The sequence below is a fragment of the Carettochelys insculpta genome, chromosome 1, assembly GCF_033958435.1.
Source record: "Carettochelys insculpta isolate YL-2023 chromosome 1, ASM3395843v1, whole genome shotgun sequence".
In the NCBI taxonomy this organism is placed as follows: Eukaryota; Metazoa; Chordata; order Testudines; family Carettochelyidae; genus Carettochelys; species Carettochelys insculpta.
The window spans coordinates 233,596,055-233,668,143 of NC_134137.1; the positions used below are offsets into that span (position 1 = coordinate 233,596,055).

Consider the following 72,089-nt stretch of genomic DNA (forward strand, 5'->3'; position numbering starts at 1 on the left):
GCAGGAAGCTCAACATTCTTGCCACTGAATTTGATTCTCCCCCGCTTGTTTTACTCTTGGTTTTTAAGTAGGTAACAGGAAGTGACAAGGTGGTCAAGCTCCTCCTCCTCGTCTGAATTGTCCTGTCAAAATCTGGAGAGGAGAGAAACTGGAGTGACGTTCCTCCAGACAATATGCAAAACTGGCCTTCTGAACACTCAGGGAACAAGCACTCTTTCACTGCGATACACAAGAGATCAGAGATGTTGAAAGTTGCTCCTGGGCAAACCCTAACTCTTGTTGTATTTGGCTTACAGCAGTGTAACTGAACTTATTCTTTCCTTTCATTTCTGAAGGACTGAGCCATGTGCTGAGTGTACTGAGGTTTTACTTTTCCAGAATCATGGATAATAATTTTTTGTTGTTTTCCAGAATCTTTTCCTTAGAATCTGTGGACTATGTTGGAAAATCAGAGATACTTTTAAAACAAACTCTATGAAAACTCGAATGGTAAAACCCAATTGTTTAGTAAAATAGTTTTAAATCTTTTAGTCATTTTTTACATTTATTCATTTTCACTCATGTTGCTCTTTCAGTGCATCTGAACAAATAGTCCCTTCCCACTGAGAGATCTTCTTTATGTTTCAACAGAACTTCTTGCTGAGACCATTCACTTCCTTTTATCTCCCCATCTCCTCATTGTACAGATTATCTTACTTTACTTCCCCACCTGCAATGCTGAGGAGATCCAAATCCTGTGTGTAAGTGCATTTGGTGATTGCCATATGAACAACCAACAGTCAGGTGTGGTATTCTTAAGGCTGGGAAGCTCGGTGGGAATTTCAGTGTTTGCTGGCATCTGTCCTTGCCTGATAAGGATCCTCTAGCTGAGTGGATCTCTCTGGGAGGGAACATTCTTGAGAGCTCTTCAGAAATAAACCAGAGCAAGGCAATGATGGAAGTAGGTGGATGTACTAGGAGAACTCTTACACATTGCAGAGGTCACTGTAGTACTGGTGGCTAAATAGGGGTGTTTGTCAAAATTCTGTTGTAAATGTGAATATCAGCAGGTACTATTGACAACCAGAGTGTGTCCAAATGTCATACACTAGGATTTAGAGACTTGGATGTGTTGAGATTTTAAAGCCAGTTTCGTGCTCACAGAGTGAGAGAGAGAGTGGGAGAAGAGCTCAGAAAAGCAAACACTTGACCTGTAGTGCTTCTTCTCAGTATTGCATCTTTAGTTATTGTTACAGTATTTTAAGCAATGTCTGAATGAGTTCTCCCTCCCCCAACAGCCAGTGGGAAAGGCAAACCTGAAGACTCTGACTCACAGCAAACTATATGTACGTGAGCCACCTGCTCTGCCTACGTCTATAGCAGATATTTGTGTTGTTGAAAATGATCAACTTAGGCCAGTGTGGGGCTACAACCACATACAGGAATAGTGAAATGTTGTTATCTTTCTTTATGAGTATAGGGAACAGATCTCTACTCAGACTGACTTGCAAATGCTGAAGCCCCATGAAAATAAAAAGGTGGGGACAGGCATTCCAGCTAGGGCATCTGGACTTTCCATAAGGATCTCTGGTCACTGCCAGGTGCACTCTGGGGTGAGCATCCTGCTCACAGTTTTAGGATTATGAATCCTGCTTGAGACCTGTTCCCTAATCATTGTCCGGTGAATTCCCTTCGTCCCTTAAATAAAGCTTTCTTATCCTCACGCTTCCTCCTTGCAAGAATGAGAAGTTGCCTTTCAGAGGTGCCTGGGGAGGGTGTGTGATTTTCCTATTACTGGATGAGCACTTAAGCCAGTTCTGTGTTCAACTGTTGAAAAATACAATCCCTCAATATCGCCCTGATTGCTGCTGGCTCCAAAGGGCAGATCAGTTTCAAGGGAGCATTTATAACACAGCTCCCCTGAGATCTTTCTGCAAGACATGAGCGTGGGTCAAACCTAATGGAGAATGGGACGTGGAAGCTTCCAGCTGTAGAACAACAATTAGGATAGTCACAGGGTTCTCTCCAGGCTTTATGATAATTGGCTTATGAATATGAATATGCAAAACTCAGACATTTTAGACAAAATGCTTCATGTAACATATTGATTTGAAAGTTACAATCTGATGAAAAAATATCTATCTATCTTTTAGCATCTGTGTGTCGTATGTCTGTCTGCCTGTTGGTGCTGTATTGATTCAAGATCTCTTCTTCAAGGCCAGGGTTTGGTGGTGGCTGGACGGTGGGAAATGCCTGAAACCAAAGGATTTCCCAGAACATGGAAAGGGAGTGAGCAGAAGGAGGAGGGAGGTGAAAGGGAGGAGCACAGACAGGAAGGATGCGACCGTGGCCACTGGGTGCAGCTGCAGCACAAAGAATGAGGCCAGCAGGACTTGGGCTCTGCCACCTTACCTGCCACAAAGACGAGTTAAGTAGATCCCCTACCCCAGACACAGACTCTGCTCTTCCCTTGGAAATCCTACAGGCTGCAAAAGAGGCTGCTGGACTGGGGTTGCGCCCCTCACCTGGAGACAAGCTTTAGTCCATGAGTGGAGGTGCTGGAGGTGGGGACAGCTGGAGATAGGGGCAGCTCACCCAGAGCCTGCCACCCAGACACTCTGCAGACTGTTGGGGAACAGCTGGAGGTAGGCAGCCCCCCAGAGCCTGATACCCGTCAGACAGCCTGCACACTGTACAAGCTGCTAGTGTCCCTGGAATCTAATCCCTCCCCAGGCAGCCTTCAGGCTTCAGAGGGGCTGTTAAAGGGCAGGACTTCCCTGGAGCCTGGTTCCCCACCCAGACAGCCTGCAAGCTATAGGGCGGCAGTTGGAGGGGGGACCCCTCGGACCTCCAACACCCTGCAGGGGAGGAGGAGCCTGCTGGAGGCTGGGGGAAACCCCCAGAGTCCTCACCCCCTTTTCAGCAGCCTATAGGCCATGCGGGGTCTGTAGGAAGCAGGGCAGCCCCCAGAGCCTGGACAGTTCCTGGAGTGGCCACCAAACATACTGCAGGATGGAGGGGCACTGGAGGTTGGGGATAGCCCCCAAGTGGTACACTCCGGGCCAGTGCAGGGCTGAGGGGCAACTGGAGGCCAGGGGCAGCTCACAGAGTGCTGTCCCGCCCCCTACAGGCTGCAGGATGGGACAGCAACTACCCCCAAGCAAAGACTTCCTGGAGAAGCTGTAAGCCTAGTTTGGGGTTGCCCCTATATTGCTGCTCCCCTACAGACTGCAGCCAGGCTGTAATGTCTTCCTCCCACTGTCTGCTGATCACAAAACCCGGGAGAGTATATTTTGTCAGTACCGATAATTTTCCTGTCCATCTCCAAGGCTGGTATAACCTCTAACAACTCAGTGTACACATCAACAGCTCTTTACGTAGGGCAATAATGACTAAAACATTTAGGCATGAGGGGCTGGCACCAGAGCAGGGTTTAGTCGGCAGGGTCACATCCACATGGCCTCTTTACTCCCAGCACACCCCCTCACCTGAGCGCAAGCTCTCGTGCGTCTGTGCTAGTGAGTCACGAGACCATGCTAATGAGCAGCCATTTGTAAATGCGAGGCTGCTCGTTAGCATGGAGTTGCTGGGAGAGCAGCTCTTTGTAGACGCAGCCCCAAAGTGGTCTAGGTGCCACTAAATGGGACAGTGAACTGCACCTGGGTATGTGGGTTACAATAGTTGTTCTTGTGTGTCTCAGCTTCCTCTGCCAGCGCAATGTTAAAGGCTGCTGTCAACTCATTCTGCTCCCAATAAGCAGTTACTGGCAGTTGTGGGTGTTTTTTCTGTTCTCTCACATTTGATGCCTTTTCCATTTCTCATTCTGTGCTGCAGGTGTAGCTAACTGTGTCACAGAATCACCCCTGTCACAAGTTGTTACCATTTGCAATCTCAAATTTGAATGCACAGTTTGTAAATTATATTACTGTAATGAGGTATGTGGGCAAAAATAGCTTTTCAAACACAAGCATCTGAACATATTTTAGGCACCAATTATACATGCTTTGACTGAAATGTGACTACAAATAAATTTCTCTCTCAACCATTCATATTCCAGCTTTATAATCTCAAGAAAGCTAAAATATTTCTCTTAATACTTGGCTACCCAAACCCCAGAAATGGTCTTCGAACCTGTTGTCTGACCATGCAGCCAATGGCAGAATGAGCCAACGAGGGAAGAACAGGTGACCTGATTATGTGATTCTCCAATGGCAACATGTCCAGAAGCAGGGAGCTTACCTCCACATGGCAAGAGTCTTTAAAAGGAACCCTGGCAGTCACCATCTTGTTTTCAGCCCTTAGCGTCCAGCCTCAATCTTGTCAGCCCTTTGACAAAACCTCTCTGCTATGAACTGAGCCTGAGTGGACTGAGGACCCATCCTAACAAAGGATGGATTTCCAGAGAGTTCTAAGGTAGCAGTTTTTACCACCTGCTGCAGCCTGCATCAAATATTTAGAACTAATGTATGTAGTTTGACCACTCTAACAAGTTTTCTCTCTCTCCCGGCTCTTTCTTAATTTATTACTAAATTGTTACGGTTTAGATTCTGAAGGACTGGCACTGCTGTTCAGGGTAAAAGAAGAATGGCAAAATTCTCCAAACTGCTCAGATGTCAAGTGTTTTCCTCCAGTCACAACAGACTACTCCCAGCCCTCCTATGGGTGGCAGCTCCCCTCATCTCAGAGTCTCCCCCACAGGCGTCTTTCTTCAGTTTCGTTGTGGGCCCTGAGAGCAACCCCAGGTCCCTTCAGTGTCCTGCTGCTCTTGACAGGGAAATCACCTCATCTTGTGTGGATCATTCAATAGCCACAGTTGCTTAGCTCCCAGCTCTGCAGCCCTGGGGCAACATTTGTTCAGCTGGTGTTTCCATGTGGAGGAGCTATCCATGGCTGCTATGCAATACTGGTACCTAGTGGGGCAAAGATCCCTGCAGGCATAGAGGTTGGAAATGCTTTCTTTTGCATCCTTTTCAGCTGTCACCAACCATTATACTCCGTCACACTACGTGAACCCTTTGACCAGGTGGCTAAGCCTGAATGTCCCAGAGACTGAATATACTCCCATTGTTACAATTAATTTCCAAGCACTTTCCAAATGTAGGTGAGCATTATTCTTTCAGTTTTCAAGGGATATCTGAGGCACAGGAGGCTAAGTGACCTGCCAAAGGTCATAGGGCAGGTGAGTGACACATGTGGGCACAAAGCCCAAGCAGTCCACTGGACTGCACTGAGTTACTGACAATTGACTCACTCCCTTGTAGCTGTGGTGCCCTGCGGGCAGTGCCTGAGCAGCACGTCCACAGGGAGGTTTGTGCATGGGGAAAGGGGCTGCCACTGCTCTGCCTCTGCCTCAGGCTAAGAAAAGGGCCTGGCTGACAGGGCAGGAATCAGGGACCCTTCACCACTGTGAGCTGCTAAGTGACCTCATTTCCCCTCTTACACTATTTCTATATGTGTGTGGCAAAGGACATGGGGTGAGCAGTGCTGGTGGGTTATTGCACAGCTGTGAGACACAAAGCTCTCACTGTGCTTCGCTGGCTGCACAGAAATACACAGCCGAGTCTTCAGCCTTCCCCGGGTCGATGGTCAGGGAGCTGGTCGGTATTGTTGGACGTGACATTTTGTATCTGGGTTGAAACTCTTTTTCCTCTTTTGTTGAGTTCTCACTGCCAGAAAAGGCGACTAACTTCAGCTGCCCCCCTGCACCCTTCTGCTGCTGATACCACAGCATTGTATAGAAAGTATTATCATCATGTTCACATGGGATTGTTGCTTTGCTCCCATTCTGGATGGTCATAAACTTCTCCTTCTGTGTCACCGTCACTGCACTGCAAAGACCTACAAAGGAGAGAGAAGGTGAGAGAGGGAGTGAGAGCCGTGGAGGATGGAACACAACTCACCTGGCCTGTGTACATTGCCCTATAGGATCAAATTCAAAAAAGTCCTTCCTTGATTTGAAACCCATCTACAGACTGGTCAGATCACCTCACTGAATCTCCCTCCTCACTTCTGTCAATGGCTATGTTCTCCCACACAACCTTACCTCTGTCACTCCCTTGCTGACTCCTGTAAACTTTCTGCCCTCTGGAAGTAGTTCTTCTCTGTCACTCCCTGCTTCCTTCACGCATCAAGCAAAACTTTCCTCCCTTTGCCCCTTCACACATTTTTGTCAATTTGCTGCTGGAGCCTTCGCCTGTGAGGCTTCCATCATCCGCAGCAAACACCCTCTTTTCCACGGTCCACTTCTCATCTCAGAGGCTAAAGTAAAGTTCTACCATCCTGGAGTCCAAATGTTTTTCAGAGACATTTTCATACCTGCCAGCAGCTGGAAACCAAGGGACACACCCAATGCCGTCCTCATGGTGTCTGCAGCAAAGACAAGCCAGAGCGATCAATTCATTCAACAAAGTTCTGCGTGCCTTTAGCAGGTGGAGCCCTTCAAAACCATAGAAGGGAGCAGAACAGGTGATCACGAGACAGAGCAAATGGTGCAGTTAGAGGAGCTAAGTCCAGATGTGCACCTGAAATGTGCTGCTGCTCTTTGTTTCTTAATGGAGAAAAGTGAAAAGAAAGAGCCACACACCCAGCACTGTGGTGGTTACACCTTCTGATGCAAAGTGTCTGGCCTGGGCCCCTTTCCCTCCACACAAACCTGACAGAGCTTCATGGTGATCAAGATTAATACTTTGATGTTAGGGTTGTGGGGTCCTGATACTGAGCATTTTAGGTTCTGTCTGTTTTCTCCTCAGTGTACGAGCCAACTTTCTGCTTCTCACTTGACCATCCTCCTAGCTAACCCACTCCAGTGCTTCACCATTCTCTTAGCTGAAATATTTTTTTCTGTATTATCCAACCCTTCATCTCCCCACTACAACCTGAGATCATTGTTCTCTCATCTAAGAAATCTAGAACAGCCTGGCTCCGTCCTCTTTCAGGCTCTCTTCAGGGAGTTACAGGCTGCCATCTAATCCCTTCTAACTCTTTTCTTCTGCAGACTAACTGGGAACTCTGTTCCCATCGCCTCACTTCATAAGTCATATGTCTTCCCCTGCCTCAACACCATTATTTCTCTTGCACTCCGCTGGACTCTCTTCAATTTGACCTTATTCTTTCTGTTGTGGAGGCAGGCGGGGGAACATGCATGTAATACTCTGCTGCGTCTACACGTGCACGCTACTTCGAAGTAGCGGCAGTAACTTCGAAATAGCGCCCGTCACGTCTACACGTGTTGGGCACTATTTCGAAGTTGAAATCGACGTTAGGCGGCGAGACGTCGAAGTCGCTAACCCCATGAGCGGATGGGAATAGCGCCCTACTTCGACGTTCAACATCGAAGTAGGGACGTGTAGACGATCCGCGTCCCGCAACATCGAAATAGCGGGGTCCTCCATGGCGGCCATCAGCTGGGGGGTTGAGAGAGACTCTCTCTCCAGCCCTTGCGGGGCTCTGTGGTCACCGTGGGCAGCAGCCCTTAGCCCAGGGCTTCTGGCTGCTGCTGCTGCAGCTGGGGGTCCGTGCTGCATATACAGGGTCTGCAACTAGTTGTTGGCTCTGTGTATCTTGCACTGTTTAATGAAAGTGTGTCTGGGAGGGGCCCTTTAAGGGAGCGGCTTGCTGTTGAGTCCGCCCCGTGACCCTGTCTGCAGCTGTGCCTGGCTCCCTTATTTCGATGTGTGCTACTTTGCCGTGTAGACGTTCCCTCGCTGTGCCTATTTCGATGTTGGCTGAGCAACGTCGAAGTTGAACATCGACGTTGCCAGCCCTGGAGGACGTGTAGACGTTATTCATCGAAATAGCCTATTTCGATGTCGCAACATCGAAATAAGCTATTTCGAAGTTGGGTGCACGCGTAGACGTAGCCTAGATGTAGCAGCACCAGTGGCAAATATAGAGGCATAATCACTCTCCTCTGTCTGCTACCAATGCTCCTACTAATGCAGCACAACATGCCATCAGCCTTCTTGGGTACCAGACCACACTGTTGATTCATATGCAGCTTCTTATTTACTGTAAAACCCAAGTCCTTTTTTGCAGAAATGCCACTTAGCCACTTGCTCCTCAGCATGTAACAAGGCTTGAGATTCTTCATCATAGGTGCAGGATTCTGCACTTGTCCTTGTTGAACATCTTCAGATTTCTTTCCCCCCAGGCCTGCAATTTATCTACGTCACTCTGAACTCTGTCCCACTCCACTAATATAGCTATCTCTCCCCTCAGTTCACAGACACCCATGAAATTCCGGAGGCTGCAGTCCATCTCTTCTTCCGCATCATGGATGAGAATGGTGAAAGAAACTGGCCCCAGAACTGATCCCTGAAGCGCTTTTCATAATCTCCATCTGCAAACTCCCTGGGCTTCCAATAAGGCAAGGACACCCCAATCTCTGACTCTTCCCATCTTGCCTGGATCCATATATTCTCTTCCACACCTGGGAACAGTACATTACAGGGGTGAAGCTACAGACATGGGCCAGGAAGACTGCTGACTCTTTTTCTGGTGTAGATCTTCCAGACTTCATTTTTTTTAGCACCACAGTGCCCTCTGGTGGCCCTAACAGGACAGGCTCCTCTTAAGACAGTTCCAATAATTTAGCTCAGCGGTTGCACACCTTTTTCAGATGGCGACCCAGTTTACCAGTTCAATTCCGCAAGAATCTGTGACCCAAGGCAATTCAAAACTGAGGTTGTGTGAAGTTCTCCTGTGGGAATTTTTTTTTAATAAATCTTGCTTCTCCACTCTGCCTTCAGACTTAAACCCCTTGCAGCCCCATCACACCTGTCTACCTACTTCACAGGAGTGCCACTGCTGCTCCCCACTGCTCCTTCACCAGGCTCCTTCTGCCTCCTCCACACAGCTCTCTGCAGCCCTCCTTCTCCTGTTCCACACCTACAGCACAGGCACTTCCCTATTCTGCAATGCCGAAATGGGACTCAGCTGAATTGGTTTAAGAGCTGGATTCCCCCTGCTGGTCGTTAAAACAATTGAGTTCAATTTCAGAGCAGTAGGGAAGGGACTGGTCGTAAGAGGAGTCAGCAGCTGCAGCGGTGGCAGTTGCAAATGGCTCCTCAAAGAGCCACATGCGGCTTGGAGCTGCCCAGCAGGTGACCATTAGAAAATTTAATGGTGACCAAAGTTTGGGTCCGAACTCATAGGTTGGGATTCCATGATCTAGCTACTTCTTTCTCCTTCTCTGGGATCTAAAGGACTGTAGCAATGTTAAATTGCAGCAGCACGAGCACAGACAAGCTGGACTGTCTGTGAGAGTGGCCAGTGGTTAAAGGAAGGAAAGTCCCACACAACTAACCTCTTTGCACCAGACAGTACATGAAGGTGACATGCATGTGTGTGGAGGGCCAACCATTTGTTAAATAACAACACTTTTTAGTGTCCAGCTCCTAAACAGTTTGTGCCAAGAAGCAGACAGACTGGTATCCTAGTACTTCTTACTCTCTGTCTAGCCATTCTGACTGTGATCTAAGTGCCCTGATTCAGACACATAGCTAGTGTCACTGTTTTGTTGCTTGTAGTTTTGGAGGCCAAGAACCTATGCTAGCAGGTGCGGGTCCCTCTCTTCACCCCACCTCTGTGGTCCCTCTCACTAAGGGGAAGGCCTGTTTTTGCTTGAGTTACTGACCCCTCACACCAGTGTGTGCTCCATGGTAGCACAGAAATAGGTGGCTGCATCCTGGACTGTCACAATCTTCACAGTCATGGCAGGCAGCCTCTGGTGATGAGGACGTTGCTGTCATTGAAGCCCTTCTCAGAGGAGGGACATGACCCAGTGTAAATGGTGGCTGTTACCATCAGGCCTTATCCCCATGGGGTTGCTGGTAGCAGAGCATGTTTGTGGCTGCAGTTTCATTCTGGTGAAAGCTCATGGTCACAGCAGGTTTCTGCATTGCTGCTCTTGGCTCTGTAAGATAGTGTCGCCAACACCAGCCCCTGTGTAAGCAAGAGGGAAAGAAAGATTGGCCAGGCAGCAAAGGGGCCTCTGCACAGCACCATCCCTGTCTGTGCCTGGCCATGCTGCTGTACCTTCACCATCGGCAGCTAGTTCTGGGCTCTAACCCGTCATCAGATGGGGAAGAACTTTCAACATCTTGAGCAACAGCACTTTCAACTAATCCATAGTCATCGTAAAAAGAGATACAGTCACCTGAACATGACAAAAGTAAAAACCAATTGCACACGCACACACAAACACACACATATACAAAGGAAGAGGATCCAACTGTACGCCAGTCTAAGCCCCTGTAGGTTTACCCCTAGCACCACCCTCCACAGTATTTTATTGATATGTAGAAATTATTTGCAGAACTGATGGCCTGAAAATCTAGTGGGGGCCTAACTTCTGAATCTCTCTCACGTCTTTCCCTCAGGACAGAGTTTTGTAATTCAATAAGAAAACTCTCAAAACAGAGCCATTCCCCTGAACAATGCAGGCGACAGGAGACCTTTCATTTGGCAGGCCTTTCACAGCTGCAGCATGTGAATTTCCCTGGGATGCAAACGGTGCCCTTGTGTTTGATACCACGTGTGCGTTAGCCTGTCAGCAACTCTCTCCTTCTCGCCTCTCTCATGCCCCCCTTTCTGTCAGCTCTGTCTTATGTACAGAGCAAGTTTTTGAATGAGTTGCTGATATGCTCACAGCACTGTGTAATCACTGGCAGCACAGAAGTAGATGGCTGAATCCTGGGTTCCGACACCCACAATACTCATAGAAGAGGTCGTGGTATTGGGTCTAGTGACTGGAAATTTGGACACATCATACCCTTTCTCATAAGAAGCCATTGACCCATCCAAACTCAAAGCTATTAACCTTAGACCTTCTGCCTTGAGCTGCTGGTACCAGTACATGTAAGTGTAAGTGCTGTTCGTCTGGACGCAGGTTATATTCACAGTTTCTCCAGGTCTCTGGATTGCCGTTCTTGGGAACTGAGAGATGTGGACTCCCATCCCAGAGCCTGTGTGAGGGAAGCAGTTGAAGAAACACTAAAATTAGGTAGTAACAGAGAGAAAGACGCGCTAGTCTATATTCTATCAAAACAAAAAAAGCAGTCCAGTAGCACTTAAAAGAGTAACAAAATAATTTATTAGGTGGTGAGCTTTCGTGGGAGAGACCCACTTCTTCAGACCATAGCCATACCAGAACAGACTCAATATTTAAGGTACACAGAACCAAAAATAGTCAACCCTTTCAAGGCATAACTTAAATATCTCCCCATCCCTCAGCCAGTGTAGGATTGCTCCCTCTAGCATCATCTCCATGGAAACATCAGTTCAGCTTCTAAGTTCCATATCCATGTTTTTCTCTTCTTCCCTAGGGAAGAGTCAAGAACCACCTTATTATTAGAAATATTCCTTGATTTTACATTGACATTTTCCAATTCTCAGCCCATTTACCCCTAATTTCATCATCTTTTCCCACCCAAAACAACTCTTTTTTCTCCTTAGCATTTAATTAGTTGTTCCACAGTACTTAGTTCTCATCTCAATTCCAATTTGGCTGAGCTGTACAGACTGAATTGCATTAACCCCTTCCTCAGTATTTAGTCCCTGTGTCCTCCCAACACTTCCACTGATATTCTTCGAACTCTCCAGTTTGTTGACATCTCTCCTCCTTCAGGTTCCTGGAGCTCTGTAAACATCCCCATTAGTCTCCTGGCCTGGGGGTATCTGTATGAAAGTTTTTCTCTGTCTGCGTACCCAGCTTGGGCAGGATTTCTAGGTTCTTACCAGGCATCAGAAGTAGCAGGAAGCTCAACATTTTGGCCAGTGCATTTTATTCTTCTTTCTAGTTTACCTCTTGGGTTTTAAGAAGGTGACAGGAAGTGATGACATGGCCAAGCTCCTCCTCCTCATCTGATTTCTGTGAAAATCTTGGGAGGAAAGAAATTGTAATGAGGTTCCTTCAGATGGTATATAAAACTGGTCTACTGAGCACTCAGGGAGGAAACATCCTTTCAGCACTACATACAAGGGATTACAGATGTTCACAATTGAGCCTGGGCAAACTCTAACTGACTTTGTTGTATGGTGCTCCCAGCAGTGTAACTGAAGTTCTTTCCTTTCCTTCCTGAATGACTGAGCCATGTGCTGGGTGTACTGATGTTTTACTTTTGCAGAATCACAGATAACAATTTTTTGTAATTGTCCAAGAGATTTTCCTCAGAACCTGTAGACTCTCTTGGAAAAGCAGAGATACTTCTAAAATAAACTCAGTCACAGCTCAAATTGTAAAACCCAGTTACTTATCAAATTCATTTTGAATTTAGTCATTTTTTATATATTGCCTCATTTACACTCATGCTGCTCTTTCAGTCCATTTGAAAAAATACTCTCTTCCTGCTGAGAGATCTTGCTTTATGTTACTTCAGCTCTTCTTGCCTAGACTATTCACTTTGTTCTGTCTCCCCAGTTCTTCCCTATGGAAATGATATTCCTTCACTTCCCAATGTGCAATGCTGAGGACATTCAAATCCTGTGTGTAACTGCATTTGTAGACAGCCAAATGAATAAACAACGGTCAGGTGTGGCGTTCGGAAGGTTGGGATGGTGTGTGAGAATTTCAGTGTTTATTGGCCTCTGTCATTGCCTGATAAGGATCCTGTAGCTGAGGGGAGCTCTGGGGGAGAGAACATTCTTGACAGCTCTTGAGAAATTAACCAGCGCAAGGGCAATGATTGTACAAGGTGGGTGTACTAGGAGAACTCTTACCCACTGCGAAGGTCATTGTAGTATTGGTGGGTAAATTGGTGTGTTTGTCATTCTGCTGCAAATGTGAATATCAGCAGGTACTATTGACACTATAGGTAGAGAGAGCACTTCAGCAACCTTCTCAACAGACCCTCCATTGTCGTCCCTGTGGCCCTAGACCAGATCCCTCAGAAACCCACAATAGACAGTCTTGACCTGCCCCCTACAATGGATGAAGTCAAAAAGGCAATCAGCCAGACCAGCTCTGGCAAAGCCCCTGGGATGGACGGTATCCCTGCTGAAATTTTCAAAGTGGCAGGAGCAGTGTCACTTAGAGCCTTTCACAACATCTTGATCAGGAAAGAAGAAGACGTGCCCAAAGACTTTAAGGATGCCACAATCATCTCACTTTTCAAGAACCAGGGCAACAAAGCTGACTGTGGAAATTACCAGGGCATCTCCCTTCTATGTACTGCTGGGAAGATTTGGCTCAAGTCATCCTCAACTGTCTGATCACCAGCATCTCACAGGAGAACCTATCAGAGTCACAGTGTGTTTTTCGCCCAGGCCGCAGCACCATTGACATGATCTTTGCTGTTTGTCAGGTTCAGGAAAAGTGCATAGAGCAGAACTTGGATCTGTACACTGTCTTTATAGACCTGACCAAGGCGTTTGACACCATCAACAAAGAAGCCCTGTGGATTATCCTGTCAAAACTTGGCTGCCAGAGAAGATTCGTTAACCTCATACGCCTGTTCCACGATGACATTACTGGCTTTGTTCTTTCAAATGGCGAGTCCTCAGATCCATTTGCGATATCCAGTGGTGTGAAGCAAGGGTGTGTGCTGGCCCCAGTGTTATTCAACCTCTTTTTCACGTGTGTCCTCAGCCGCGCAGTTAGGGACCTGGACCCTGGAGTCTACATAAAATACAGACTTGATGTGTCACTTTTCGACCTTCGTTGTCTGAATGCTAAAACCAAGACGCTTGAGAGGCTCATCCTTGAAGCCCTTTTTGCTGATGACTGTGCGCTAATGGCACACAAGGAATCTGATCTCCAGCTCATCGTCAACAAGTTTGCTGATGCCACTCGCCTCTTTGGTTTGACCATCAGCCTCGGAAAGACCGAGGTACTGTTTCATCCTGCTCCAGGATCTGCTGCTCTCCCTGCTACAATCTTTATTGAAGGAACAGAGTTAAAAACAGAAGAGGAATTCAACTACCTTGGCAGTGTGATAGTCAGTGACGGCTCCCTTGACAAAGAAATCAACGCCAGAATCTGCCAGGCCAGCTGGGCATTAGGACATCTGAGAGTGCGAGTGTTGAATTGGCACAATATCCGACAGTCCACTAAACTGAAAGTGTACAAGGCTGTAGTCCTGACCAGTCTCCTGCATGGCTGTGAAACCTGGACCTGGTACAGAAAACATATAAAACTGCTGGAGCGCTTCCACACATGCAGCCTGAGGTCAATACTGCACGTTCAATGGCAGGACAGAGTTACGAACCTGGAAGTCCTGGACAGAGCAGGAACAACGAGCATCGAAACCATGACTCTGAAAGCCCAGCTTTGCTGGACAGGGAACATCATACGAACGGAGGAGTCAAGAATCCCTAAGCAACTCCTCTACGGTGAACTCTCCCAGGGCAAAAGGAATCAAGGCAGGCCTCACAAGAGATGTAAAGACTGTGTGAAGGCCAACATTGCTCATGCTGGTTTAAAACCAGATCAGCTAGAGCAGCATGCAAAAGACCAGACAGGCTGGCGTGCTCTCGTAGGCCATGCATATGACAACTTTGAAGAGCAGTGACATGTACGTCTCCTCGTTGATGCATGTGAGAGGAAGAAAGCAATAGTGTCAACCACACCAACAGAGCCAGGACATTTCCCTTGCCCCCGCTGTGAATGCCCATGCCGCTCAAAGCTTGGACTCCTCAGCCACATACAAGTCCACAACCGATAAGCTGTGCAAGCTCAAGAAGTCACTGTTGGGCACGACGGACTATCTACGTATTGACACCAAAGGCGTGTCCACAACATTCACTAGGATTGAGAGACTCGGCTGTGTTAGGAAATAAAAGCCAGTTTCATGCTCAGAGACTGAGAGAGAGAGAGGGAGAAGAGCTCAGTGAAGTGAACACTTGACATCGAGTGCTTCTTCTCAGTATTGCATCTTCAGTTATTACAGTATTTTAAGCAATGTCTGAATGAGTTCTCCCTCCCCCAACAGCCAGTGGGAAGGGCAGACTGAAGACTCTGACTCAGAGCAAACTATATGTACGTGAGCCATGTGCTCTGCCTACGTCTATGTCAGATATTTGTGTTGTTGAAAATGATCAACTTAGGCCAGTGTGAGGCTACAACCACACACAGGAATAGTGAAATGCTGTTATCTTTCTTTATGAGTAAAGGGAACAGACCTCTGCTCTCTCACCATTGATACCTCTTACATTTCTCATCCTGTGCTCAGGGTGTAGCTAATTGTGACACTGAATCACTCCTGTCACGAGTTGTTTCCATTTGCAATCTCTATTTTAAATGCACAGTTTGAAACTTTTATTACAGTAATGCAGGAAATAAACAAAAACAGCTTTTCAGAAACAAGCTTCTGAACATATTTTAGGTACAAATTACACATGCTTTGACTGAAATGTAATTGCAAACAAATTTGTCTCTTAACCATTCTACAAAAAGAACCCTGGCAGTCACCATCTTGTTCTCAGCCCTCAGCCTGCAGCCTCAATCTTGTCAGCACTTTGCCAAAACATCTCTGCTATGATCTGAGCCTGAATGGATTGAGGACCCATCCTAACAAAGATTGGACTTCCAGAGACTTGTAAGGTAGCAGCTTTTACCACCTGCTGCAGCCTGCATCAAATATTTAGAATTCATGTATGAAGTTTGACCACTCTAACAAGTTTTCTGTCTCACCCTGCGCTTTCTTATTTTATTACTAAATTTTTAGATTTTAGATTCTGAAGGACTGGCACTGCTGTTCTGCTGTTCTGGTAAGGTCCAAGTATGTACTGACCTGGGAATGTGGCTGGTCCCTTTGGGTACTGGGAAAGCCTGTGTGAATTTGCTGAGAGTGATTTTCATAATATCTCATCTGAGTAAGGAAGGCTACTGGTTGGGGCACCAGGGATGCTAGAGAGCCTGAGGGATTTGCTCATGTACCCCAGTGATGGCCAGGAAGGCACTAGAGTTGCTTTTTGTGGCTGACTTGGTTTTCCCCAGAGAAGAGGGAAACCCAGTTTGCCCCGTAAGTGACCTGGATTTAAGCAATTTTCCTAAGATTTTGGTTCTCTTTCAGCTGCCCAGGAAACCTCCTGTATATGACCCCTTCCTTCTGGCCTAACTCACTGCACCCAGTGGCAGGAGAGCAGACACTGACACAGCTCCTCCAACACCTCTGAGAAGAGGACAGCGGAAGTGACACCGACTGTGTGTGTGAGAGAACTGATGTGGGGACAAAATAATTAATGCTCAGGAAAGAGGCAGATGGGAACAAAATCACTGTACTGAATTTGGGAACATTACAGGGGCACAGAGTCAGTGGGGAAGGGCAAAAGAAGGGGCAGAGAAAGATCAATATTGAAAGTGCTAAAAATAAAATATATATTGCAAATTCATTATCTTTTGGGTTCTGACTGATGTTTGAATTCTGGATTAGCCACAGCTGGGACTTCGTGTTTCCTCTGCGGCTCTCACACAGGATCACTCCCATTTCATTTCCTCCTACGCAGAGGTGTGGGCCTTATTTTTCTCAATTCCCAGAGGTGTAATTTAGAACTGACACCATCTGTGATTTCCTCCTGCTCTCCTCTCTCTTCCTGCACTAGTTGTGAGGAGAGATGCAGGGGGAAGCTCATGTCTGGGAAGGGACGTGCAGTAGCAGATGAAGGCAGTTTTTGCAGGGGAAGGAGGTGACTGTGCAGCACTGTGTCTAAACTGCTTGCACAGAAATACACAGCTGAGTCCTCTAGCTCCACAGACGAGATGGTCAAGTGAAGGAGCCCAATATCTGGGTTTTTGGCTTGGAATCGATCACTGACCTTTCCTTTTTCTATTAGTTCTTTGTTATTGAATGAAAAGAGCAGCTGCAGGGCCTGTCCCGGATCCTGCTGGTACCAGTACATGCTGTTGTGCTTATAAGTTTGGTGACATGTGAGCTGGGCTTGGTGCCCCTTCTCCAGCACCAGACTCTGTGTTTGGTTGATCCGACCACCTGAGCATCCTGTGGAAGCAAGAGATAAAACACATGTTACAGACAGAGTGACATACGTGGGCCTGTGAGAACTGTCCAGAGCTATAGCCTGCAAACACGGGAATGGGCTTTCACATCACAGCTAATGGCTCACCTGCTGCCATGAGAGAAATGGCCAGGTAGCAGATCATCCATGTTCCCATCTCTGCCTCACTGAGCTGAGACATCCCCGTGCACTGGGTTTTGCGCAGCTCTGTTCTGTAAGTTTTGTTCTTCCTACAATAGACTATGTGGTTTGTCTCCAGGCTCCTACACTCACAGATGCATCAGCTGTCTTAAAGGGGCCTACACATGTTCCAACGTGCCCTTGGGAGCAGTGATCTGAATTCCCTGCAGAGAGAAAGGTCCCTTGCAAGTCAGTGGGTCTATATAACATAAATGCAGGGGTGATTTGCCAGTAAAAGGCCTAACTGGTCATATAAGCAGAGAGCACAAGGACAGAACTGGGCACCCTGACTCCGGTTCCCGTACTTTATAAATTTAAGGTAAGTTAAAACATTCCTCTTCTGGAGGTCCAATTTATTCAGCCCTTATAAGGCCACAATCCCTGTTCAATGGCAGGGAATCTCCAGCCCTTCCCACCCAGACCTGAGAGGTCACCAAATCGATTGAGATGCAGCCACAGTGGGAATGGCAAAATTCTCCAAACAGCTAAGATGTCAGACTTTTCCTCCAGTCACAACAGACTACTCCCAGCCCTCCTACGTGTGGCAGCTCCCCACATCTCAGGTTCTTCCCTGCAGGAGTATTTCCTCAGTTTTGTCATGGGGCCTGAGGGCGACCCCCAGTCCCTTCAGTGGCCAGCTTTTCTTTACAGGGAAATCATCTCAATTCAAGTATGGATCATTCAATAGCCACACTCCAGAAGGCCCTAGGTGACAGGCCTGTTCTCTCCTACAGACAACCTCCCAACCTTATGAGGATTCTCACCTACAGCCACAGTGTATACCGCAGGAACACCAGTCCTGGGAGTTTTCCTTGCAACAAGGCCCACTGCCAGCTTTGTCCACATATCTTTTCTGAAGGTACCATCACTGGACCTAACCAGCTTATTCACAGAATCACGGGCGCATTCTCATGTTCCTCGACTAACATCATATATGCCATCATGTGTCAACAATGCCCAGATGCTTTGAAAATTGGACGGACTTCAAACTCTTTTAGACAAAGAGTTAATGGGCATAAAACAGACTTAAAAACACTCCAGATCCACAAAACTGTTGGCTGGCATTTTAATGGAGTGGGCAATGGCTATTGGCTAATGACTAATGGCTAATGGAGTTGGCTATTAATGACTTAAGAGTTTGTGTGTTACTGTAGAGGAATTTTCACAACACTCTTCAAAAAGAGGCTGCTGAACTCTCTTTTATATTCAAATTCAACACATTAACACATGGTAGCTACGTCTACATGTGAAGCCAACATCGAAATAGCTTATTTCGATGTAGCAACATCAAAATAGGCTATTTCGATGAATAACGTCTACACGTCCTCCAGGGCTGGCAACGTCGATGTTCAACTTCGACGTTGCACGGCACCACATCGAAATAGGCACTGCGAGGGTACGTCTACACGCCAAGTAGCACACATCGAAATAAGGGTGCCAGGCACAGCTGCAGACAGGGTCACAGGGTGGACTCAACAGCAAGCCGCTCCCTTAAAGGGCCCCTCCCAGACACAGTTGCACTAAACAACACAAGATCCACAGAGCCGACAACTGATTGCAGACCCTGTGCCTGCAGCATGGATCCCCAGCTGCCGCAGCAGCAGCCAGAAGCCCTGGACTAAGGGCTGCTGCCCACGGTGACCATAGAGCCCCGCAGGGGCTGGAGAGAGAGCATCTCTCAACCCCCCAGCTGAGGGCTGCCATGGAGGACCCGGCAATTTCGACGTTGCGGGACGCGGATCGTCTACACGGTCCCTACTTCGACGTTGAACGTCGAAGTAGGGCGCTATTCCGATCCCCTCATGAGGATAGCGACTTCGACGTCTCACCGCCTAACGTCGAAGTTAACTTCGAAATAGTGCCCGACGCGTGTAGCCGCGACGGGCGCTATTTCGAAGTTAGTGCCGCTACTTCGAAGTAGCGTGCACGTGTAGACACAGCTGGTTTGAACCAAGATTGGAATTTTCTGGGTCACTAAAGGGGCTCGTTTGCATACCTGGCTTAATCTAATTCGTGGCTTCCAAATCCCCTTCTGTCCCTCTAGTCTCTGATTTGCTCACCTTGATATTTTTTTTTCTGATTTGTCCACCTTGATTACTGTTTTTGGTTCTCTGTGCCTTAAATATTGAGTCTGTTCTGGTCTGACTATGGTCTGAAGAAGTGGGTCTGTCCCACAAAAGCTCGTCACTTCATAAATTATGTTGTTAGTCTTAAAAGTGCTACTTGACTGTTTTTTTGTTTTGATAGTATATAGACTAGCACGGCTCCCTCTCTGTGCCTTGTAGCTGTAGAGCCCTGTGGGCAGTGCCTAAACAGCATGTCCGTAGGGAGGTATGTGCATGGGGAAAGGGACTGCCACTGCTCTGCCTCTGCCTCAGGCTAAGAAAAGGGGCTGGCTGACAGGGCAGGAATCAGGAATCCTTCACCACTGTGAGCTGCTAAGTGACCTCATTTCCCCTCTTACACTATTTCTATATGTGTGTGGCAAAGGACATGGGGGCTGTGTCTACACGTGCACGCTACTTCGAAGTAGTGGCACTAACTTCGAAATAGCACCCGTCACGTCTACACACGTCGGGCGCTATTTTGAAGTTAACTTCGACGTTAGGCGGCGAGACGTCGAAGTCGCTAACCTCATGAGGGGATCGGAATAGCGCCCTACTTCGACGTTCAACGTCGAAGTAGGGACCGTGTAGACGATCCGCGTCCCGCAACGTCGAAATTGTGGGGTCCTCCATGGCAGCCATCAGCTGGGGGGTTGAGAGACGCTGTCTCTCCAGGCTGTGCGGGGCTCTATGGTCACCGTGTGCAGCAGCCTTTAGTCCAGGGCTTCTGGCTGCTGCTGCTGCAGCGGGGGATTCATGCTGCATGCACAGGGTCTGCAACTCGTTGTCGGCTCTGTGGATCTTGTGCTGTTTAGTGCAAGTGTGTCTGGGAGGGGCCCTTTAAGGGAGCGGCTGGCTGTTGAGTCCGCCCTGTGACACTGTCTGCAGCTGTGCCTGGCACCCTTATTTCGATGTGTGCTACTGTGGCGTGTAGACGTTCCCTCGCAGCGCCTATTTCAATGTGGTGCTGCGCAACGTCGATGTTGAACATCGACGTTGCCAGCCCTGGAGGACGTGTAGACGTTATTCATCGAAATAGCCTATTTCGATGTCGCCACATCGAAATAGGCTGCTTCGATGTAGGCTTCACGTGTAGACGTAGCCGGGGTGAGCAGTGCTGGTGGGTTATTGCACAGCTGTGAGACACAAAGCTCTCACTGCGCTTTGCTGGCTGCTCAGAAATACACAGCCGAGTCTTCAGCCTTCCCCGGGTCGATGGTCAGGGAGCTGGTCAGCATTGTTGGACGTGACATTTTATATCTGGCTTTAAACTGTTCTTCCTCTTCTGCTGAGTTCACACCTCGAGAAAAGGCGACTAACTTCAGCTGCCCCTCTGCACCCTTCTGCTGCTGATACCACAGCATTGTATAGAAAGTATTATCATCATGTTCACATTGAATTGTTGCCTTGCTCCCATTCCAGATGGTCATAACCTTCTCCTTCTGTGTCACTGTCACCCCACTGCAAAGACCTACAAAGGAGAGAGAAGGTGACAAAGGGAGTGAGAGCCATGGAGGATGGAACACAACTCACCTGGCCTGTGTGCATTGCCCTACAGGATCAAATTCCAAACACTCCTTCCTTGATTTTGAAACCCCTCTACAGACTGGTCAGATCACCTCACTGACTCTCCCTGCTCACTTCTGTCAAAGAACTATGTTTTCCCACACAGCCTTACCTCTGTCGGTCCCTTGCTGACTTCTGTGCACTTCCTGCCCTCTGGAAGTAGCTCCTCTCTGTCCCTCTCTGCTTCCTTCATCCCTTGAGCAAAACTTTCTTCCCTTCGCCCCTGCACACATTTTTGTCAGTTTGCTGCTGGAGCCTTTACCTGTGAGGTTTCCATCATCTGCAGCAAACACCCTCTTTCCCATGTTCCACTTCTCATCTCAGAGGCTAAAGTAAAGCTCTACCATCCTGGAGTCCAAACGTTTCTCAGAGACACTTTCATACCTGCCAGCAGCTGGAAGCCAAGGGACACACCCGATGCCGTCCTCATGCTGTCTGTAGCAAAGACAAGCCAGAGCGATCAATTCATTCAACAAAGTTCTGCGTGCCTTTAGCAGGTGGAGCCCTTCAAAACCACAAAAGGGAGTACAACAGGTGATCATGACACAGAACAAATGGTGCCGCTAGAGAAGCTAAGTCCAGATGTGCATCTGAAATGTGCAACCGCTTATTGTTTTTTAGGGCTAAAAGCGCAAATGAAGAGCCACACACCCCGTACGGTGGGGGTTACACCTTCTGATGCAAAGTGTGTGGCTTAGGCCACTGTCCTTCCAAACAAACCTCCCACTACTTCATGGTGATCAGGGTTAATATTTTGATACGTGGGTTGTGGGATTTTGATAGTGAGCATTTTTGGATATGTCATTTTTCTGCTCACTCAGTGTCCTGGCTTCTCTCATGACCACCCCCGCTAAGTGACTCATTCCACTGCTTCCCCACTGTGTCAGTTGAAATACTTTTTTTCTTACTTCCAAACGTACATCTCCTGTCTACAACTTGAGATCATTGTTCTGTCAACTAACAAAACTAGAGCAGCCTGGATCCATCCTCTTTCAGTCTCCCTTCAAATAGCCCCTCTCATCACAGGTTCAAATCCCTGTGGCTGGCAACCTGGGTCTCTTGCAAGGCCATGTCTACACTAGCACCTCATTAGCATGCGGGTGGCCGCGGCGCTTCAAAACTGACGCAGCTCACCACTGCGTGGCTCATCCAGATGGGGCTCCTTTTTGAAAGGACCCTGCCTACTTCAAAGTCCCCTTATTCCCATCTGCTCATGGGAAATAAGTTTGGGGCTAGTGTAGACACGTCCTTGGTGTTATGCATATGTTTTCTTCCACCCTTGGGAACCATACATTAAAGGGGTGAAGCTACAGACACAGGCTACCAAGACTTTTGACTCTTTTCCTAGTTTAGCTCTTCTGGGCTTTGTTTAATTAGCACTACAATGCCCTCAGGTGGCCATAGCAGGGCAGGCTCATGCTAGACTGATTCAATAATCTCACTACTTTTTTCTTCTCCTTTGAGATCCAAAGGACTATAGGCTATGTTAAATTCCAGTTGCAAGTCCCACACAACTCTGTGCATGAAGGTGACAGATGTGTGTGGAGGAGCAACTATTGTTAAATAACACTTTCTCTGTTTCCAGCTCCTGAACAGTTTGTGCCAGGAAGCAGAAAGACAGATCGCCCAGTACTTCTTACTTTCTGTCTAGACATTCTGACTGTGATCTGAGTGCCCCAGTTCAGATACATAGCTAGTGTCGCTGTCAGGTTGCTTGTAGTTTTGAGGCCAAGAATCTCTGATGGCAAGTGCGGGTTCCTCTCTTCACCCCACCTCCGTGGTCTCTCTCACTAACGGGCAGGCCAGGACTTGCGTCGCTGAGCCGCTCACAGCAGTGTTTGCTCCCTGTTGGCACAGAAATAGGCGGCCGCATCCTTGGCTGTCACATTCTTCACAGCCATGGCAGGCAGCATCTGGTGATCAATCACTTGCTGTCACTGCAGCCCTTCTCAGAGGAGGGACGTGACCCAGTGTAAGCAGTGGCTATTACCATCAGGCTTTCTCCGTGGGGTTGCTGGTAGCAGAGCATGTTTGTGTGGGCAGTTTCATTCTGGTGAGAGCTCATGGTCATAGCAGGTTTCTGGATTGCTGCTCTTGGCTCTGTAAGATAGCATCATCAACCCCAGCATCTGTGTGAGCAAGAGGGAAAGAAAGATTGCTTGGGAAGCAAAGTGGCTTCTGCACAGCACCATCCCTGTCTGTGCCCAGCCATGCAGCTGTACTCTCACCAGAGACAACTAGTTCTGGGCTCTAACCCACCATCAGATGGAGAAGAATTTTCAACATCTTCAGCAGCAACACTTTCAAATCTGATACTTACCGCATTTGGCTTGTCCTGATTCTCCAGCCTCATTTTTCCCCTCTATCCAATTTAACCTCCTTCCCACCAACTTATGGCCCCTTTGCACTCATCCAAAGTAACTCCTCTTCCCCATCACCGTTCTGACCTTTTCTTTTCAAATTCATCCTTAAGATCTTAAATTTTTGGACCTTGATTCACACAAGACAAAACGGAATGGGCAGTTAGAGAACAACTCAGCTTTTCTGCTGGGGGATGAATCTTGCTCAGCTCTTCACATAGCCACCCCTCTGCACCTCTTTAGTGCCATCACCTGTTGAGCTCGAAGTGCACCTTCCTCCCTCAGGCCTGCTGTCTTCTAGCAGCGGCCTGGAGCTGAACCCAGGACTTATTTCCCATAAATTACTGCCTGGTGAAATCACACATCTGAATAGGCTGTAGAAATGAAATAAACAAAGACAGCCATGCAGGGCAGTCCCTTTTCTAGCTGCATTTGCATTATGAGAAAAAATTAAATTTAAAGGAGTTAGCTCAATATTAAACCAGCACTGTCTGCCCAGTATCTACTTTTAGCTTGAGTTACTGAGCCATAAGATCAACAGCAAAACGTCAATGTTACAGCACGGATATGGAGTCAATTTTTATTTAAGAGGCCAGTGTGGAAGTGCCATGTCCTTAAATCAAATGTATTAGCCTCCAGAAGTGTCCCATGTGTATCCCACAAAGCTATGTGGTCACCCTGTCCATTGAACTACACTGACTCCCTTGTAGCTGTGGAGACCTCTGGGCGCTGCCTGACTATCATGTGCATGTAGAGGCACATGCCTGGGGAAAGGGACTGTCACTGCTTTGCCTCTGCCTCAGACCAAGGAAAGGGCTTGGCTGCCAGGGCTGGGGGGTCAGGAACTCTTCACCATTGTTAGGGGCAGAGGTGGCACTCAGCACTCGTCACACAAATTCTGAGTACGGCTTGGCAAGTGCCATCTCGGGGGTGGCATGTGGCACAGGACAACTCCCACTCTGCTCCAGGCTCCACCCCACCTCCTCTTGCAACTTATCCTGCCCCTGCTCTGCTCCCACCCCACATCATCCCTGAACAATGCAGCCTGGGGGAAGAGCAGGGGTCTGACACTGGAGACAGGAGTCAGGCCCTCCCACTGCGTCACCACTACCCTCACCATGGCAACAGGATGTGGAGAAACCCAGACCCAGCCTGCTTCACTGTCCTAGCTGCATGGCTCAGGGGAATGGAGCAGGCTGGGAACAGGGGGTTCTGCTCCCCATGGCCTCCACAGCCACTGGTTAGTGTGGGGACAGGCATGACCCACCACCAGTCAGCCCCCATGCAATTTTGGACCTTCGGGTGGAGGGGCCCCATGGGAAGCTACCCCATACTGTCCTATGGAGAAGATGGATTTGACTTGCGCTGTGGTGTGTGTGTTGCACAGGACATGGGGTGAGCAAAGCTGGTGGGTTATTGCACAGCTGAGAGACAAGAAGCTCTCATTGTGCTCAAGTAGCTGCACAGAAATGCACAGCCGTGTCTTCAGCCGTCCCCGTGTTGGTGGTCAGGGAGGTGGTCAGTATTGTTGGTCGTGTCATATTGTATCTGGCTTGAAATTGTTCTTTTATTACTGCTGTGTTCACACCTACAGAATGGGCGATTAACTTCAGCTGCCTTTCTGCACCTTCTGCTGCTGATACCACAGGACATCATAGTAGGAGTTGTCATCGGCTACGTGTACACGTGCACCCAACTTCGAAATAGCTTATTTCGATGTTGAGACATCGAAATAGGCTATTTCGATGAATAACGTCTACACGTCCTCCAGGGCTGGCAACGTCGATGTTCAACTTCGACGTTGCTCAGCCCAACATCGAAATAGGCACAGCGAGGGAACGTCTACACGGCAAAGTAGCACACATCGAAATAAGGGAGCCAGGCACAGCTGCAGACAGGGTCACGGGGCGGACTCAACAGCAAGTCGCTCCCTTAAAGGGCCCCTCCCAGACACACTTTCATTAAACAGTGCAAGATACACAGAGCCATCAACTAGTTGCAGACCCTGTATATGCAGCACGGACCCTCAGCTGCAGCAGCAGCAGCCAGAAGCCCTGGGCTAAGGGCTGCTGCCCACGGTGACCACAGAGCCCCGCAAGGGCTGGAGAGAGAGTATCTCTCAACCCCCCAGCTGATGGCCGCCATGGAGGACCCCGCTATTTCGATGTTGCGGGTCGCGGATCGTCTACACGTCCCTACTTCGATGTTGAACGTCGAAGTAGGGCGCTATTCCCATCCGCTCATGGGGTTAGCGACTTCGACGTCTCGCCGCCTAACATCGATTTCAACTTCGAAATAGCGCCCAACACGTGTAGACGTGACGGGCGCTATTTCGAAGTTGGTGCCGCTACTTCGAAGTAGCGTGCACGTGTAGACGCAGCCCTACACGCCAAAGTAGCACACATCGAAATAAGGGAGCCAGGCACAGCTGCAGATAGGGTCATGGGGCGGACTCAACAGCAAGTCGCTCCCTTAAAGGGCCCCTCCCAGACACACTTTCATTAAACAGTGCAAGATACACAGAGCCAACAACTAGTTGCAGACCCTGTATATGCAGCACGGACCCCCAGCTGCAGCAGCAGCAGCCAGAAGCCCTGGGCTAAGGGCTGCTGCCCACGGTGACCACAGAGCCCCGCAAGGGCTGGAGAGAGAGTATCTCTCAACCCCCCAGCTGATGGCCGCCATGGAGGACCCCGCTATTTCGATGTTGCGGGACGCGGATCGTCTACACGTCCCTACTTCGATGTTGAACGTCGAAGTAGGGCGCTATTCCCATCCCCTCATGGGGTTAGCGACTTCGACGTCTCGCCGCCTAACGGCGATTTCAACTTCGAAATAGCGCCCAACACGTGTAGACGTGACGGGCGCTATTTCGAAGTTACTGCCGCTACTTCGAAGTAGCGTGCACGTGTAGACGCAGCCATCATGTTCACATGGGGTTCTTACGTGGCTCCTGTTCTGGAGATACATAAACTTCTCCTTCTGTGTCACCATCACCATCCCTGCAAACACCCACAATGGAGAGTGTGGAGAACTTCTAAAAGATCTCACAAAATTGAGTGGTTGGGAACCAAAATGGCAAATGAAATTTAATGTGGTTAAATGTAAAATAATGCACATTGGAATAAATAATACCAACTGTACATACAGTATGATGGGGTCTACAACTAATCAGAAAAGAGATCGTAGAGTCATCATGGATAGTTCTCTGAAAATATCCAGGCAGTGTGCAGCAGCAGTCAAAAAACAAACAGAATATCACAAATCATTAAAAAAGGGATAGAAATTAAGATGGTATGCCCACATATTGAATACTGCATACATATGTGGTCCCCTCAGCTCAAAAAGACATATTGACATGTGAAAAGGTTCAGAAAATGGCAACTAAAATAAGTAAGGGTTTCGAACGTGTCCCATATGAGCAGCATTTAATGTGAATTGGACATTTCATCTTAGAAAAGAGGAGACTAAGGGGGGCTATGATAGAGATATATAAAATTGTGAGTGGTATGAAGAAAGCCAACAAGGAAAAATCATTCACTTGTTTCCACGTATAAGAACCAGGGGACACCAAATGAAATTAATGAGCAGTAGGTTTAAAAGAGATAAAAGGAAATTGTTTTTCACGCAGGGTACAACCAAAGGTGGAACACCTTGCCAGAGCAGGCTGTGAAGACTAGGACAATAACAGGATTTAAAAAAGAGCTAGATGAATTCATGGAAGTTGGGTCCTTTAATGGCTATTAGCCAGGATGGGTAAGGAAGGATGTCCCTAGCTTCTGTTAGGCAGAGCAGGAAGATGGATGGTAGAGGAGATTACTTTGTTACGGTCAGTCCCTCTGGGGCACCTGGCATTGGCAACTGCCACCAGACAGAAGAATGGGCCGGATGGACCTTTGCTCTCAGTCAGTATGGCTGTTCTCATGTTCTAATGAAGGCGAAAAGGGAGTAAAAGCTGTGGTGGATGGAACACAACTCATGTGGCCTTTGTGCATGTAATATCCAGTTCCAAAACCTTGGTCATAAACCCCTCTATAGGCTTCTCAGATTACCTGACTGACCTTGTATTGCTACTGCTCCCTCCTCACTTCTATCAATGGCGATGTTTCTGCACAAAACCTTATCATTGTCAGCTCCTATGCCGAATCCTCTGCACTTTGCTGTCATCTGGAAGCATTTGGAGGAATGTCATTTTTCTGCAGAGTCAAAGTCCTGGCCAAGCTGTGCTCTGTTTCCCCCCTTGCCATTCCAGTAAGAGACGTCACTTCCCCCTGCCCTTCTCATGACTATCTTTTGTGAGGGTCCTGGGCAAAGGGCATAGTCCACTGCAACACAGTCTTAATGTTACTGACAGCTGAGAATTCCTTCACGTTAGAATGCATACTCTTGTGAGTTCTGTTAGCTCTGTCCGTGTGTGAGAGGAATGTAGAAGTTTTTTGCAAGCTCTGAGTTTCCTGTGCTTTTGCCCGTGGGCATGAGCATAGCTCCCTAACTCCTGGCACCCAGAAGACTATGTTATGCTAAGCTCCAGAACAAGTCACAAGCCCATGAAAGCTCAGGAGCTGTGCTCAGAGGCTGCCTAACTTTTCACAAATCATCCAGAGGTGCTGGTGTTGTCAACTTTAAACTTCTATTGCAGTGGTTAGAGCACTTCCCAGTGTTGTGGTAAAACTACATTCAAATTATCCCTTTCTGGCAGAAGGGGAAAAAGTATATGAATGTAGATAACCGACCTCTCAGGTGTCTGCTGTAACTCTGGCGTAGAAAATAAACCAGTGGAGGTTCACCACAGTGAGCCCATGGTGGACCACTGTCACTTTATTTCTCTGTGGCTGCGTCTACACGTGCACGCTACTTCGAAGTAACGGCGCCAACTTCGAAATAGCGCCCGTCACGGCTACACGTGTTGGGCGCTATTTCGAAGTTGAAATCGCCGTTAGGCGGCGAGATGTCGAAGTCGCTAACCCCATGAGGGGATGGGAATAGCGCCCTACTTCGACGTTTAACATCGAAGTAGGGAACGTGTAGATGATCCGCGTCCTGCAACATCGAAATAGCGGGGTCCTCCATGGTGGCCATCAGCTGGGGGGTTGAGAGATACTCTCTCTCCAGCCCTTGTGGGGCTCTGTGGTCACCGTGTGCAGCAGCCCTTAGCCCAGGGCTTCTGGCTGCTGCTGCGGCAGCTGGGGACCCATGCTGCATGCCCAGGGTCTGCAACTAGTTGTCGGCTCTGTGTATCTTGCGCTGTTTAATGAAAGTGTGTCTGGGAGGGGTCCTTTAAGGGAGCGACTTGCTGTTGAGTCTGCCCTGTGACCCTGTCTGCAGCTGTGCCTGGCACCCTTATTTCGATGTGTGCTACTTTGGCGTGTAGACGTTCCCTCGCTGTGCCTATTTCGATGTTGGGCTGCGCAACGTCGAAGTTGAACATCGACGTTGCCGGCCCTGGAGGACGTGTAGACGCTATTCATCGAAATAGCCTATTTCGATGTCGCTACTTCGAAATTAGCTACTTCGATGTAGCGTGCACGTGTAGACGTAGCCTGTGTGTCTGCAGGTACTCTGAATTACAGCTCCCATTGGCCATGGTTCACTGCCTCCCTCCCTGGTATGAGGCACAGACCAGCACAACACTTCCTTCACCTCCCATTGGCTGGGAATGGCAATCTATGGCCAACAGAAGATCAAAGCAACTGTACTTGTGGATGCACAGGGAAATAAGGCATCCGATGGGTCACCCCCTTGTCTATCCTGGTACACTACATCCAGTGTACAAGCTGCTAATTGCCGACTCCTGCTCTCAACACTGGGTCTCAGCTGTTCAGTTGTGGAGATGCCTTACATTCTCCCATGGAAGCTGTTGCACACAGTAAATTATTGGAGCAGGAGAGTTACATCAGAATCACTCACAGTTTCAGTGAGGGTTATAACCACCAGCCTACAGGGCCATTTTCAAGTTCCCTTTCTCTCCACAACTCTTTATTTTTGCTTCTCTGGTTCTAGTCTTTGAATCTAGTTGTGACTTGACCTCACAGCCTGTCTCTATGTTTCTAATCCATTTATTGTTGGTTCTGACATGGGGAGGAGAAAAATTTTTCATAAGTTGCTTATTTTACAGCCCGGTGCTCTTTGGCAGCACAGAAGTAGCCGGCTGAATCCTAGGTTCCCACATCCACAGTGCTCACAGAAGAGATGTTGGAAATGGGTCTAGTAACTTGAAACTTGGAAGCACTATACCCCTCCTCAGAAGTAGCATCTAACCCAGCCACACTCAGAGTTAATAACCTTGGACCTGCCTCCGAAGTTGTATCAGTACATGTATGTGCAGCAGTTTTCATTCAGGACATGGTATCTTCATGGTTTTTCCAAGTCTCTGTGTGAGAGAAGACATAAAAGCTGTAGAAATTAATGTCCCCAGCCCACTCCACCAGACCTGAGAGATCACCAAATTGATTGAGGTGCAACCAGACTGAGAATAGCAAAATTCTCCAAATTTCTGAGATGTCAGAGCTTTCCTCCAATCACAACAGACTACTTCCAGCCTTCCTACGTGTGGCAGCTCCTCTCATCTCAGAGTCTTCCCCGCAGGCATCTTTTCTTAGTTGTGTTGTGGCTCCCTGAGAGCAATCCCAGGTCCTTTCAGTGTCCTGCAGCTCTTTACAGGGAGAACACCTCATCTCAGTAGTAACAGAGAGATGCCTGCGTTAGTCCATATTTTATCAAAACGAAAAAAGCAGTCCAGTAGCACTTCACAGACTAACAAAATAAATTATTAGGTGATGTGCTTTCATGGGACAGACCCACTTCTTCAGACTATAGCCTTACCAGAACAGACTCAATAGTTAAAGCACAGAGAACCCACTCCTCTCAAGTGTGGATCATTCAGTGGCCACAGTTGCTTAGCTCCTGGCTCTCCAGCCCTGGGGCAAGTGATAGTGTTATTAATTTTTTGGAACTGACTCAAGTTATTCCGCTGGAGTTTCCATACAGAGGAGCTATCATTGGCTGCAGTGCAAGGCAGGTGTAGAGTGGGGTAAAGATCCTTGCAGACACAGATGCTTGGAATGGTTTATAGAACCTCTACCTCACTAATTTCCACCTGCATCCTTATCAGCTGTCACCAACAGTTACACTCTGTCAGACTGTGTGAAGCAATGAGATGCAGCCAATTCCCCTTCCCGAGCTGGCCAAGACTGAACGTCCAAGAGGCTAAATGTGCTCCTGTCACTGTTCATGAACATCAGATTTCATTTCCAAGAACTTTCCAAAGGTAGGCGAGCAATATTCCTTCTGTTTTACAAGGGGCGTTTGAGGCACAGGAGGCTAAGTGACCTGCCCAGCCTCATAGGGCAGGTTAGTGACATGTGGGCACAAAGCCCAGGTAGTCTCCATTGGACTGCACTGAGTTGCTGACAATTGACACACTCCCTTGTAGCTGTGGTGCCCTGCGGGCAGTGCCTGAGCAGCACGTCCACAGGGAGGTTTGTGCATGGGGAAAGGGGCTGCCACTGCTCTGCCTCTGCCTCAAGCTAAGAAAAGGGCCTGGCTGACAGGGCAGGAATCAGGGACCCTTCACCACTGTGAGCTGCTAAGTGACCTCATTTCCCCTCTTACACTATTTCTATATGTGTGTGGCAAAGGACATGGGGTGAGCAGTGCTGGTGGGTTACTGCACAGCTGTGAGACACAAAGCTCTCACTGTGCTTTGCTGGCTGCACAGAAATACACAGCCGAGTCTTCAGCCTTCCCCGGGTCGATGGTCAGGGAGCTGGTCGGTATTGTCGGACGTGACATTTTATATCTGAGTTCAAATTGATCTTCCTCATCTGTTGAGTTCACTCCTGTAGAAACGGCGACTAACTTCAGCTGCCCCCCTGCACCCTTCTGCTGCTGATACCACAGCATTGTAAGGAAATTATTATCGTCATGTTTACATGGGATTGTTGCTTTGCTTCCATTCCAGAAGGTCATAAACTTCTCCTTCTGTGTCACTGTTACCGCACTGCAAAGACCTACAAAGGAGAGTGAAGGTGAGAGAGGGAGTGAGAGCCGTGGAGGATGGAACACAACTCACCTGGCCTGTGTGCATTGCCCTACAGGATCAAATTCCAAACACTCCTTCCTTGATTTTGAAACCCTTCTACAGACTGGTCAGATCACCTCACTGACTCTCCCTGCTCACTTCTGTCAAAGGGCTATGTTTTCCCACACAGCCTTACCTCTGTCGGTCCCTTGCTGACTTCTGTGCACTTCCTGCCCTCTGGAAGTAGCTCCCCTCTGTCCCTCTCTGCTTCCTTCATCCCTTGAGCAAAACTTTCTTCTCTTTGCCCCTGCACACATTCTTGTCAGTTTGCTGCTGGAGCCTTCACCTGTGAGGCTTCCATCATCCGCAGCAAACACCCTCTTTCCCATGTTCCACTTCTCATCTCAGAGGCTAAAGTAAGGCTCTACCATCCTGGAGTCCAAACATTTCTCAGATACACTTTCATACCTGCCAGCAGCTGGAAGCTAAGGGACACACCCGATGCCGTCCTCACGTTGTCTGTAGGAAAGACAAGCCAGAGCGATCAATTCATTCAACAAAGTTCTGCGTGCTTTTAGCAGGTGGAGCCCTTCAAAACCACACAAGGGAGCAGAACAGGTGATCATGAGATAGAACAAATGGTGCCATTAGAGGAGCTAAGTCCAGATGTGCATATGAAGTGTGCTGCTGCTCTTTGTTTCTTTATGGCTAAAAGTGCAAACAAAGAGCTACATACCCAGCACTGTGGTGGTTACACCTTCTGATGCAAAGTGCGTGGTTTGGGCCACTTTTTCTCCACACAAAACTGCCACTGCTGCATGGTGATCAGGGTTAATATGCTGATACGTGGGTTGTGGGGTTCTGATAGTGAGCATTTTCAGATATGTCATTTTTCTGCTCACTCAGGCTACGTCTACACGTGCAGCCAACATCGAAATAGCTTATTTCGATGTTTCGACATCGAAATAGGCTATTTCGATGAATAGCGTCTACACGTCCTCCAGGGCTGGCCACGTCGATGTTCAACTTCGACGTTGCGCGGCACCACATCGAAATAGGCGCTGCGAGGGAACGTCTACACGCCAAAGTAGCACACATCGAAATAAGGGTGCCAGGCACAGCTGCAGACAGGGTCACAGGGCGGACTCAACAGCCAGCCGCTCCCTTAAAGGGCCCCTCCCAGACACAGTTGCACTAAACAACACAAGATACACAGAGCCGACAACTGGTTGCAGACTCTGTGCCTGCAGCATGGATCCCCAGCTGCCGCAGCAGCAGCCAAAAGCCCTGGGCTAAGGGCTGCTGCCCACGGTGACCATAAAGCCCCGCAGGGGCTGGAGAGAGAGCATCTCTCAACCCCTCAGCTGATGGCTGCCATGGCGGACCCCGCTATTTCGAAGTTGCGGGACGCGCAACGACTACACGGTCCCTACTTCGACGTTGAACGTCGAAGTAGGGCGCTATTCCTATCCCCTCATGGGGTTAGCGACTTCGACGTCTCGCCGCCTAACGTCGAAGTTAACTTCGAAATCGCGCCCGGCGCGTGTAGCCATGACGGGCGCTATTTCGAAGTTAGTGCCGCTACTTCGAAGTAGCGTGCACGTGTAGACACGGCTTCAGTGTCCTGGCTTCTCTCATGACCACCCCCCCTAGATGACCCATTCCACTCCTTTACCACTGTCTCAGTTGAAAAAAATTTTTTTCTAACATCCAAACCTTCATTTGTCTGCATCTTGAGATCATTGTTCTGTAATCTAACAAAAGTATCGGCGGGGTAGCTGTGTTAGTCTGGATCTGTAACAGCAACAAAGGGTCCTGTGGCACCTTATAGACTAACAGAAAAGTTTTGAGCATGAGCTTTCGTGAGCACAGACTCATTTCATCAGATGCTGGTCTTGGGAATCTGCAGGGCCAGGTATAAATAACCTTGTTATCCCCACCCTTGCTCTGGCTTATTTATACCTGGCCCTGCAGATTTCCAAGACCAGCATCTGATGAAGCGAGTCTGTGCTCACGAAAGCTCATGCTCAAAACTTTTCTGTTAGTCTATAAGGTGCCACAGGACCCTTCGTTGCTCTAACAAAAGTAGAGCAGCCTGGCTCTGTCCTCTCTCAGTCTCCCTTCAAATAGTTGCAGGCTGCCATCAAATCCTTTCTGTCTTCTGCAAACTAAATCAGGCTTCTGTTCCCTCAGCCTCACTTCATAAGTCATATGCCCCCCACCACCAATCATTTCTGTTGCCCTCCACTGGACCCTCTCCAATTTAACCTTATTATTTTTATAGTGGAGGCACATGGGGGGAACTGGAAGCAATACTCTAGATGTAGCTGCACGAGTGCCGAATAGAGAGGCATAACCACTTTCCTCAATCTGCTACCACTGCTCCTACTAATGCAGCACAATATGCCATTACCCTTCTTGAATACCAGGGCACGCTGGTGACTCATATCTGCAATCCCCAAGTCTCCTTTTTTTGGAGAACTGCTGCATAGCCAGTCCGTCCTCAGCCTGTAACAATGCTTGAGATTCTTCCATCGCAGGTGCAGGACTCTGCAGTTGTCCTGATTGAATATCATCAGATTTCTTTTGCCCCAGTCCTCCGATTTGTCTAGGTCACTTCGAACTCTATCCCTCTCCACTAACGTATCTATTTCTTCCCTCAGCTTAGAGCCATCCATGAATTTCCAGAGGGTGCACTCCATCTCTTCATCCACATCATGAATGTAGACGTTGAAAGAAACTGGCCCCTGGACTGATTCCTGAGGCACTTTTAGTAATCATCTGAAAACTCCTGGCATTTCTGGTGAGACAAGGACAACCTAACCTCTGGTTCTCCACTGCTTGTTTGTATTCATGGTAGTACCCAGAGGCACTGAGACCTCTCACTAGGGTGATTGAAGCCTGTGCCCTACAGCTGTGGCTGACAGCAAGTTGGCCTTTAGCTTATGCAGCAAAGTACAAGGTTTTATCCTCTTGCATCACCAGTTCAATCCCTGGTGCTCACAACCTGGGTCTCTCAGTGCTATGTGTACTTTTTCTTCCACCCTTGGGAACTGTACATTACATGGATGAAGCTATGGACACAGGCCAGAAAGACTTTTGACTCTTTTCCTAGTTTAGCTCTTCTGGGCTTTGTTTAATTAGCACTACAATGCCCTCAGGTGGCCATAGCAGGGCAGGCTCATACTAGACTGTTTCAATAATCTCACTACTTTTTTCTTCTCCTTTGGGATTCAAAGGACTGTAGGCTATGTTAAATTCCAGTAGCAAGTCCCACACAACTAACCTCTGTACATGAAGGGGACAGATGTGTGTGTGGAGGAGCAACTATTTGTCAAATAACAACACTTCTTCTGTCTCCAGCTCCTGAACAGTTTATGCCAGGAAACAGAGACACTGATATCTCAGTACTTCTTACTTTCTGTCTAGCCACTCTGACTATGATCTGAGTGCCCTGATTCAGATACATAGTTAGTGCTGCTGTCAGGTTGCTTGTAGTTTTGGAGGGCAAGAATCTCTGATGGCAGGTGCAGGTTCTTCTCTTCAATACACCTCCGTGGTCTCTCTCACTAAGGGGAGGGCCAGTGTTTGTTTGCATCACTGACCCACTCACAGCAGTGTGTACTCACTGGTAGCACAGAAATAGGCGGCTGCATCCTTGGCTGTCACATTCTTAACAGTCATGGCAGGCAGCAACTGGTGATCAGTCACTTGCTGTCATTGAAGCCCTTCTCACAGGAGGGACGGGACCCACTATAAGCGGTGGCTATTACTTTCAGGACTTCTCCTTGGGGTTGCTGGTAGCAGAGCATGTTTGTGTGGGCAGTTTCATTCTGGTAAGAGCACATGGTCACAATAAGCATCTGGATTGCTGCTCTTGGCTCTGTGAGATGGCCTCACCAACAGTACCACCTATGTAAGCAAAAGGAAAAGAAAGATTGGTTGGGCAGCAAAGAGGCTTCTGCACAGCACCATCCCTGTCTGTGCCTGGCCATGCTGCTGTACCCTCACTATCAGCAGCGAGTTCTGGGCTCTAACCCATCATCAGATGGAAAAGAACTTTCAACATCTTGAGCAACAACTCCTACAAGGCTGGTTCTTATTGCATTTGGCTTGTCTTGATTCTCCAGCCTCATTTTTCCCCTCTATCCAATTTAACCTCTTTCCCACCAACTTATGGCCCCTTTGTATTCATCCAAAGTGACTCCTCTTCCCCGTCGCGGTTCTGACCTTTTCTTTTCAAATTCATCCTTAAGATCTTAAATTTTTGGAGCTTGATTCACACAAGACAAACGGAATGGACAGTTAGAGAACGTCTCAGCTTTTCTGCTGGGAGATGCATCTTGCCCACCCCTTCACGTAGCCATGTACCTGCACCTCTTTAATGCCATCACTTGATGTCATGTAAGTGCACCTTCCTCCCTCAGGCCTACTTTCTTCTAACAGCTGCCTGGAGCTGAACCAGGAATTCTTTCCTGTAAATTACTGCCTGGTGAAATCACACATCTGAGTAGGCCATAGAAGGAAAAATAAAGACAGACAGACATTCCAGGCAGTCCCTTTTATGGCTGCATCTACATTATGAGAAAAAATTAAATTTAAAGGAGTTAGCTCAATATTAAAACAGCACTGTCTTCCCAGTTTATACTATTAGCTTGTTTTACTGAGCCCTAACTCCACCATGAAGCCACTGAGAGCTCCGTGCCAGTCTCAAGCCTGGATGAAGGAGGAGTATTGGTCAGATGTGTGTCAATGCACTGACTGTTAAACAACGATATGAATGAAATCTGATGCCAGTACAACTAAATGCTAAAAGACGCTGGCTTGTACGTCAACTGGTTAAACACGGTCTGGGATACAAATCGAGCGATCGGGGTTGGGTCAATAAGTTGGGTACCAAAAGACAATTACAGCTAACACATATGCTATCTATTGGTAAATGGAATGTCCGAACACTGGGGGCTGCTGGAAAATTAGAGCTGCTTCAGAAGGAGATGGAGAGATACTGATGCAATATACTTGGACTGGCAGAGATGCATTGCACGGGATCAGGAGACATATGCAGTTGCGAAGTCATTTGATCAGGAAACTAAACGAAGCATGAAGCAGAAGTTGGATTCCTTCTTAGCAAAACAGCTAGAAGGGCATTATTAGGATACAAACCAGTGAGTGCAAGAGTGATGGTTGTGCGATTCGAAGCAAAACCGTTCAACATCTCAGTCATTCAGGTGTATGCACCCATGTCGGACAGTAGGGAGAAAGAGATTGAGCTATTCTATAAAGACTTGACAAAGGCTGTGGAGGAGATACTGAAGAAAGATGTGTTGATCATCGGAGGAGACTGGAATGCAAAGGTTGGAAAAGATAATGAAGGTTGGGATTGAGTCATGGGAAGGTTTGGATATAGAGAAAGAACCAAACAAGGTGAGAAACTGCTAAAGTTTGCTACAGAGCATGAGGTGGTGATCTGCAACACGAGATTCCAAAAAAAGGACTGTAGGGAGTGGACATAGCGATCGAATGATGGGAAGTCCAAGAACATGACAGACGTGATTTTGATAAGAAGAAGATAGGTAGCAACGGTACAGCAGTGCCGAACTTTCTAAAGGCGAATATAGACTCAGACCACTCTAGTGATCGCAAAAATCAAGATAAAACTCAAAAGAAAATGTAAGACACCATTCAAGAAAAGAAGAGGTGTGGCAAGGCTATGTGAGGAAGAAACAGGGAATGCATATAGAACAGCGCTTGAAGAGAAAATTAAGAATATTGCCACAGAAAAAAACCGAGATAAGAGAGTCGCAGGGATAGCCATCACTATAGAAGAGGCAATTGAGCAGACTGTTCCAGAAGAAGAAAAGATCAACAAGAAGTGGATGACTGTAGCCAGACAAAGTCTCCCCCTTGCAAGCCAGCTTGCTCGCTGCCCCCCCACCCCACTGAGAAGCACACAGGGCACGGAAATGGCTGCTGACAGCACAGTCTTTGATGCCCTCATTGAGGCCCAGATGTGCTAGCTTATCGTGACCTGGAGAAACAGAAAGTACAGATAAAAGGCTAACAGGCCAAACTGTCAACAAGAGAGGCTGGGGGGGACCCTCAAGAAATCACCCCAGCTGGCATTGATGAATTTGATGACCACACAACCATCCCAGAAGGAGAAATCTCCGCCCCCGCAAAACGAATGTCCTGTACTCTCAAATTGCTTATCTCCTGTCTTACAAGTGCAAATTAAGTAAGAATTGCCCTTGTAACAAACTGGCGTCACAAAAGACAGACCAGTACGATCTGGCACCATAGATAAGAAAGAGAATACGTAACCCAAAAAGGGGTATAAAAGGTGGGTCCAGCAGAACTCTAACTTTGAGTGCATCCCACCAACTACCTGCTGGTCGGGTCAGGTGATTGCCTCCCGAGGTCCACAACTGGGGACGCCCAACCTCGTATTCGTCTTTCCGTGGAATTGAGTGACCGATCCGGCTTGGCTACGCTGGTATCGAGAGACGCAGAGAGGGTAAGATATACCCATGCTAGGTCTCCGTTCTTTTTTGTGCACAGCTAAAGAATTAGAGCTCTGTAACTAGACGTCATTGTGTCAAGATATCATTGTGTTAGATGGTAACAGATATCTTTGTATTGGATTGTAACGTAACTTGTTAACACCTGTACTTTGCTAGCATATAAGAAGTAGACAATAGCCTTTTGTAACCACATGCTTATAACTGTAGCTTAATAAACTTGTAACCAGTTAAGATCTAAGCCTGACTGCTGTTAACCCTTTTGTCACTGCAACACAGCTGGCACAACAAAAAGAACTTTAAGCGTTTGGTTACTACAGCCTGGCCATAGGTAAGAGTGCTAGCAGGTCCCTGCTCTAACAGTAAAAAAACGGGGTTGTTTAGGACCCAGGGGGGATACCTCACCGCACATTACCCGGCCACCAGCTAACAATGACCCAGAAGACACTGAAGATGGTTCAAGAGAAGAGAGCATTGAAGATCAAAATTGATGTTTCTGAGATGGCAGAACAGCAATATAGGATGAAATGCAATGAGATAAGGAAAGCAGCCAGAAAGGATAAGAAGAAATGGTTAGAGGAGCAATGTGAAGATATCGAGAGGTATTACAGCGAATGTAAGACCAGGAGGGTGGATAAAACAATTAGGAATATTAATAGGAAATGGCAACCGAAGCAGATGGCAATCAAAGATGAGAACGAAGAACAAAAATGTGGAGAGGCTATGTGAGGAAGAAACAAGGAATGTATACAGAACAGCGCTTGAAGAGAAGATTAAGAATATTGCCACAGAGAAAGACCTAGATAAGAGAGTCACAGGGATAGCACTTGCTCATGAAAAGGGAGAAGATTGTGCAGCGATGGATGAGAAATTGCACCAATCTATACAAAGCACAGTTGGATCCAAGTGTCTCAAATAGACTGATTGAAGAATTGAAAGAGATATCTCTCCTGAGCATCAAGAGCGAGACCAATATTTCGAAGGAGGAAGTAGAAAAAGCAGTGAAATGACTAAAGAACAGCAAGAGCCCTGGAAATGATAAGATCATGGGAGAGATGATCAAATATGGTGGAGAAAGCATGATTCAAGAAATACATCAACTATGTAGTATAGCATGGAAAGAAGGGAAGGTGCATAAGGAATGAACAAGATCTGTGCTAGTGACAATACCCAAGAAAGGAAGTACACTGGAGTGCAAGAACTACAGAATTATTTCCTTAACGAGTCATCTAGGTAAGGTGCTGATGATGATACTGACTGAGAGATTAAGATCACAGATAGAAGAACATATAGCAGATGAGCAAGCAGGGTTCAGAAAAGATAGAAGTACCATACAGCAGATATTGGCACTAAGAATGATAGCAGAGAAAGCTCGATAAAAGAACAAAAATGTATACACTTGCTTTGTCGATTTTCAAAGGGCATTTGACACTATAGATCAGAAAGTGACTTGGGCAGTGTTGAAGTCATACGGAGTGGATAGTAGACTGATACAGTTGTTGAAGGATATCAATGATAATGCAGAGGCAGCAGTGAGAACATGCAGGGAGTTGGGAAGTTGGTTAAAAACAAGTAGAGGTACGAGACAAGGAGATCCAATATCGCCAGGTATCTTCATCACACATCTAGGGAGAACAATGGAGAAGATCAAGGAAGAGGTAGAAGGGATATCTGTGCACGGGAGAAGAATTAACAACTCGAGTTTCATGGATGATATAGTTATCACTGAGGAAGATAAGAAGAAGCTAGTGAAAACGGTGTGGGTGTTAAAAAAAAAAAGAAAAAGGAAGCAGTACGGACTGATTATGAACATCGATAAAACAAAAACAATGGTATGTGGAGATAAGGAAATAGGAAGGAAGATCAGTGTGGATGGTATTGAACTAGAAAATGTAGAGAGGGTCACATATCTGGGGAGCAACATAACATATGATCTAGACTGTAAGAAGGAGATAGCGACTAGAATAGCGAAAGCAAAAGCGAGTTTGAAGGCGATGGATAAGATCTGGAAGAGCAAAGCAATTAGCTTAAGAATGAAGCTGGGCGTCTTGAAAATGTGTGTATTCAGCAGCATGTTGTACAGATGTGAGACATGGGTGATAATGAAAGATTCTAAAAGAAGAATATTGGCGTTCAAAAGGAGTTGTTATAGAAAGATTCTGAGAGTAGGATGGATGCAGAAGGTCACCAGTGAGGAATTATATAGGAAGATACAGCCGAAACAGGACCTGCTACAGAAGGTTATAAAACAGAAGCTACAACTATTTGGACATATTTGCAGAAAGAACAACAAATGAAAAATCAAGATCCTAGTATTCGGCATAATAGACACTTCGAACAGGAGAGGCAGACCCCACAGGGAATGGAAAGATGATACAGTTGATTGGTGTGGAGCTAGTCTACAGAAGCTAAGCCACTCTGCACTGGAAAGGGAAAGATGGAAAGAAATAGCGAGAGAGGCATCAGACACCAACGGGCTGTGAGCTCAGGGTTATTGATGATGATGAAGATCGACAATAAAATGTCAATGTTACAGCACGGATATGGAGTCAATTTTGAATTTAAAAGGCTAATGTGGAAGCGCCATGTCCTTAAATCAAATGTATTAGCCTCCAGAAGTGTCCCATGTTCATCCCACAAAGCTATGTGGTTACCCTGTCCATTGAACTACACTGACTCCCTTGTAACTGTGGAGACCTCTGGGCACTGCCTGACTATCATGTGCATGTGGAGGCACATGCCTGGGGAAAGGGACTGTCACTGCTTTGCCTCTGCCTCAGACCAAGGAAAGGGCTTGGCTGCCAGGGCTGGGGGGTCAGGAACTCTTCACCATTGTTAGGGGCAGAGGTGGCACTTAGCACTTGTCACACAACTTCTGAGTACGGCTTGGCAAGTGCCATCTCGGGGGTGGCATGTGGCACAGGACAACTCCCACTCTGCTCCAGGCTCCACCCCACCTCCTCTTGCAACTTATCCTGCCCCTGCTCTGCTCCCACCCCGCATCATCCCTGAACAATGCACCCTGGGGGAAGAACAGGGGTCTGACACTGGAGACGGGAGTCAGGCCCTCCCACTGCGTCACCACTACCCTCACCATGGCAACAGGATGTAAAGAAACCAGGCCCCAGCCTGCTTCACTGTCCTAGCTGCATGGCTCAGGGGAGTGGAGCAGGCTGGGAACAGGGGGTTCTGCTCCCCATGGCCTCCACAGCCACTGGTTAGTGTGAGGGAAGGCATGACCCACTGCCAGTCATCCCCCACATAATATTGGAACTTCGGGTGGAGGGGCCCCATGGGCAGCTTCCCCATGCTGTTCTATGGAGAAGATGGATTAAACTTGGGCCAAGGTGTGTCTGTTGCATGGGACATGGGGGCTGCGTCTACACGTGCACGCTACTTCGAAGTAGCGGCAGTAACTTCGAAATAGCGCCCGTCACGTCTACACGTGTTGGGCGCTATTTCGAAGTTGAAATCGACGTTAGGCGGCGAGACGTCGAAGTCGCTAACCCCATGAGCGGATGGGAATAGTGCCCTACTTCGACGTTCAACATCGAAGTAGGGACGTGTAGACGATCCGCGTCCCGCAACATCGAAATAGCGGGGTCCTCCATGGCGGCCATCAGCTGGGGGGTTGAGAGATACTCTCTCTCCAGCCCTTGCGGGGCTCTGTGGTCACCGTGGGCAGCAGCCCTTAGCCCAGGGCTTCTGGCTGCTGCTGCTGCAGCTGGGGGTCCGTGCTGCATATACAGGGTCTGCAACTAGTTGTTGGCTCTGTGGATCTTGCACTGTTTAATGAAAGTGTGTCTGGGAGGGGCCCTTTAAGGGAGCGACTTGCTGTTGAGTCCGCCCCGTGACCCTGTCTGCAGCTGTGCCTGGCTCCCTTATTTCGATGTGTGCTACTTTGACGTGTAGACGTTCCCTCGCTGCGCCTATTTCGATGTCGGGCTGCGCAACGTCGAAGTTGAACATCGACGTTGCCAGCCCTGGAGGACGTGTAGACGTTATTCATCGAAATAGCCTATTTCGATGTCGCAACATCGAAATAAGCTATTTCGATGTTGGGTGCACGTGTAGACGTAGCCGGGGTGAGCAGTGCTGGTGGGTTATTGCACAGCTGAGAGACAAGAAGTTGTCACAGTGCTCTATTTGCTGCACAGAAATACAAGCTGTGTTTTCAGCAGTCCCCAGGTTGATGATCAGGGAGTGGGTCAGTATTGTTGGCTGTGTCATATTATATCTGGTTTGAAACTTTTCTTCTATTATGGCTGTGTTCAAAACTACAGAATGGGCGATGAAATTCAGTGGCCTTTCTGCACCCTTCTGCTGCTGATACCACAGGACAGCGTTGTAGGAGATGTCGTCATGTTCACATGGGGTTCTTACGTTGCTCCTGTTCTGGAGATCCATAAACTTCTCCTTCTGTGTCACCATCACTATCCCTGCAAATACCCACAATGGAGAGTGTGGAGAACTTCTAAAAGATCTCACAAAACTTAGTGATTAGGCACCAAAATGGTAAATGAAATTTAATATGGCAAAATCTAAAATAATGCACATTGGAATAAATAATCCCAACTCTGCATACAGTGTGAGGTAGTCCACAACTAATCAGGAAAGAGGTCTTACAGTCATCATGGAGAGATCTCTGAAAATATCCAGGCAGTGTGCAGCAGCAGTCAAAAAAAAAAAACAGGAAAAAAACAAAATATTATGAATCATTAAAAAAGGGATAGACATAAAGATGGAGAATATGTTATTTCCTCTGTATAAATCCATGGTACGCCCACATAGCAGGGGTGCATACAGATGTGGTCCCCTCAGCTCAAAAAGTTATACTGATGTTAGGAAATGTTCAGAAAAGGGCAAATAAAATGACTGGGGATTTTGAATGGGTCCCATATGAGGAGCATTTAAAGGTATCTGGACTTTTCACCTTTGAAAAGAGGTATATAAAATTATGAGGGATGCGAAGAAAGCGAACAAGGAAGTGTCATTCACTTGTTCCCATGATATAAGAACTAGGGAACATCAAATGAAATTAATGGGCAACAGGTTTAAAAGAGATAAAAGGAAATTGTTTTTCATGCAGGGTACAACCAAAGGAGGAACACCTCGCCAGAGCAGGCTGTGAAGACTAGGACAATAACAGGATTTAAAAAAGAGCTAGATAAATTCATGGAAGTTGGGTCCTTTAATGGCTATTAGCCAGGATGGGTAAGGAAGGGTGTCCCTAGCTTCTGTTGGGCAGAGGCGGAAAATGGATGGCAGAGGAAATTACTTTGTTACGGTCAGCCCCTCTGGGGCACCTGGCATTGGCCACTGCTGCCAGACAGAAGAATGGGTTGGATGGACGTTTGCTGTCAGTCAGTATGGATGTTCTCATGTTCTAATGAAGGTGAAAAGGGAGTGAAAGCTGTGGCGGAGGAAACACAACTCACCTGGCCTTTGTGCATTTAATATCCAGTTGCAAAAAGTTGATTGTAAACTCCTCTATAGACTGCTCAGATTACCTGACTGACCCTGTATTCCTACTGCTCCCTCCTCACTTCTGTCAATGACTGTGTTTCTGCACAAAACCTTATCATTGTCAGTTCCAATGCCGAATCCTCTACGCTTTCCTGTCATCTGGAAGCATTTGGAGGATTTGGAGGAACGTCATTTTTCTGCACAGCAAACGTCCTAGACAAGCTGTGTTTTGTTTGTTTTGCCATTCCAGTAACGGACATCACTGCCCTTCATATGACTTTCTTTTGTTAGGGTCCCTGGCAAAGGGCATAGTCCACTGCAACACTGGCTTCATGTCAGCCACAGGTGAGAATTCCTTCTCGTTAGAATGCAAACTCTTGTGAATTCTGCTAGCTCTGTCCGTGTGCTACAAAAATTTGGAAGTTTTTCATAATCTCTGGCTTTCCTGTGTTTTTGCCTGTGGGCATGAGCATAGCTCCCTAACTCCTGGCACCCAGAAGACTATGTTATGCTAAGCTCCAGAACAAGTCACAAGCCCATGAAAGCTCAGGAGCTGTGCTCAGAGGCTGCCTAACTCTTCACAAATCATCCAGATGTGCTGGTGTTGTCAACTTTAAACTTCGATTGCAGTGGTTAGCACATTTCCCTGGGATGTGGTAGAGCTATATTCAAATTCCCCCTTCCTGGCAGAAGGGGAAAAAGTAGATACAGGGAAAAATGTAGATATCCGACCTCTCAGGTGTCTGCTGTAACTCTGGGGTAGACAATAAACCAGTGGTGGTTCACCACAGTTAGCCCCTTTTGGACCACTGTCACTTTATTTCTCTGTGTGTCTGCAGGTACTCTGAATTACAGCTCCCATTGGCCATGGTTCACTGCCTCCCTCCCTGGTATGAGGCACAGACCAGCACAACACTTCCTTCACCTCCCATTGGCTGGGAATGGCAATCTATGGGCAACAGGAGATCAAAGCAACTGTACTTGTGGACGCACAGGGAAATAAAAAGTCTGGTGGCTCACCCCATGTCAACCCTGGTGCACTAACTCCAGTGTACAAGCTGTTTATTGCCAGCTCCTGCTCTCAACACTGGGTCTAAGCTGTTCAGTTGTGGAGATTCCTTATTGTCTCTCATTGAAGCTGTTGCACTAGATAAATTATTGGAGGAGGAGGGCTAGATCAGAATCACTCACAGCTTCAGTGAGGGTTATAACTACCAGCCTACAGAGCCATTTTCAAGTGCCCTTTCTCTCCACAACTCTTTATTTTTGCTTCTCTGGTTCTAGTCTTTGAATCTAATTATGACTTGACCTTGCAGCCTGTCTCCATGTTTCTAATCCATTATTGTTGGTTCTGACATGGGGAAGGGGAAGATTTTTCAGTAAGTTGCTTATTTCACGGGCCTGTGTGCTCTTTGGCAGCACAGAAGTAGCTGGCCGAATCCTGGGTTCCTACATCCACTGTGCACCCAGAAGAGATGTTGGAAATGGGTCTAGTAACTTGAAACTTGGAAGCACTATACCCCTCCTCAGAAGCAGCCTCTAACCCAGCCACACTCAGAGCTAATAATCTTGGACCTGCCTCCATACTTGTACCAGTACATGTATGTGCAGCAGTTTTCATTCAGGACATGGTATCTTCATGGCTTTTCCAGGTCTCTGTGTGAGAGAAGACATAAAAGCTGTAGAAATTAGATGTCCCCAGCCCACTCCACCAGACCTGAGAGATCACCAAATCGATTGAGGTGCAACCAGACTGAGAATGGCAAAATTCTCCAAACTTCTGAGATGTCAGAGTTTTCCTCCAGTCATAACAGACTACTCCCAGCCCTCCTACATGTGGCAGCTCCCCTGACCTCAGAGTCTCCCCTGCAGGCGTCTTTTCTCCGATTTGCCATGGCTCCCTGAGAGCAACCCCAGATCCCTTCAGTGTCCTGCTGCTCTTTACAGGGAAATCACCTCTTCTCACTAGTAACAGAGAGATGGCTGTGTTAGTCTGTATTTTATCAAAACAAAAAAGCAGTCCAGTAGCACTTTAAAGACTAACAAAATAATTTATTAGGTGATGTGCTCTTGTGGGACAGACCCACTCCTTCAGACCATAGCCTTACCAGAACAGACTCAATAGTTAAAGCACAGTGAACCCACTCCTCTCAAGTGTGGATCATCTGATGGCCACATTTGCTTAGCTCGTGGCTCTCCAGCCCTGGGGCAAGTGATAGTGTTATTAATTTTTGGAATTGACTCAAGTTATTCAGCTGGTATTTCTATGTAGAGGAGCTATCCGTGGCTGTGGTGCAAGGCAGGTGCGTAGTGGGGTAAAGATCCCTGCAGGCACAGATGCTTGGAATGGTTTACAGAACCTCTACCTCACTAATTTCCACCTGCATCTTTATCACCTGTCACCAACGGTTACACTCTGTCAGACCGTGTGAAGCAATGAAATGCAGCAGAGTCCCCTTCCCCAGCTGGCCAAGACTGAATGTCCCTAACACCGAACGCATGCCTCCTGTCACTGCTCATCAACATCAGATATCATTTCCAAGCACTCTCCAAAGGTAGGCGAACATTGTTCCATTTTACAAGGGGCATTTGAGGCACAGGGGGATAGGTGACGCTGGTAAGGGTTCTGTGTGTCAATCCAGGCAAAGCAACCAACTGAACAGGGCCTCCGACCCAGAGCTGGCCGCTGCAGCACTCTAACACTCACAGATCAAGATCCTTTCCTGAAGAGTCTCTCATCAGCAGGCTGCAACTCTCCAGTGCAGTTCCTGGCTGGGAGAAAACTTCACCCTTACCTGGAAGCAGCCTGTTCAAACAGCATTCTCTGTCCCACAAAAAGAGACCATGGTCTTCTTTATTACAGCCTGGCCAAAAACAAACAAACAAACAAAAAAAACCTTCTTTCCCAAAGTTTCATGTGAGTTGTAGTCCCTAGAACCAGGTTGCCACACACAGCAACAGCTACAGACTCCCACATACAGAGGGGACTGCAGGAACATTATTCCTTGCGTTTTACAAGGGGCATTTGAGGCATAGGGGGTTAGGTGACCTACCCAAAGTCATAGGGCCATTTTGTGATAGATGTGGGTGCAAAGTCCAGGTAGTCTCCATCGGACTACACTGAGACCCTGGCAAGTGACACACTCCCTTGTAGCTGTGGTGCCCTGCGGGCAGTGCCTGAGCAGCACGTCCACAGGGAGGTTTGTGCATGGGGAAAGGGGCTGCCACTGCTCTACCTCTGCCTCAGGCTAAGAAAAGGGCCTGGTTGACAGGGAAGGAAACAGGGACCCTTCACCACTGTGAGCTGCTAAGTGACCTCATTTCCCCTCTTACACTATTTCTATATGTGTGTGGCAAAGGACATGGGGTGAGCGGTGCTGGTGGGTTACTGCACAGCTGTGAGACACAAAGCTCTCACTGTGCTTTGCTGGCTGCACAGAAATACACAGCCAAGTCTTCAGCCTTCCCCGGGTCGATGGTCAGGGAGCTGGTCGGTATTGTCGGACGTGACATTTTATATCTGAGTTCAAATTGATCTTCCTCATCTGTTGAGTTCACTCCTGTAGAAACGGCGACTAACTTCAGCTGCCCCCCTGCACCCTTCTGCTGCTGATACCACAGCATTGTAAGGAAAGTATTATCATCATGTTTACATGGGATTGTTGCTTTGCTCCCATTCTGGATGGTCATAAACTTCTCCTTCTGTGTCACCGTCACCGCACTGCAAAGACCTGCGAAGGAGAGAGAAGGTGCGGGTGAGTGAGAACCTCGGAGAATGGAACACAACTCACCTGGCCTATGTACATTTCAGGATCCAGTTCCAAAACTCCTTCCTTGATTTTAATCCCCAATATACCCTGGTCTAATCATGTTATCGACTCTCCCTACTCATTTCTGTCAATGACTATATTTCCCTACACAGCCTTACCATGACAGTACCTGTGCCGACTCCCGTGCATTTTCTGCCCTCTGGAAGCAGCTCCCCTCTGTCCCTCCCTACTTCCTCCACTCATCTAGGAAAACTTTCCTCCCTTTATCCCTTCACACATTCTTGTCAGTTTGCTGCTGGAGCCTTTGTCTGTGAGGTTTCCATCATCCGCAGCAAACACCCTTTTTTTACCACGGTCAACTTCTCATCTCAGAGGCTAAAGTAAAGCTCTACCATCCTGGAGTCCAAACATTTCCCAGAGACACTTTCATACTTGCCAGAAGCTGGAAGCTAAGGAACACACCCAATGCCATCCTCATGATGTCTGTAGCAAAGACAAGACAGAGTGATCATTTCAAACAACAAAGTTCTGCGTGCCTTTAGCAGGAGGAGCCCTTCAAAACCACAGAAGGGAGCAGAACAGGTGATCACGCGACAGAGCAAACGGTGCAGTTAGAGAAGCTAAGTGCAGATGTGGATCTGAAGTGTGCTGCTGCTTATTGCTTCTGTATGGAGAAAATTGAAAACAAAGAGCCACACACCCAGTACTGTGGTGGTTACATATTCTGATGCAAAGTGTCTGGCTTGGGCCATTTTTCCTCCACACAAACCTGCCACTGCCTCACGGTGATCAGGGATAATACTTAGATATTTGGTTTGTGAGGTCCTGATAGTGAGCATTTTTGGATATGTCAGTTTCTGCTCAATCAGTGTCCTAGTCAACTCTTGATTTCTTTCTGCTTCTCACTTAACCATCCTCCTAGGTGACCCATTCCATATGCAAAACTGGCCTTCTGAGCAACCAGGGAACAAACACTCTTTCACTGTTATATACAAGAGATCAGAGATGTTAACAGTTGCTCCTGGGCAAACCCTAACTCTCATTGTATTCGGGTCCCAGCAGTGTAACTGAACTTATTCTTTCCTTTCATTCCTGAATGAATGAGCCATGTGCTGAGTGTACAAATGTTTTACTTTTCCAGAATCATGGATAATAATTCTTTGTTCTTTCCCAGAATCTTTTCCTCACAATCCATAGACTATGTTAGAAAATCAGAGATACTTTTAAAACAAACTCAGTCAAAACTCAATTGGTAAAACCCAGTTATTTAGTAACTTAGTTTTAAATCTTTTAGTCTTTTTTATATATTGATTTTTTCACTCATGCTGTGCTTTGAGTGCGTTCGAAGAAATAGTCTCTTCCCACTGAGAGATGTTGCTTTATGTTTCTTCAGAACTTCTTGTAGAGACCATTCACTTCCTTCTGTCTCCCCATCTCCTCATTGCGCAGGTTACCTTCCTTCACTTCCCTGCCTGTAATGCTGAGGAGATCCAAATCCTGTGTGTAACTGCATTTGGGGATCACCATATGAACAACCAACAGTCAGGTGAGGCATTCTCCAGGCTGGGAAGCTCTGTGGAATTTCAATGTTTATTGGCCTCCAACCATGCCTGATAAGGATCCGGTAGCTGAGGGGAGCTCGCAGGGAGAGAACATTCTTGAGGGCTCTTGAAAAATAAACCAGAGCAAGGCAAGGATGGAGGTAGGTGGATGCACTAGGAGACCTGTTACACACAACGGAGGTCACTGTAGTACAGGTGGCTAAATAGGGGTGTTTGTCAAAATTCTGGTGCAGATGTTAACATCAGCAGGTACTATTGACACCCAGTGTGTGTCTATACATCATTCACTAGGATTTAGAGACTTGGATGTATTAAGAAATAAAAGCCAGTTTTGTGCTCACAGAGTGAGAGAGAGAGCAGGAGAACAGCTCAGTGAAGTGAACACTTGCCCTCTAGCACTTCTTCTCAGTATTGCATCTTCAGTTATTACAGTAAAAAGTTCTCCCTCCCCCAACAGCCAGTGGGAAGGGCAAACCTGAAGACTATGTCAGAGAACAAACTATATGTACGTGAGCCACCTGCTGTGCTGTTGAAAATGATCACCTTTGACTAGTGTTGAGCTATAACCACATACAGGAGTAGTGAAATGTTGTTATCCTTCTTGTATGAATAAAGGGAACCGAACTCTGCTTAACTTGTTCTAAATGAGGGGGTCACCATCAGTGCAAAGGAACCTACTAAGACTGACTTGCAAATGCTGAAGCCCCATGCAAATAAAAATGTGGGGACAGTCATTCCAGCTAGGAGGTCTGGACTTTCCGTAAGGATCTCTGGTCACTGCCTGGTGCACTCTGAGGTGCTCACAGTTTTAGGATTATGAATCCTGCTTGAAAGGTTTTCCCTATTCGTTGTCCGGTGAGTTCCCTCTTTCCCTTAAATAAAGCTTTCTTACTCTCAGACTTCCTTCTTGCAAGAATGAGGTGTTGCCTTTCAAAGGTGCCCAGGGAGGGTGTGTGATTTTCCTATTACTGGGTGTGCACTCAAGTTAGTTCTGTGTTAAACTGTTGAAAAAAAGAATCCTTGATGGCTGCTGTCTCCAAAGGGCAGATCAGTTTCAAAGTAGCATTTATAACACAACTACCCTGAGATCCTTCTGCAAGACATGAAAGTAGGCCAAGGCTAAGGGAGAATGGGATGTGGAAGCTTCCAGCTGTAAAACCACATTTACGATAGTCACAGGGATCTCCCCAGGCTTTAGGAAAATTGGCTGACTAATATGAATATGCAAAACTCAGACATTTTTGGCAAAATGCTTCATGCAACGTATCAGTTTGAATGTTAAAATCTGATGAATGTATACCTATCTATCTATCGATGTATCAGAGTCTGAGTGTCTGTCTGTCTGTTGATGCTACATTCAATCTTCTTCAAGGCCAGGGTCTGGTGGTGCCTGGACGGTGGGAAATGCCTGAAACCAAAGGATTTCCCAGAACATGGAAAGGGAGTGAGCAGAAGGAGGAGGGAGGTGAAAGGGAGGAGCACAGACAGGAAGGATGTGACCGTGGCCACTGGGTGCAGCTGCAGCACCAAGAATGAGGCCAGCAGGACTTGGGCTCTGCCACCTTACCTGCCACAAAGACAGGTTAAATAGATCCTCTACCCCAGACACAGACTCTGCTCTTCCCTTGGAGATGCCACAGGTGCAAAAGAGGCTGCTGAACTGGGGTTGCGCCCCCCTCGAGAGAGCCTGCCGTCCATGAGTGGGGATGTTGGAGGTGGGGACAGCTGCAGAAAGGGGCAGTTCACCCAGAGCCTCCCATCCAGACACTCTGCAGACTGTGGGGGGACAGCTGGAGGTAGGCAGCCCCCCAGAGCCTGATACCCGTCAGACAGCCTGCACACTGTAAAAGCTGCTAGAGTCCCTGGAATCTAATCCCTCCCCAGGCAGCCTTCAGGCTTCAGAGTGGATATTAAGGGGCTAGGCTTCCCTGGAGACTGGGTCTCTGCCTAGACAGCCTGCAGACCATAGGGCGGCAGTTGGAGGGGAAACCCATTGAACCCCCAACATCCTGCAGGGGAGGAGGAGCCTGCTGGAGGTTGGGAGGAAACCCCAGAGTCCTCACCCCCTTTTCAGCAGCCAATACGCCATGTGGGGTCTGTAGGAAGGGGGGCAGCCCCCAGAGGCTGGACAGTTCCTGGATTGCCCACCAAACATACTGCAGGATGGAGGGGCACTGGAGGCTGGGGGTAGCCCCCACGTGATACTCTCTGGGCCAGTGCAAGGCTGAGGGGCAACTGGAGGCCAGGGGCAGCTCACAGAGTGCTGTCCCACCCCCTACAGGCTGCAGGATGGGACAGCAACTACCCCCAAGCAAAGACTTCCTGGAGAAACTGCAGGCCTGGGGGCAGGGGTTGCCCCCATATTGCTGCTCCTCCACAGACTGCAGCCAGGCTGTAATGTCTTCCTCCCACTGTCTGGTGATCAGAGAACCTGGGGGAGTGTATTTTGTGCAAACAGATAATTTTTCGGTCCATCTTCAAGGCTGGTATAACCTCTAACAATTCAGGGAACACATCAGTAGCTCTTTGCACAGGGCAATAATGACTAAAATATTCCAGCATGAGGGGCTGGTGCCAGGGGGGGCGTTTAGTTGGCAGGGACACATCCACATGGCCTCTTTGCTGCCAGCACACCCCCTCTGCTGAGAGTGAGCTCTCACACGCCAAAGCTAATGCGCCACGAGACCATGCTAATTGCAATTGGGAGGCTGCTCATCAGCATGGAGTTGCTTGGAGAGCAGCTCTTTGTAGACCCAGCCCCCAAGTGGTCTAGGTGCCACTAAATGGGACAGTGAACCACACCTGGGTATGTGGGTTACAATAGTTGTTCTTGTGTGTCTCAGCTTTCTCTGCCAGAGCAATGTTAAAGGCTCCTGTCAACTCATTCTGCTCCCAATAAGCAGTTACTGATAGCTGTGTGTGTTTTTGCTGCTCTCTCACATTTGATGCCTTTTCCATTTCTCATTCTATGCTCCAGGTGTAGATAACTGTGACAAAGAATCACCCCTGTCACAAGTCGTTACCATTTGCAATCTCAATTTTGAATGCACAGTTTGAAAATTTTATTACTGCAATGAGGTATATAAACAAAAAAAGCTTTTCAAACACAAGCATCTGAACATATTTTAGGCACAAATTATACATGCTTTGACTGAAATGTGACTACAAATAAATTTCTCTCTTAACCATTCGTATTCCAGCTTTATAATTTCAAGGAAGCTAAAATATTTCTTTTAATACTTGGCTACCCAAACCCCAGGAATGTTCTTGGAACCTGTTGTCTGACCATGCAGCCAATGGCAGAATGACCCAACAAGGGAAGAACAGGTGACCTGATCATGTGACTCTCTGCTGGCACCGTGACCTGAATGGACTGAGGACCTATCCTAACAAAAGATGGATTTCCAGAGACTTCTAAGGTAGCAGCTTTTAACACCTGCTGCAGCCTGCATCAAATATTTAGAACTGACGTATGTAGTTTGAGCACTCTAACAAGTTTTCTCTCTCACCCTGCTCTTTCTTACTCTTATGCTAAATTGTTAGATTTTAGATTCTGAAGGACTGGCACTGCTGTTATGGGGAAAGGTCCAAGTATGTATCGACCTGGCAATGTGGTTGGTCCCTCTGCGGGCTGGAAACACTGGTGTGAATTTGCTGAGCTTGGTTTTCATAATCTCTCATCTGAGTAAAGAAGCCTACTGGTTGGGGCACCAGGGATGACAAGAGCCTGCGGGATTTGCTTGTGTAGCCCTGTGCTGGACAGAAAGGAAGCAGAGCTGATTTCGTGGCTGACTTGGTTTTCCGCAGTGAAGAGGGAAACCCAGTTTGACCCGTAAGTGACCTGGATTTAAGCAAGTTTCCTAAGATTTTGGTTCTCTTTCAGCTGCCCAGGAAACCTCCTGTATATGACCCCTCCATTCTGGTATAACTTACTGCACCCAGTGGCAGGAGAGCAGACACTGACACAGCTCCTCCAACACCTCTGAGAAGAGAACAGTGGAAGTGACACCGACTGTGTGTGTGAGGGAACTGATGTGGATACAAAATAATTAATGCTCAGGAAAGAGGCAGATAGGAACAAAATCACTGTACTAAATTTGGGAACTTTACAGGGCACAGAGTCAGTGGGGAGGGATAAAAGAAGGGGCAGAGAAAGATCAATATTGAAAGCGGTAATAATGAAATATATATTGCAAATTCATTATCTTTTGGGTTCTGACTGATGTTTCAATTTCTGTGTTTGCTACAGCTGGGATTTTCTGTTTCCTTTGTGGCTCTCGCACAGGATCACTCCCATTTCATTTTCTCCTACGCAGAGGTGTGGGCCTTATTTTTCTCAATTCCCAGAAGTGTAATTTAGAACTGACACCATCTGTGATTTCCTGCTGCTCTCCCCTCTCTTCCTGCACTAGTTGTGAGGAGAGATGCAGGGGGAAGCTTCTCTCTGGGAAGGGATGTGCAGTAGCAGATGAAGGTAGTTTTTGCAGGGGAAGGAGGTGACTGTGCAGCACTGTGTCTAAACTGCTTGCACAGAAATACACAGTTGAGTCCTCTAGCTCCACAGATGAGATGGTCATGTGAAGGAGCCCAGTATCTGGGTTTTCAGCTCGGAATCGATCACTGACCTTGCCTGTTTCTCTTAGTTCTTTGTTATAGAATGAAAAGAGCAGCTGCAGGGCCTGCCCTGGATCCTGCCGGTACCAGTACATGCTGTAGTGCTGATCAGTTTGGTGACATGTGAACTGGGCTTGGTGTCCCTTCTCCAGCACCAGACTCTGTGTTTGGTTGATCTGAGCTCCTGAGCATCCTGTGGAAGCAAGAGATAAAATACACGATACAGAGAGTGAAATACATGGGCCTGTGAGAACTGTCCAGAGCTGTAGCCTGCAAACATGGGCATGGGCGTTCTCCTTGCAGCTAATGGCTCACCTGCTGCCATGAAAGAAACGGCCAGGTACCAGAATATCCATGTCGCCATCTCTGCCTCACTGAGCCCAGATACCCCCTTGCACTGGGTTTTGCACAGCTCTGTTTTGTAGGTGTTGTTCTTTCTACAATAGACAAGATCACTTTGTGGTTTATCTCCAGGCACCTACACTCACAGATGCATCAGCTGTCTTAAAGGGGCCAACGCATGTTCCCACATGCCCTTGAGAGCAGTGATCTGGATTTCCTGCAGACAGACAGATCCAATACAAGTCAGTGGGTCTATGTAACATAAATACAAGAGTAATTTGCCAGTAAAAGGCCTTAATGATCATATAAGCAGAAAGCATTCCTCTTCTGCAGGTCTGATTTACCCAGTCCTCAAAAGGCCCCAACCCCTGTTCAATGGCAGGGAGTCTCCAGAAGTCCCCACACAGACCTGAGAGATCACCAGATCAACTGAGATGCAGCTATGGTGGGAATGGCAAAATTCTCCAAACAACTAAGATGTCAGACTTTTCCTCCAGTCACAACAGACTACTCCCAGCCCTCCTACGTGTGGCAGCTCCCCTGATCTCAGATTCTTCCCTGCAGGAATATTTCCTCATTTTGTCCAGGGGCCTGAGAGCAACCCCAGGTCCCTTCAGTGTCCAGCTGCTCTTTACAGGGAAATCACCTCATCTCAAGTGTGCATCATTCAAAAGCCACAGTTGCTTAGCTCCCAGCTCTCCAGCGATAGTGTTATTTATCTCTTTGAATTAAGTCTATTTGTTCAGCTGGTGTTTCCATGTAGAGGAGCTAACAGTGGCTGCTACGCAAGGCAGGTACATACTAGGGCAAAGATCCCTGCAGGTACAGAGGTTAGAAATGCTTTACAGAACCGCTAGCTCACTAAGTTTCTTTTGCATCCGGATTTATCGGCTGTCACCAACCATTATACCCTGTAAGCCTGTGTGAAGGCTTTTGACCAGCTGGCGAAGCCTGAATGTCCCAGGGACTGAATATATGCCTATTGCTACTATTAATGAATATCAGATTTCACCTCCAAACACTTTTCAAAAATAGGTGAGCATTATTCTTCTGTTTTCAAGGGACAACTGAGGCACAGGAGGCTAAGTGACCTGCCTAAGGTCAAAGGGCAGGTCAGTGACACGTGGGCACAATGCCCAGGCAGTCCACTGGACTACGCTGAGTTCTTGGCAAATAACACACTACCTTGTAGCTGTGGTGCCCTGAGGAAAGCGCCTGAGCAGCACGTCCACAGGGAGGTATGTGCATGGGGAAAGGGGCTGCCACTGCTCTACCTCTGCCTCTGCCACAGGCTAAGAAAAGGGCCTGGCTGCCAGGGCAGGAATCAGGGACCCTTCACCACTGTGAGCTGCTAAGTGACCTCATTTCCCCTCTTACACTATTTCTATATGTGTGTGGCAAAGGACATGGGGTGAGCAGTGCTGGTGGGTTATTGCACAGCTGTGAGACACAAAGCTCTCACTGTGCTTTGCTGGCTGCACAGAAATACACAGCCGAGTCTTCAGCCTTCCCCGGGTCGATGGTCAGGGAGCTGGTCAGTATTGTTGGATGTGACATTTTATATCTGGCTTTAAACTGTTCTTCCTCTACTGCTGAGTTCACTCCTGTAGAAGAGGCGACTAACTTCAGCTGCCCCTCTGCACCCTTCTGCTGCTGGTACCACAGGAGAGCATAGAGAGATTTATCATCATGTTCACATGGGATTGTTGCCTTGCTTCCATTCCAGATGGTCATAAACTTCTCCTTCTGTGTCACTGTCACCCCACTGCAAATACCTACAAAGGAGAGTGAAGGTGCGGGTGAGTGAGAGCTGTGTAGGATGGAACACAACTCACCTGCCCTATGTGTATTTCAGGATCCAGTTCCAAATCTCTCTCCTTGATTTTAATCTCAGTATTGCCTGGTCTAATCACCTCACTGACTCTCCCTCCTCACTTCTGTCTATGACTTTGTTTCCCCACACAGCCTTACCATGACAGTACCTGTGCCGACTCCTGTGCACTTTCTGCCCTCTTGAAGCAGCTCCTCTCTGTCCCTCCCTACTTCCTCCACTCATCTAGGAAAACTTTCCTCCCTTTTTCCCTTCACACATTTGTGTCAGTTTGCTGCAGGAGCCTTTGCCTGTGAGGTTTCCATCATCCGCAGCAAACACCCTTTTTTTACCACGGTCAACTTCTCATCTCAGAGGCTAAAGTGAAGCTCTACCATCCTGGAGTCCAAACATTTCCCAGAGACAGTTTCATACCTGCCAGAAGCTGGAAGCCAAGACAGGCACCCAAAGTCATCCTCACGGTGTCTGTAGCAAATACAAGCCAGAGAGATCATTTCATTCAACAAAGTTCTGCGTCCCTTTAGCAGGAGGAGCCCTTCAAAACCACAAAAGGGAGCAGAACAGGTGCTCATGAGACAGAGCAAATGATGCAGTTAGAGGAGCTAAGTCCAGATGCGCATCTGAAGTGTGTTTCTGCTTATGGTTTCTTTGTGGAGAAAATTGAAAACAAAGAGCCACACACCCAGCACTGTGGTGGTTACATATTCTGATGCAAAGTGTCTGGCTTAGGCCATTTTTCCTCCACACAAACCTGCCACTACTTCATGGTGATCAGGGTTAAAACTTTGATATTTGGTTTGTGAGGTCCTGATAGTGAGCATTTTTGGATATGTCAGTTTCTGCTCAATCAGTGTCCTAGTCAACTCTTGATTTCTTTCTGCTTCTCACTTAACCATCCTCCTAGGTGACCCATTCCATATGCAAAACTGTTCTTCTGAGCAACCAGGGAACAAACACTCTTTCACCGTTATATACAAGAGATCAGAGACGTTAACAGTTGCTCCTGAGCAACCCTAACTCTCGTTGTTTTCAAATCCCAGCAGTGTAACTGAACTTATTCTTTCCTTTCATTCCTGAAGGACTGAGCCATGTGCTGAGTGTACTGATGTTTTACTTTTCCAGAATCATGGATAATAATTCTTTGTTTTTTCCCAGAATCCCTTCCTCAGAATCCGTGGACTATGTTAGAAAATCAGAGATACTTTTAAAACAAACTCAGTCAAAACTCAATTGGTAAAACCCAGTTATTTAGTAACTTAGTTTTAAATCTTTTAGTCTTTTTTATATATTGATTTTTTTCACTCATGCTGTGCTTTGAGTGCATTCGAAGAAATAGTCTCTTCCCACTGAGAGATGTTGCTTTATGTCTCTTCAGAACTTCTTGCCGAGACCATTCACTTCCTTCTGTCTTCCCATCTCCTCATTGTGCAGGTTACCTTCCTTCACTTCCCTAACTGCAATGCTGAGGAGATCCAAATCCTGTGTGTAACTGCATTTGGGGATCACCATATGAACAACCAACAGTCAGGTGAGGCATTCTCCAGGCTGGGAAGCTCTGTGGGACTTTCAAAGTTTATTGGCCTCCAACCATGCCTGATAAGGATCCGGTAGCTGAGGGGAGCTCGCAGGGAGAGAACATTCTTGAGGGCTCTTGAAAAATAAACCAGAGCAAGGCAAGGATGGAGGTAGGTGGATGCACTAGGAGAACTCTTACACACAACAGAGGTGACTGTAGTACAGGTGGCTAAATAGGGTTGTTTATCAAAATTCTGCTGCAGATGTTAACATCAGCAGGTACTATTGACACCCAGTGTGTGTCTATACATCATTCACTAGGATTTAGAGATTTGGATGTGTTAAGAAATAAAAGCCAGTTTCATGCTCACAGAGTGAGAGAGACAGCAGGAGAAGAGCTCAGAGAAGTGAACACTTGACTTCTAGTGCTTCTTCTCAGTATTGCGTCTTCAGTTATTGTTACAGTATTTTAAGCAATGCCTGAAAGAGTTCTCCCTCCCCCAACAGCCAGTGGGAAGGGCAAACCTGAAGACTCTGTCTGAAAGCAAACTATATATGCATCAGCCACCTGAAAATGATCTGCAGCTGAAAATGATCACCTTTGACTAATGTTGGGTGACAACCACATACAGGAGTAGTGAAATGCTGTTATCTTTCTGGCATGAATAAAGGGAACAGAACTCTGCTTAACTTATTCTAAATGAGGGGTCACCATCAGCTAAAGGAACCTATTAAGACTGACTTGCAAATGCTGAAGCCCCATGCAAATAAAAAGGTGGGGACAGGCATTCCAGCTAGGAGATCTGGACCTTTCATAAGGATCTCTGGTCACCGCCTTGTACACTCTGGGGTGCACATCCTGCTCCATTTTAGAATTATGAATCCTGCTTGAAAGGTTTTCCCTAATTATTGTCCAGTGCGTTCCCTCCTTCTCTTTAACAAAACTTTCTTACTCTCAGACTTCCTCCTTGCAAGAATGAGGTGTTGCCTTTCAGAGGTGCCCAGGGAGGGTGTGTGATTTTCCTGTTACTGGGTGTGCACTCAAGTTACTTCTGCGTTAAACTGTTGAAAAAAAGAATCCCGCAATATTGCCCTGATTGCTGCTGGCTCCAAAGGACAGATCAGTTTCAAAGTAGCATTTATAACACAGCTCCCCTGAGATCTTTTTTCAAGACATGAAAGTGGGTTGAGCCTAATGGAGAATGGGATGTGGAAGCTTCCAGCTGTAGATCCACAGTTAGGATAGTCACAGGGCTCTCCCCAGGCTTTAGGAAAATTGGCTGATGAATATGAATATGCAAAACTCAGATATTTTCGGCAAAATGCTTCATGCAACATATCAGTTTGAAAGTTAAAATCTGTTGAATGAATATCTATCTATTGATCTGTATATGTATCTATCTATCTATCAGAGTGTGTGTGTCTATGGGTCTGTCTGTCTGTCTATTGGTGCTACATTCATTCAAGATCTCTTCTTCAAGGCCAGGGTTTGGTGGTGCCTGGATGGTGGAAAATGCCTGAAACCAAAGGATTTCCCAGAACATGGAAAGCGAGTGAGCAGAAGGAGGAAGGAGGTGAAAGGGAGAAGCACAGACAGGAAGGATGTGACAGTGGCCACTGGGTGCAGCTGCAGCACCAAGAATGAAGCCAGCAGGACTGGAGTTCTGCCACCTTACCTGCCACAAAGGCGGGTTAAATAGAGCCCCTACCCCAGACCCAGACTCTGCTCTCAGCTTGGAAATCCTATAGGCTGCAAAAGAGGCTGCTGGACTGTGGGTGCACTCCCCCACCCCGAGACAGCCTGCCATCCACGAGTGGGTATGGTGGAGGTGGGGACAGCTGGAGCAAGGGGCAGCTCACCCAGAGCCTCCCATCCAGACACTCTGCAGACTGTCGGGGGACAGCTGGAGGTAGGCAGCCCCTCAAGGCCTGACACCCCTCAGACAGCTGCACACTGTAAAAGCTGCTAGTGTCCCTGGACCTGACCCCTTCCCAGACAACGTTCAGGCTTCAGAGGGACTGTTAAGGGGCAGGACTTCCCTAGAGCCTGGATCCCCACCCACACAGCCTGCAGGCCATAGGATGGCAGTTGGAGGGGAAACCCCATGGACTCCCAACACCCTGCAGGGGAGGAGGAGATTGCTGTAGGTTGGGGGCAACCCTCAGGGGCCTCAGCCCCTTTTCAGCAACCTACAGGCCAAGTAGGGACTGTAGGATGGAGGGCAGACCCCAGAGCCTGGATAATTCATGGAGTGCCCACCAAACATACTGCAGGATGGAGGGGCACTGGAGGCTGGGGGTAGCCTCCAAGTGATACACTACGGGCCAGTGCAGGGCTGAGGGGCAACTGGAGGCCAGGGGCAGCTCACAGAGTGCTGTCCCGCCCCCTACAGGCTGCAGGATAGGGTAACCACTACCCGAAGCTAAACTCCCTGGCGAAGCTGCAGGCTTGGGGTGGGGGTTGCCCTCATATTGCTGCTCCCCCACAGACCACAGACAGGCTGCAATGTCTTCCTCCCACTGTCTGGTGATCACAGAACTCGGGGGAGTACATTTTGTGCAAACAGATAATTGTCCTGTCCATTTTCAAGGCTGGTTTAACCTCTAACAACCCAGAGAACACATCAATAGCTCTTTGCAAAGGGCAATAATGACTAAAACATTCAGGCATGAGGTGCTGGTGCCAGAGGGGGGTTTAGCTGGCAGGGACACATCCACATGGCCTCTTTACTCCCAGCACACCCCCTCACCCAAGCGCGAGCTCTCATGTGGCTATACTAATTAGTCACGTGACCATGCTAATGAGCAGCCATTTGCAATTGTGAGGCTGTTCATTAGCAAGAAGTCACCGAGAGATCAGCTCTTTGGAGACCCAGCCCCAAAGTGGTCTAGGTGCCACTAAATAGGACAGTGAACGGCACCTGGGCGTGTGGGTTATAATAGTTGTTCGTGTATGTCTCAGCTTCCTGTTGTCTGACAATGCAGACAAAGATAGAATGACCAACAAGGGAAGAACAGGTGACCTGATCATGTGATTCTCCTGTGGGAGTGTGACTGGAATCAGGGAGCTTCCCTCCACATGGCAAGAGTCTATAAAAGGAACCCTGGTAGTCCCCATCTGGTTCTCAGCTCTCAGCCTCCAGCCTCAATCTTGTCAGCACTTTGACAAAACATCTCTTCTATGAACTGAGCCTGAGTGGACTGAGGACTCATCCTAACAAAGGATGGACTTCCAGAGACTTGTAAGGTAGCACCTTTTACCACCTGCTGCAGCCTGCATCAAATATTTAGAACTGACATGTGTAGTTTGACCACTCTAACAAGTTTTCTCTCTCACCCTGCTCTTTCTTACTCTATTATTAAATTGTTAGATTTTAGATTCTGAAGGATTGGCACTGCTGTTCTGGGTAAGGTACAAGTATGTATTGAAGTGGGAATGTGGCTGGTCCCTTTGGGGGCTGGGAAAACCTGTGTGAATTTGCTGAGATTGCTTTTCACAATCTCTCATCTGAGTAAGGAAGGCTACTGGTTGGGGCATGAGGGATGCGAGAGCCTGAAGGATTTGTTCGTGTAGCCCCATGCTGGATGGGAAGGAAGCGGAATTGCTTTTTGTGGCTGACTTGGTTTTCCCCAGAGAAGAGGGAAACCCAGTTTACCCTGTAAGTGACCTGGTTTTAAGCAATTTTCCTAAGATTTTGGTTCTCTTTCAGCTGCCCAGGAAACCTCCTGTATATGACCCCTCCATTCTGGTCTAACTTACTGCACCCAGTGGCAGGAGAGAAGACACTGACACAGCTCCTCCAACACCTCTGAGAAGAGGACAGCGGAAGTAACACTGGCTGTGTGTGTGAGAGAACTGATGTGGGGACAAAATAATTGATGCTCAGGAAAGAGGCAGATAGGAACAAAATCACTGTACTGAATTTGGGAACATTACAGGGGCACAGAGTCAGTGGGGAAGGGCAAAAGAAGGGGCAGAGAAAGATCAATATTGAAAGTGGTAAAAATAAAATATATATTGCAAATTCATTATCTTTTGGGTTCTGACTGATGTTTGAATTCTGGATTTGCCACAGCTGGGACTTCGTGTTTCCTCTGTGGTTCTCACACAGGATCACTCCCATTTCATTTCCTCCTACGCAGAGGTGTGGGCCTTATTTTTCTCAATTCCCAGAGGTGTAATTTAGAACCGACACCGTCTGTGATTTCCTGCTGCTCTCCTCTCTCTTCCTGCACTAGTTGTGAGGAGAGATGCAGGGGGAAGCTCATGTCTGGGAAGGGACATGCAGTAGCAGATGAAGGCAGTTTTTGCAGGGGAAGGAGGCGATTGTGAAGCACTGTGTCTAAACTGCTTGCACAGAAATACACAGCTGAGTCCTCTAGCTCCAAAGATGAGATGGTCAAGTGAAGGAACTCAGTATCCGGGTTTTTGGCTTAGAATCAATCATGAACCTTTCCTTTTTCTGTTAGTTCTTTGTTATGGAATGAAAAGAGCAGCTGCAGGGCCTGTCCCGGATCCTGCTGGTACCAGTACATGCTCTTGTTCTGATAAGTTTGGTGACATGTGAGCTGGGCTTGGTGCCCCTTCTCCAGCCCGAGACTCTGGGTGTGGTTGATCCGAGCACCTGAGCATCGTGTGGAAGAAAGATATAAAAAACACACAGGCCTGTGAAAAATGTTCAGAACCGTAGCCTGTAAGTACGGGGATGGGGGTTTGTATTACACACACTAGCTCACCTGCTGCTATGAAGGAAATGGCCAGCCCGGGGGGCAAGTGATAGTGTTATTTATTTTTTGGATAACTCAAGTTGTTTAGCTGGTGTTTCCATGTGTAAACATGGCTGATATGCAAGGCAGGTCCATAGTGGGGCAAAAATCTTTGCAGACACACAGGTTGGGAATGCTTCACAGAACCTCTAGCCCACTAATTTCCGCTTGCATTCTTATCAGCTGTCACCAACCGTTATACTCTGTCAGATTTTGTGAAGCCATGGCCAAGACTGTCACTGAATGAACATCAGATTATGTCTCCAAGCACTTTCCAAAGGAAGACGAGCATTATTCCTTCTGTTTTACAAGGGGCATCTCAGGCACAGGAAGCTAAGTGAACTGCCCAAGCTCATAGGGCAGGTCAGTGATAAATGTGGGTGGAAAACCCAGGCAGCACTTCTCCAGCACTAGACTCTCTGTTTGGTTGATCTGAGCACCTGAGCACCCTGCAGAAGAAAGAGATAAAACACACAATACAGAGAGTGAAACACATGGGCCTGTGAGAACTGTCCAGAGCTATAGCCTGCAAATACAGGGATGGGCATTCACATAACAGCTAATGGCTCACCTGCTGCTAGGAACGAAATGGCCAGGTACTAGAGTATCCATGTCCCCATATCTGCTTCACTGAGCCGAGACATCCTCTTGCATTGGGTTTTGGGCAGCTCTGTTCTGTAGGTGTTGTTCTTCCTACAATAGACAGGATCATTCTGTGGTTTGTCTCCAGGCTCCCACACTCACAAATGCATCACCTGTCTTAAAAGGGCCAACGCAGGTACTAACGTGCCCTTGGGAGCAGTGATCTGAATTCCCTACTAACAGACAGATCCCTTGCAAGTCAGTGGGTATATGTAAAATAAATGCAGGGGTGATTTGCCAGTAAAAGGCCTAAATGATCATATGAGCAGAAAGCACAAGGACAGAACTGGGCACCCTGACTCTAGTTCCCCTACTTTATAAATCTCAGGAAAGTTAAAATATTCCTTTTCTGGAGGTCTGATTTCCTCAGTCCTCATAAGGCCCCAACCTCTGTTCAAATGTAAGGGGGTCTCCAGCCCTCCCCATCAGAACTGAGAGATCACCAAATCAATTGAGATGCAGCCACAGTGGGAATGGCAAAATTCTCCAAACTGCTAAGATGTCAGACTTTTCCTCTAATCATAACAAACTGCTCCTATCCCTCCTGCATGTGGCAGCTCCCCTGATCTCAGTCTCCCCTACATGTACCTTTCCTCAGTTTTGTCATGGGGCCCTGACAGCAACCCCACATCCCTTCAGTGTCCAGCTGCTCTTTACAGAGAAATCACCTCATCTCAAGAGTAACAGAGAGGAAGCCGTGCTAGTCTATACACTATCAAAACAAAAAACAGTCAAGTAGCACTTTAAAGACTAGCAAAATAGTTTATTAGGTGAGCTTTCGTGGGACAGACCCACTTCTTCAGATGGTCTGAAGAAGTGGATCTGTCCCACGAAAGCTCACCTAATAAACTATTTTACTAGTCTCATCTCAAGAGTGCATCATTCAATAGCCACAGTTGCTTAGCTCCCAGCTCTACAGCCTGGAGGCAAGCGATAGTGTTATTTATATCTTTGAATCAAGTCTATTTGTTCAGCTAGTGTTTCCATGTGGAGGAGCTCACTGTGGCTGCCGTGCAAGGCAGGTACCCAGTGGGGTGAAGATCCCTGCAGGCACAGATGTTGGCAATGCTTACAGAACCTCTAGCTCACTAACTTTCATTTGCATCCTTATCAGCTGTCACCAACCATTATACTCAGACTGTGTGAAACCCTTTGACCAGCTGGCCAAGCCTGAATGTCCCAGAGACTGAATATACTCCTATTGTTACTGTTAATGAACGTCAGATTTCATCTCCAAGCACTTTCCAAAAATAGGTGAGCACAGGAGGCTAAGTGACCTGCCCAAGGTCATATGGTGTGTCAGTGACACGTGTGAGCAGGACGCCCAGGCAGTCCACTGGACTACACTGAGTTCCTGGCAAATGACACACTCCTTTGTAGCTGTGGTGCCCTGAGCAGCACGTCCACAGGGAGGTATGTGCATGGGGAAAGGGACTGCCACTGCTCTGCCTCTGCCTCAAGCTAAGAAAAGGGCCTGGCTGACAGGGAAGGAATCAAAGACCCTTCACCAATGTGAGCTGCTAAGTGACCTCATTTCCCCTCTTACACTATTTCTATATGTGTGTGGCAAATGACATGGGGTGAGCGGTGCTGGTGGGTTACTGCACAGCTGTGAGACACAAAGCTCTCACTGTGCTTTGCTGGCTGCACAGAAATACACAGCCGAGTCTTCAGCCTTCCCCGGGTCGATGGTCAGGGAGCTGGTCGGTATTGTTGGACGTGACATTTTATATCTGAGTTTAAACTGTTCTTCCTCTTCTGTTGAGTTCACTCCTGTAGAAAATGCAACTAACTTCAGCTGCCCCCCTGCACCCTTCTGCTGCTGATACCACAGCATTCTAAAGAGAGAATTATCATCATGTTCACATGGGATTGTTGCTTTGCTCCCGTTCCGGATGGTCATAAACTTCTCCTTCTGTGTCACCGTCACCCCACTGCAAAGACCTGCAAAGGAGAGAGAAGGTGAGAGAGGGAGTGAGAGCCGTGGAGGATGGAACACAACTCACCTGGTCTGTGTGCACTGCCCTACAGGATCAAATTCCAAACACTCCTTCCTTTATTTGAAACCTGTCTACAGACTGGTTAGATCACCTCACTGACTCTCCCTGCTCACTTCTGTCAAGGGCCTTCCGCTGTCAGTCCCTTGCTGACTCCAGTATACTTCCTGCCCTCTGGAAGCAGCTCATCTCTGTCCCTCTCTGCTTCCTTCACCAATCGAGCAAAACTTTCCTACCTTTGTCCCTTCATACATTCTTGTCAGTTTGCTGCTGGAGCCTTTGTCTGAGAGGCTTCCATCATCCGCAGCAAACCCCTCTTTCCCACAGTCCACTTCTCATCTCAGAGGCTAAATTAAAGTTCTACCATCCTGGAGTCCAAACATTTCTCAAAGACTGTTTCATACCTGCCAGCAGCTGGAAGCCAAGGGACACACCCAATGCCGTCCTCATGGTTTCTGTAGCAAAGACAAGCCAGAGCGATCAATTCATTGAACAAAGTTCTGCGTGTCTTTAGCAGGTGGAGCCCTTCAAAACCACAAAAGGGAGTAGAAAAGCTGATCATGAGACAGAGCAAATGTTGCAGTTAGAGAAGCTAAGTCCAGGTGTGCATCTGAAATGTGCTGCTGCTTATTGTTTCTTTGTGGAGAAAATTGAAAACAAAGAACCACGCACCCAGCACTGTGGGGGGTTACACATTCTCATGCAAAGTGTGTGGCTTGGGCTACTTTCTCTCTACACAAACCTGCCACTGTTTCATGGTGATCGGGTTAATATGTTGATACGTGGGTTGTGGGGTCCTGATAGTGAGCATTTTCAAATATGTCAGTTTTCTGCTCACTCAGTGTCCTGGCTTCTAACATCCAAACCTACATCTCCCCACTATAACTTGAGATCATTGTTCTGTCATCTAACACAACTAGAACACCCTGGCTCCGTTCTCTTTCAGTCTCCCTTCAAATAGTTGCAGGCTGCCATCGAATCCTTTCTAACTCTTGTATTCTGCCAACCAAATAAGTATTCTGTTCTCACAGCCTCACTTCATAAGTCATATGCCCCTCAACACCCCACCACCAATCATTTCTGTTGCCCTCCACTGGACCCTCTCCAATTTAACATTATTATTTCTATAGAGGAGGCACACATGGGGAACTGGAAGCAATACTGCAGATGTAGCTGCACTAGTGCCGAATAGAGAGGCATAACCACTTTCCTCAATCTGCTACCACTGCTCCTACTAATGCAGCACAATATGCCATGACCCTTCTTGAATACCAGGGCACGCTGGTGACTCATATCTGCAATCCCCAAGTCTCCTTTGTTTTTTTTTCGAATTGCCACTTAGGTAGTCCGTCCTCAGCCTGTAACAGTGCTTGAGATTCTTCCATCGCAGGTGCAGGACTCTGCACTTGTCCTTCTTGAACATCATCAGATTTCTTTTCCCCAATCCTCCAACTTCTCTCGATCACTCCAAACTCAATCCCTCTCCACTAATGTATCTATTTCTCCCCTCAGCTTAGAGCCATCCATGAACTTCCAGAGGGTGCACTCCATCTCTTCATCCACATCATGAATGTAGATGTTGAAAGAAACTGGGCCCTGGACTTATTCCTGAGGCACTTTTAATAATCTTCATCTGAAAACTCCTGTGGTTTCCAGTGTGACAAGGACATCCTAACATCTGATTCTCCACTGCTTTTTTGTATCCATGTGCAGTACCCAGAGGCACTGACCTTACAATAAAGTGAGTTAAGTCTCTGCTCTACAACCTTTGCCAAGAGCCTGCTGTCTTTTGGGTCATGCAGTAGAGAACAGAGATTTAGCCCCTCTGCTCACAGGTTTAATCCCTGGTGCTGGCAACCTGGTTTTGTTGGCTTTACGCATATATTCTCTTCCACACTTGGGAACTGTACATTACCAAGGTGAAGCTACTTACACAGGCCAGAAAGACTTTTGACTCTTTTCCTAGTTTAGCTCTTCCAGGTTTTGTGTAATTAGTACTACAATGCCCTCAGGTGGCCATAGCAGGGCAGGCTCATACTAGACTGTTTCAATAATCTCACTACTTTTTTCTTCTCTTTTGGGATTCAAAGGACTGTAGGCTATATTAAATTCCAGTAGCAAGTCCCACACAACTAACCTCTGTACATGAAGGGGACAGACGTGTGGAGGAGCAGCTATATGTTAAATAACAACACTTCTTCTGTCTCCAGCTCCTGAACAGTTTGTGCCAGGAAGCAGAGAGACGGATATCCCAGTAGTTCTTACTCTCTGTCTAGCCGTTCTGACTGTGATCTGAGTGCCTCGATTCAGATACACAGCTAGTGTTGCTGTCAGGTTGCTTGTAGTTTTGGAGGCCAAGAATCTCTGATGGCAGGTGCAGGTTCTTCTCTTCAATCTACCTCTGTGGTCTCTCTCACTAAGGGGAGGACCAGTGTTTGTTTGAGTCGCTGGCCAGCTCACAGCAGTGTGCTCACTGTTGGCATAGAAATAGGCTGCTGTCACATTCTTAACAGTCATGGCAGGCAGCCTCTGGTGATCAGTCACTTGCTGTCATTGAAGCCCTTCTCACAGGAGGGACGTGACCCAGTGTAAACAGTAGCTGTTACCTTCAGGCCTTCTCCATAGCGTTGCTGGTAGCAGAGTATGTTTGTGGGGGAAGTTTCATTCTGTTGAGAGCTCTTGGTCACAGCAGGTTTCTGGTCTGCTGCTCTTGGCTCTGTGACATGACATTGCCAACCCCAGCAGCTGTGTAAGCAAGAGGGAAAGAAAGATTGGCCGGGCAGCAAAGGGGCCTCTGCACAGCACCATCCCTGTCTGTGCCCAGCCATGCTGCTGTACCCTCACCATGAGCACCGACTTCTGGGCTCTAACCCGTCATCAGATGGAGAAGAACTTTCAACATCTTGAGCAACAGCACTTTCAAATCTGGTACTCAGCGCATCTGGCTTGTCCTGATTCTCCAGCCTCATTTTTCCCCTCTATCCAATTTAACCTCCTTCCCACCAACTTATGGCCCCTCTGCACTCATCCCAAGTAACTCCTCTTCCTCATCACCATTCTGACCTTTTCTTTTTAAATTCACCCTTAAAATCTTAAATTTTTGGACCTTGATTCACAGAAGACAAAACGGAATGGGCAGTAAGAGAACAACTCAGCTTTTCTGCTGGGGGAAGTATCTTGCTCAGTTCTTCACATAGCCACCCCTCTGCACCTCTTTAGTGCCATCACCTGTTGAGCTCTAAGTGCACCTTCCTCCCTCAGGCCTACTGTCTTCTAGCAGCGGCCTGGAGCTGAACCCAGGACTTATTTCCCATAAATTACTGCCTGGTGAAATCACATATCTGAATAGGCTGTAGAAATGAAATAAACAAAGACAGCCATGCAGGGCAGTCCCTTTTCTAGCTGCATCTGCATTATGAGAAAAAATTAAATTTAAAGGAGCTAGCTCAATATTAAACCAGCACTGTCTGCCCAGTATCTACTTTTAGCTTGATCAACAGCAAAATGTCAATATTACGGCAGGGATATAGAGTCAATTTTGAATTTAAAAGGCCAGTGTGGAAGTGCCATGTCCTTAAATCAAATGTATTAGCCTCCAGAAGTGTCCCATGTGTATCCCACAAAGCTATGTGGTCACCCTGTCCATTGAACTACGTTGACTCCCTTGTAGCTGTGGAGACCTCTGGGCGCTGCCTGACTATCATGTGCATGTGGAGGCACATGCCTGGGGAAAGGGACTGTCACTGCTTTGCCTCTGCCGCAGACCAAGGAAAGGGCTTGGCTGCCAGGGCTGGGGGGTCAGGAACTCTTCACCATTGTTAGGGGCAGAGGTGGCACTCAGCACTCGTTACACAACTTCTGAGTACGGCTTGGCAAGTGCCATCTCGGGGGTGGCATGTGGCACAGGACAGCTCCCACTCTGCTCCAGGCTCCACCCCACCTCCTCTTGCAACTTATCCTGCCCCTGCTCTGCTCCCACCCTGCATCATCCCTGAACAATGCACCCTGGGGGAAGAGCAGGGGTCTGACACTGGACGCAGGAGTCAGGCCCTCCTTCTGCCTGACTACTACACTCACCTTGGCAGCAGGATGTGGAGAAAACCCAGACCCAGCCTGCTCCACTCTCCCAGCTCCATGGCTCAGGGGAGTGGAGCAGGCTGAGCCCAGTGGGCTCCGCTTACCACAACCTCTACAGCCACTGGTGATTGTAGGGGCAGTCATGATCCACTGCCAGTCATCCCCCATGCAATTTTGGAACTTTGGGTGGAGGGGCCCTATGAGCAGCTTCCCCATACTGTCCTATGGAGAAGATGGATTTGACTGAGGCCAAGGTGTGTGTGTTGCAAGGGACATGGGGTGAGCTGTGCTGGTGCGTTATTGCACAGCTGAGAGACAAGAAGCTCTCACAGTGCTGCAGTAGCTGCACAGAAATACACAGCCGTGTTTTCAGCCATCCCCAGGTTGATGATTAGGGAGAGGGTCAGTATTGTTGGCAGTGTCATATTATATCTGGCTTGAAACTCTTCTTCTATTACTGCTGTGTTGACACCTACAGCACTGGTGATTAACTTCAGCTACCTTTCTGCACCTTCTGCTGCTGATACCACAGGATAGTACAGTAGGAGATGTCATCATGGTCCCATGGGGTTCTTACACTGCTCCTGTTCTGGATGGCCATAAATTTTTCCCTCTGTGTCACCATCATCATCACTGCTATGACCTATAAAGGAGAGTGTTAAAAAGATCTCACAAAATTGAGTGACTGTGCAACAAAATGGCTAATTAAATTTAATGTGGGTAAATGTAAAATAATGCACATTGGAAAAAATAAAAATAAACCCAACTACACATACAGTATGATGGGAGCTAATTTACTTATAACTGATCCGGAAAGAGATCTTGGAGTCATTGTGGTTGTTTCTCTAAAAATATCTACCCAATGTGCAAGAGCAATCAAAAAAGCAAATAGAATGTGAGGAATCATAAAAAATGGGATAGAGAATAAGATAGACAATAACTTATTACCTCTATATAAATCCAGGCCTCTCCCACAATTTGAATCTTGCATACAGGTGTGGTCGCCTCATCTCAAAAAAGAATATTGGCATTAGAAAATGTTCAGAAAAGGGCAGCTAAAATTAATAGGGGTTTAGAAGGGGTCCCATATAAAGAGAGTTTAAACAAACTAGGGTTTTTCATTTTAGAAACGAGGAGACTAATGAGGAATAGAGTGGAGGTACATAAAATTCTGGGTGGTGTGGAGAAAGTGAACAAGGAAAAATTATTTACTTTTTTCCCATAATATAAGTACTAGGGGACACCAAATGAAATTCATGGGCAGCAGGTTTAAAACATATAAAAGGAAATTCTTTTTCACACAGTACACAGTTAATCTGTGAAACTCCTTGCCAGAGAAAGCTGCGAAGGCTAAGAAGATAACAGGGTTTAAAAAACAGCTAGATAAATTCATGGAGGTTAGGTTCATTAATCTCTTTTAGCCAGGATAGGTAAGGAAGGGTGTCTCTAGTCTCTGTTTGTCAAAGGCAGGAGATGGATAGCAGGAGAGAGATTGTTATCTGTTTGGTTCACTTGCTCTGGGGCACCTGGCATTGGCCGCTGTTGCCAGACAGAAGAATGGGCTGGATGGACCTTTGCTCTGACCCAGTATGGCCGTTCTTATGTTCTTATATGAAGGTGACAAGGGAGCGAAAGCTGTAGTAGATGGAATACAACTCACCTGGCCTACAGGTATTTTACACTCCAGTTCCAAAACCTTGATTGTAAACCCCTCTATAGACTGCTCAGATCACCTGACTGACCTTGCATTGCTACTGCTCCCTCTTCACTTCTGTCAGTGGCTATGCTCTGCACACAACCTTATCATTGCTAGTTCCTATACTGAATCCTCTGCACTTTCCTGTCATCTGGAAGCATTTGGCGGGTTTGGGGGAATTTCATTTTTCTGCACAGTCAACATTCTGGCCAAGCTGTGCTCTGTTTCCCCTTTGCCATTCCAGTAAAAGGCGTCACTTCCCACTGCCCTTCTCATGACTGTCTTTCACTTGTGTCACTGGCTAAGGGCACAGTCCACTGCGACACTGGTTTCATGTCAGTGACAGGTGAGAATTCCTTCACGTTAGAATGCAAGCTCGTGTGAGTTCTGTTAGCTCTGTCCGTGTGTGAGAGAAATGTGGCAGTTTTTCATAACCTCTGAGTTTCCTGTTTTTGCCTGTGGGCATGAGCATAGCTCCCTAACTCTTGGTAACCAGAAGACTGTGTTATGCCTAAGCTCCAGAACAATTCACAAGCCCCTGAAAGCTCATGCAGAGCCCAGTCCAGTAGCTGTGCTCAGAGGTTGCCTAACTCCTCATAAACCATCCAGACATGCTGGTGCTGTCAACTTTAAACTTTCATTGCAGTGGTCATAGCATTTCTCTGGGTCATGAATTACAGCTCCCATTGACCATGGTTCACTACCTCCCTCCCTGAGAAGTGGTGCAGACTGGCACAACACTTCCCTCAGCTCCCATTGGCTGGGAATGGCAATCTGTGGCCAACAGGAGCTCCAAGGAGCTCTGCCTGTGGGTGCACATGTAAATAAACCAACCGGTGGCTCCCTCCACACTAACCCTGGTGTACTACGGGCTGTGTACAGGCTGCTTATTGCCCACCCCTGCTCTCAACACTGGGTCTACGCTGTTCAGTTGTGGAGATCCCTCAGTTTTCCCACTGAAGCTGTTGCACTAGATAAATTATTGGAGCAGGAGGGTTACATCAGAATCACTCACAGTTTCAGTGAGGGTTATAGCCACCAGCCTACACGGCCATTTTCAAGTTCCCTTTCTCTCCACAACTCTTTATTTTTGCTTGTCTGGTTCTAGTCTTTGAGTCTAGTTATGACTTGACCTCACAGCCTGTCTCTCTGATTCTAATCCATTGTTGGCTCTGTCCTGGGGAGGAATAACATTTTTCAGTAAGTTGATGATTTCACAGCCCTGTGTGGTCATTGGCAGCACAGTAGTGGACTCGATCCTGGGTTCCCACATCCACAGCGCTCACAGAAGAGATGTTGTTATTAGATCTAGTGACTGGAAACTTGGAGGCACCATACCTCTCTTCAGAAGTAGCATCTGAACCCTACACACTCAGAGCTACTAACCTTGGACCTTCTGCCTCCAGTTACTTGTACACGTAAGCGTAGCTGCTTTCATTATATATCATTTATCACGATATCATTTCATATGTTATCTTCATGGTTTCTTCAGGTCTCAATGCTGCTGTTCTTTGGAACTGAGAGATGAGAACTCCCAAACCAAGGCCTGTGTGAGAGAAGACCCAAAAGCTGTAGAAATTAGATGTAAAAACCACTTTTAAATCACTTTCTAAATGCCTCCCCCTTCCTCAGCCAGTGTAGGATTGTCACCTGTAACATTATCTCCCTGGGGATTATCTTGAAGCAACAACCACCTGGGATTATCCAGAGCCAAGAACCACCTGTTATCTTCCCATGCTAGTCGGACTCTATCTCAGGATATTTGACAGCTGCATGGACAAACATTTTCAACTTTGGGTAGCCAGTGTCCTTGCAGGAAACAGCTGTCATGTCAAGCAGGGATTGTGGGTTATAGCTGTTACCTATACGCCCTCCTAAATCAATTTAAGCACATAGAATAATAAGATTAGAAGAGACCTCAGGAGGTCTTTGAATCCAGACCCCTGCTGAAATCAGCAGCAATCCCAACTAAATCATCCTAGCCAGGGCTTTGTCAAGCTGTGCCTTAAAGGCCTCTCAGGAAGGAGATTCTACCACCATGCGAGGTAACCCATTCCACAGCTTCACCTAGTAAAATAGGTTTTTTTTCTAATATTCAACCTAGACGTCCCCCATCACATCTTGAAACCACT

General features: G+C 47.4%; 4 gene segments (V, D, J or C); all 4 read right to left on the bottom strand.

Moving 5' to 3' along the window:
• Window positions 1–5,500: 5,500 nt before the first annotated feature.
• Window positions 5,501–6,340, bottom strand: LOC142012863 (T cell receptor beta variable 6-1-like). The segment is given in 2 exon segments: window positions 5,501–5,817; window positions 6,295–6,340. Coding segments are annotated over 2 exon segments (363 nt in total).
• Window positions 6,341–10,623: 4,283 nt separating this feature from the next.
• LOC142012908 (T cell receptor beta variable 29-1-like) lies at window positions 10,624–11,746 on the bottom strand. The segment is given in 2 exon segments: window positions 10,624–10,943; window positions 11,686–11,746. Coding segments are annotated over 2 exon segments (381 nt in total).
• Window positions 11,747–20,389: 8,643 nt separating this feature from the next.
• On the bottom strand, window positions 20,390–21,085 carry LOC142013009 (T cell receptor beta variable 29-1-like). The segment is given in 2 exon segments: window positions 20,390–20,685; window positions 21,043–21,085. Coding segments are annotated over 2 exon segments (339 nt in total).
• Window positions 21,086–63,814: 42,729 nt separating this feature from the next.
• Window positions 63,815–64,634, bottom strand: LOC142013089 (T cell receptor alpha variable 13-1-like). The segment is given in 2 exon segments: window positions 63,815–64,131; window positions 64,589–64,634. Coding segments are annotated over 2 exon segments (363 nt in total).
• Between the last annotated feature and the right edge of the window lie 7,455 nt (window positions 64,635–72,089).